The following is a 72,089-nucleotide window of genomic DNA, read 5'->3' on the forward strand; positions in this document are numbered from 1 at the left end:
AAGAAATGGTACGGAAACCCCGTATTTACATATCTGCCACTGTGCAGGAGAATCCGTATAGGTGTTCGAGTGTTCGAACCGTAATGCGCAAGAAATGGTACGGAAACCACGTATTTACATATCTGCCACTCTGCAGGAGAATCCGTATAGGTGTTCGAGTGTTCGAACCGTAATGCGCAAGAAATGGTATGTAAACCCCGTATTTACATATCTGCCACTGTGCAGGAGAATCCGTATAGGTGTTCGAGTGTTCGAACCGTAATGCGCAAGATATGGTATGTAAACCCCGTATTTACATATATGCCACTGTGCAGGAGAATCCGTATAGGTGTTCGAGTGTTCGAACCGTAATGCGCAAGAAATGGTACGGAAACCCCGTATTTACATATCTGCCACTGTGCAGGAGAATCCGTATAGGTGTTCGAGTGTTAGAACCGTGATGCGCAAGAAATGGTATGTAAACCCCGTATTTACATATCTGCCACTGTGCAGGAGAATCCGTATAGGTGTTCGAGTGTTCGAACCGTATTGCGCAAGAAATGGTACGGAAACCCCGTATTTACATATCTGCCACTGTGCAGGACAATCCGTATAGGTGTTCGAGTGTTCGAACCGTAATGCGCAAGAAATGGTACGGAAACCCCGTATTTACATATCTGCCACTGTGCAGGGGAATCCGTATAGGTGTTCGAGTGTTCGAACCGTAATGCGCAAGAAATGGTATTTAAACCCCGTATTTACATATCTGCCACTGTGCAGGAGAATCCGTATAGGTGTTCGAGTGTTCGAACCGTAATGCGCAAGAGATGGTACGGAAACACCGTATTTACATATCTGCCACTGTGTAGGAGAATCCGTATAGGTGTTCAAGTGTTAGAACCGTCATGCGCAAGAAATGGTATGTAAACCCCATATTTACATATCTGCCACTGTGCAGGAGAATCCGTATAGGTGTTCGAGTGTACGAACCGTATTGCGGAAGAAATGGTACGGAAACCCCGTATTTACATATCTGCCACTGTGCAGGAGAATCCGTATAGGTGTTCGAGTGTTCGAACCGTAATGCGCAAGAAATGGTACGGAAACCCCGTATTTACATATCTGCCACTGTGTAGGAGAATCCGTATAGGTGTTCGAGTGTTCGAACCGTAATGCGCAAGAAATGGTACGGAAACCTCGTATTTACATATCTGCCACTGTGCAGGAGAATCCGTATAGGGGTTCGAGTGTTCGAACCGTAATGCGCAAGAAATGGTACGGAAACCCCGTATTTACATATCTGCCACTGTGCAGGAGAATCCGTATAGGTGTTCGAGTGTTCGAACCGTAATGCGCAAGAAATGGTACGGAAACCCCGTATTTACATGTCTGCCACTGTGCAGGGGAATCCGTATAGGTGTTCGAGTGTTCGAACCGTAATGCGCAAGAAATGGTATGTAAACCCCGTATTTACATATCTGCCACTGTGCAGGAGAATCCGTATAGGTGTTCGAGTGTTCGAACCGTAATGCGCAAGAAATGGTACGGAAACCCCGTATTTACATGTCTGCCACTGTGCAGGAGAATCCGTATAGGCGTTCCAGTGTTCGAACCGTAATGCGCAAGATATGGTATGTAAACCCCGTATTTACATATATGCCACTGTGCAGGAGAATCCGTATAGGTGTTCGAGTGTTCGAACCGTAATGCGCAAGAAATGGTATGGAAACCCCGTATTTACATATCTGCCACTGTGCAGGAGAATCCGTATAGGTGTTCGAGTGTTCGAACCGTATTGCGCAAGAAATGGTATGTAAACCCCGTATTTACATATATGCCACTGTGCAGGACAATCCGTATAGGTGTTCGAGTGTTCGAACCGTAATGCGCAAGAAATGGTACGGAAACCCCGTATTTACATATCTGCCACTGTGCAGGAGAATCCGTATAGGTGTTCGAGTGTTAGAACCGTAATGCGCAAGAAATGGTATGTAAACCCCGTATTTACATATCTGCCACTGTGCAGGGGAATCTGTATAGGTGTTCGAGTGTTCGAACCGTAATGCGCAAGAAATGGTACGGAAACCCCGTATTTACATATCTGCCACTGTGCAGGAGAATCCGTATAGGTGTTCGAGTGTTCGAACCGTAATGCGCAAGAAATGGTACGGAAACCCCGTATTTACATGTCTGCCACTGTGCAGGGGAATCCGTATAGGTGTTCCAGTGTTCGAACCGTAATGCGCAAGAAATGGTATGTAAACCCCGTATTTACATATATGCCACTGTGCAGGAGAATCCGTATAGGTGTTCGAGTGTTCGAACCGTAATGCGCAAGAAATGGTTCGGAAACCCCGTATTTACATATCTGCCACTGTGCAGGAGAATCCGTATAGGTGTTCGAGTGTTAGAACCGTGATGCGCAAGAAATGGTACGGAAACCCCGTATTTACATGTCTGCCACTGTGCAGGAGAATCCGTATAGGTGTTCCAGTGTTCGAACCGTAATGCGCAAGAAATGGTATGTAAACCCCGTATTTACATATATGCCACTGTGCAGGACAATCCGTATAGGTGTTCGAGTGTTCGAACCGTAATGCGCAAGAAATGGCACGGAAACCCCGTATTTACATATCTGCCACTGTGCAGGGGAATCCGTATAGGTGTTCGAGTGTTAGAACCGTGATGCGCAAGAAATGGTATGTAAACCCCGTATTTACATATCTGCCACTGTGCAGGGGAATCCGTATAGGTGTTCGAGTGTTCGAACCGTATTGCGCAAGAAATGGTACGGAAACCCCGTATTTACATGTCTGCCACTGTGCAGGACAATCCGTATAGGTGTTCGAGTGTTCGAACCGTAATGCGCAAGAAATGGTACGGAAACCCCGTATTTACATATATGCCACTCTGCAGGGGAATCCGTATAGGTGTTCGAGTGTTCGAACCGTAATGCGCAAAAATTGTACGGAAACCCCGTATTTACATATCTGCCACTGTGCAGGAGAATCCGTATAGGTGTTCGAGTGTTCGAACCGTATTGCGCAAGAAATGGTTCGGACACCCCGTATTTACATATCTGCCACTGTGCAGGAGAATCCGTATAGGTGTTCCAGTGTTCGAACCGTAATGCGCAAGATATGGTACGGAAACCCCGTATTTACATATATGCCACTGTGCAGGGGAATCCGTATAGGTGTTCGAGTGTTCGAACCGTAATGCGCAAGAAATGGTACGAAAACCCCGTAATTACATATCTGCCACTGTGCAGGAGAATCCGTATAGGTGTTCGAGTGTTCGAACCGTAATGCGCAAGAAATGGTTCGGAAACCCCGTATTTACATATCTGCCACTGTGCAGGACAATCCGTATAGGTGTTCGAGTGTTCGAACCGTAATGCGCAAGAAATGGTATGTAAACCCCGTATTTACATATCTGCCACTGTGCAGGGGAATCCGTATAGGTGTTCGAGTGTTCGAACCGTATTGCGCAAGAAATGGTACGGAAACCCCGTATTTACATATCTGCCACTGTGCAGGAGAATCCGTATAGGTGTTCGAGTGTTCGAACCGTAATGCGCAAGAAATGGTACGGAAACCACGTATTTACATATCTGCCACTCTGCAGGAGAATCCGTATAGGTGTTCGAGTGTTAGAACCGTAATGCGCAAGAAATGGTATGTAAACCCCGTATTTACATATCTGCCACTGTGCAGGAGAATCCGTATAGGTGTTCGAGTGTTCGAACCGTAATGCGCAAGATATGGTATGTAAACCCCGTATTTACATATATGCCACTGTGCAGGAGAATCCGTATAGGTGTTCGAGTGTTCGAACCGTAATGCGCAAGAAATGGTACGGAAACCCCGTATTTACATATCTGCCACTGTGCAGGAGAATCCATATAGGTGTTCGAGTGTTAGAACCGTGATGCGCAAGAAATGGTATGTAGACCCCGTATTTACATATCTGCCACTGTGCAGAAGAATCCGTATAGGTGTTCGAGTGTTCGAACCGTATTGCGCAAGAAATGGTACGGAAACCCCGTATTTACATATCTGCCACTGTGCAGGACAATCCGTATAGGTGTTCGAGTGTTCGAACCGTAATGCGCAAGAAATGGTACGGAAACCCCGTATTTACATGTCTGCCACTGTGCAGGGGAATCCGTATAGGTGTTCGAGTGTTCGAACCGTAATGCGCAAGAAATGGTATGTAAACCCCGTATTTACATATCTGCCACTGTGTAGGAGAATCCGTATAGGTGTTCGAGTGTTCGAACCGTAATGCGCAAGAAATGGTACGGAAACCCCGTATTTACATGTCTGCCACTGTGCAGGAGAATCCGTATAGGCGTTCCAGTGTTCGAACCGTAATGCGCAAGATATGGTATGTAAACCCCGTATTTACATATATGCCACTGTGCAGGAGAATCCCTATAGGTGTTCGAGTGTTCGAACCGTAATGTGCAAGAAATGGTACGGAAACCCCGTATTTACATATCTGCCACTGTGCAGGAGAATCCGTATAGGTGTTCGAGTGTTCGAACCGTATTGCGCAAGAAATCGTATGTAAACCCCGTATTTACATATCTGCCACTGTGCAGGACAATCCGTATAGGTGTTCGAGTGTTCGAACCGTAATGCGCAAGAAATGGTACGGAAACCCCGTATTTACATATCTGGCACTGTGCAGGGGAATCCGTATAGGTGTTCGAGTGTTCGAACCGTAATGCGCAAGAAATGGTACGGAAACCCAGTATTTACATATCTGCCACTGTGCAGGGGAATCCGTATAGGTGTTCGAGTGTTCGAACCGTAATGCGCAAGAAATGGTTCGGAAACCCCGTATTTACATATCTGCCACTGTACAGGAGAATCCGTATAGGTGTTCGAGTGTTAGAACTGTAATGCGCAAGAAATGGTATGTAAACCCCGTATTTACATATCTGCCACTGTGCAGGAGAATCCGTATAGGTGTTCGAGTGTTCGAACCGTATTGCGCAAGAAATGGTACGGAAACCCCGTATTTACATATCTGCCACTGTGCAGGAGAATCCGTATAGGTGTTCGAGTGTTCGAACCGTAATGCGCAAGAAATGGTACGGAAACCACGTATTTACATATCTGCCACTCTGCAGGAGAATCCGTATAGGTGTTCGAGTGTTCGAACCGTAATGCGCAAGAAATGGTATGTAAACCCCGTATTTACATATCTGCCACTGTGCAGGAGAATCCGTATAGGTGTTCGAGTGTTCGAACCGTAATGCGCAAGATATGGTATGTAAACCCCGTATTTACATATATGCCACTGTGCAGGAGAATCCGTATAGGTGTTCGAGTGTTCGAACCGTAATGCGCAAGAAATGGTACGGAAACCCCGTATTTACATATCTGCCACTGTGCAGGAGAATCCGTATAGGTGTTCGAGTGTTAGAACCGTGATGCGCAAGAAATGGTATGTAAACCCCGTATTTACATATCTGCCACTGTGCAGGAGAATCCGTATAGGTGTTCGAGTGTTCGAACCGTATTGCGCAAGAAATGGTACGGAAACCCCGTATTTACATATCTGCCACTGTGCAGGACAATCCGTATAGGTGTTCGAGTGTTCGAACCGTAATGCGCAAGAAATGGTACGGAAACCCCGTATTTACATATCTGCCACTGTGCAGGGGAATCCGTATAGGTGTTCGAGTGTTCGAACCGTAATGCGCAAGAAATGGTATTTAAACCCCGTATTTACATATCTGCCACTGTGCAGGAGAATCCGTATAGGTGTTCGAGTGTTCGAACCGTAATGCGCAAGAGATGGTACGGAAACACCGTATTTACATATCTGCCACTGTGTAGGAGAATCCGTATAGGTGTTCAAGTGTTAGAACCGTCATGCGCAAGAAATGGTATGTAAACCCCATATTTACATATCTGCCACTGTGCAGGAGAATCCGTTTAGGTGTTCGAGTGTACGAACCGTATTGCGGAAGAAATGGTACGGAAACCCCGTATTTACATATCTGCCACTGTGCAGGAGAATCCGTATAGGTGTTCGAGTGTTCGAACCGTAATGCGCAAGAAATGGTACGGAAACCCCGTATTTACATATCTGCCACTGTGTAGGAGAATCCGTATAGGTGTTCGAGTGTTCGAACCGTAATGCGCAAGAAATGGTACGGAAACCTCGTATTTACATATCTGCCACTGTGCAGGAGAATCCGTATAGGGGTTCGAGTGTTCGAACCGTAATGCGCAAGAAATGGTACGGAAACCCCGTATTTACATATCTGCCACTGTGCAGGAGAATCCGTATAGGTGTTCGAGTGTTCGAACCGTAATGCGCAAGAAATGGTACGGAAACCCCGTATTTACATGTCTGCCACTGTGCAGGGGAATCCGTATAGGTGTTCGAGTGTTCGAACCGTAATGCGCAAGAAATGGTATGTAAACCCCGTATTTACATATCTGCCACTGTGCAGGAGAATCCGTATAGGTGTTCGAGTGTTCGAACCGTAATGCGCAAGAAATGGTACGGAAACCCCGTATTTACATGTCTGCCACTGTGCAGGAGAATCCGTATAGGCGTTCCAGTGTTCGAACCGTAATGCGCAAGATATGGTATGTAAACCCCGTATTTACAGATATGCCACTGTGCAGGAGAATCCGTATAGGTGTTCGAGTGTTCGAACCGTAATGCGCAAGAAATGGTACGGAAACCCCGTATTTACATATCTGCCACTGTGCAGGAGAATCCGTATAGGTGTTCGAGTGTTCGAACCGTATTGCGCAAGAAATGGTATGTAAACCCCGTATTTACATATATGCCACTGTGCAGGACAATCCGTATAGGTGTTCGAGTGTTCGAACCGTAATGCGCAAGAAATGGTACGGAAACCCCGTATTTACATATCTGCCACTGTGCAGGAGAATCCGTATAGGTGTTCGAGTGTTAGAACCGTAATGCGCAAGAAATGGTATGTAAACCCCGTATTTACATATCTGCCACTGTGCAGGGGAATCTGTATAGGTGTTCGAGTGTTCGAACCGTAATGCGCAAGAAATGGTACGGAAACCCCGTATTTACATATCTGCCACTGTGCAGGCGAATCCGTATAGGTGTTCGAGTGTTCGAACCGTAATGCGCAAGAAATGGTACGGAAACCCCGTATTTACATGTCTGCCACTGTGCAGGGGAATCCGTATAGGTGTTCCAGTGTTCGAACCGTAATGCGCAAGAAATGGTATGTAAACCCCGTATTTACATATATGCCACTGTGCAGGAGAATCCGTATAGGTGTTCGAGTGTTCGAACCGTAATGCGCAAGAAATGGTTCGGAAACCCCGTATTTACATATCTGCCACTGTGCAGGAGAATCCGTATAGGTGTTCGAGTGTTAGAACCGTGATGCGCAAGAAATGGTACGGAAACCCCGTATTTACATGTCTGCCACTGTGCAGGAGAATCCGTATAGGTGTTCCAGTGTTCGAACCGTAATGCGGAAGAAATGGTATGTAAACCCCGTATTTACATATATGCCACTGTGCAGGACAATCCGTATAGGTGTTCGAGTGTTCGAACCGTAATGCGCAAGAAATGGCACGGAAACCCCGTATTTACATATCTGCCACTGTGCAGGGGAATCCGTATAGGTGTTCGAGTGTTAGAACCGTGATGCGCAAGAAATGGTATGTAAACCCCGTATTTACATATCTGCCACTGTGCAGGGGAATCCGTATAGGTGTTCGAGTGTTCGAACCGTATTGCGCAAGAAATGGTACGGAAACCCCGTATTTACATGTCTGCCACTGTGCAGGACAATCCGTATAGGTGTTCGAGTGTTCGAACCGTAATGCGCAAGAAATGGTACGGAAACCCCGTATTTACATATATGCCACTCTGCAGGGGAATCCGTATAGGTGTTCGAGTGTTCGAACCGTAATGCGCAAGAAATTGTACGGAAACCCCGTATTTACATATCTGCCACTGTGCAGGAGAATCCGTATAGGTGTTCGAGTGTTCGAACCGTATTGCGCAAGAAATGGTTCGGAAACCCCGTATTTACATATCTGCCACTGTGCAGGAGAATCCGTATAGGTGTTCCAGTGTTCGAACCGTAATGCGCAAGATATGGTACGGAAACCCCGTATTTACATATATGCCACTGTGCAGGGGAATCCGTATAGGTGTTCGAGTGTTCGAACCGTAATGCGCAAGAAATGGTACGAAAACCCCGTATTTACATATCTGCCACTGTGCAGGAGAATCCGTATAGGTGTTCGAGTGTTCGAACCGTAATGCGCAAGAAATGGTTCGGAAACCCCGTATTTACATATCTGCCACTGTGCAGGACAATCCGTATAGGTGTTCGAGTGTTCGAACCGTAATGCGCAAGAAATGGTATGTAAACCCCGTATTTACATATCTGCCACTGTGCAGGGGAATCCGTATAGGTGTTCGAGTGTTCGAACCGTATTGCGCAAGAAATGGTACGGAAACCCCGTATTTACATATCTGCCACTGTGCAGGAGAATCCGTATAGGTGTTCGAGTGTTCGAACCGTAATGCGCAAGAAATGGTACGGAAACCACGTATTTACATATCTGCCACTCTGCAGGAGAATCCGTATAGGTGTTCGAGTGTTAGAACCGTAATGCGCAAGAAATGGTATGTAAACCCCGTATTTACATATCTGCCACTGTGCAGGAGAATCCGTATAGGTGTTCGAGTGTTCGAACCGTAATGCGCAAGATATGGTATGTAAACCCCGTATTTACATATATGCCACTGTGCAGGAGAATCCGTATAGGTGTTCGAGTGTTCGAACCGTAATGCGCAAGAAATGGTACGGAAACCCCGTATTTACATATCTGCCACTGTGCAGGAGAATCCGTATAGGTGTTCGAATGTTAGACCCGTGATGCGCAAGAAATGGTACGTAGACCCCGTATTTACATATCTGCCACTGTGCAGAAGAATCCGTATAGGTGTTCGAGTGTTCGAACCGTATTGCGCAAGAAATGGTACGGAAACCCCGTATTTACATATCTGCCACTGTGCAGGACAATCCGTATAGGTGTTCGAGTGTTCGAACCGTAATGCGCAAGAAATGGTACGGAAACCCCGTATTTACATATCTGCCACTGTGCAGGGGAATCCGTATAGGTGTTCGAGTGTTCGAACCGTAATGCGCAAGAAATGGTATTTAAACCCCGTATTTACATATCTGCCACTGTGCAGGAGAATCCGTATAGGTGTTCGAGTGTTCGAACCGTAATGCGCAAGAAATGGTACGGAAACCCCGTATTTACATATCTGCCACGGTGTAGGAGAATCCGTATAGGTGTTCGAGTGTTAGAACCGTCATGCGCAAGAAATGGTATGTAAACCCCATATTTACATATCTGCCACTGTGCAGGAGAATCCGTATAGGTGTTCGAGTGTACGAACCGTATTGCGGAAGAAATGGTACGGAAACCCCGTATTTACATATCTGCCACTGTGCAAGAGAATCCGTATAGGTGTTCGAGTGTTCGAACCGTAATGCGCAAGAAATGGTACGGAAACCCCGTATTTACATATCTGCCACTGTGTAGAAGAATCCGTATAGGTGTTCGAGTGTTCGAACCGTAATGCGCAAGAAATGGTACGGAAACCTCGTATTTACATATCTGCCACTGTGCAGGAGAATCCGTATAGGGGTTCGAGTGTTCGAACCGTAATGCACAAGAAATGGTACGGAAACCCCGTATTTACATATCTGCCACTGTGCAGGAGAATCCGTATAGGTGTTCGAGTGTTCGAACCGTAATGCGCAAGAAATGGTACGGAAACCCCGTATTTACATATCTGCCACTGTGCAGGGGAATCCGTATAGGTGTTCGAGTGTTCGAACCGTAATGCGCAAGAAATGGTATTTAAACCCCGTATTTACATATCTGCCACTGTGCAGGAGAATCCGTATAGGTGTTCGAGTGTTCGAACCGTAATGCGCAAGAAATGGTACGGAAACCCCGTATTTACATATCCGCCACTGTGTAGGAGAATCCGTATAGGTGTTCGAGTGTTAGAACCGTCATGCGCAAGAAATGGTATGTAAACCCCATATTTACATATCTGCCACTGTGCAGGAGAATCCGTATAGGTGTTCGAGTGTACGAACCGTATTGCGGAAGAAATGGTACGGAAACCCCGTATTTACATATCTGCCACTGTGCAGGAGAATCCGTATAGGTGTTCGAGTGTTCGAACCGTAATGCGCAAGAAATGGTACGGAAACCCCGTATTTACATATCTGCCACTGTGTAGAACAATCCGTATAGGTGTTCGAGTGTTCGAACCGTAATGCGCAAGAAATGGTACGGAAACCTCGTATTTACATATCTGCCACTGTGCAGGAGAATCCGTATAGGGGTTCGAGTGTTCGAACCGTAATGCACAAGAAATGGTACGGAAACCCCGTATTTACATATCTGCCACTGTGCAGGAGAATCCGTATAGGTGTTCGAGTGTTCGAACCGTAATGCGCAAGAAATGGTACGGAAACCCCGTATTTACATATCTGCACTGTGCAGGGGAATCCGTATAGGTGTTCGAGTGTTCGAACCGTAATGCGCAAGATATGGTATCTAAACCCCGTATTTACATATATGCGACTGTGCAGGAGAATCCGTATAGGTGTTCGAGTGTTCGAACCGTAATGCGCAAGAAATGGTACGGAAACCCCGTATTTACATATCTGCCACTGTGCAGGAGAATCCGTATAGGTGTTCGAGTGTTAGAACCGTGATGCGCAAGAAATGGTATGTAAACCCCGTATTTACATATATGCCACTGTGCAGGAGAATCCGTATAGGTGTTCGAGTGTTCGAACCGTATTGCGCAAGAAATGGTACGGAAACCCCGTATTTACATATCTGCCACTGTGCAGGACAATCCGTATAGGTGTTCGAGTGTTCGAACCGTAATGCGCAAGAAATGGTTCGGAAACCCCGTATTTACATATCTGCCACTGTGCAGGACAATCCGTATAGGTGTTCGAGTGTTCGAACCGTAATGCGCAAGAAATGGTATGTAAACCCCGTATTTACATATCTGCCACTGTGCAGGGGAATCCGTATAGGTGTTCGAGTGTTCGAACCGTATTGCGCAAGAAATGGTACGGAAACCCCGTATTTACATATCTGCCACTGTGTAGGAGAATCCGTATAGGTGTTCGAGTGTTCGAACCGTAATGCGCAAGAAATGGTACGGAAACCACGTATTTACATATCTGCCACTCTGCAGGAGAATCCGTATAGGTGTTCGAGTGTTAGAACCGTAATGCGCAAGAAATGGTATGTAAACCCCGTATTTACATATCTGCCACTGTGCAGGAGAATCCGTATAGGTGTTCGAGTGTTCGAACCGTAATGCGCAAGATATGGTATGTAAACCCCGTATTTACATATATGCCACTGTGCAGGAGAATCTGTATAGGTGTTCGAGTGTTCGAACCGTAATGCGCAAGAAATGGTACGGAAACCCCGTATTTACATATCTGCCACTGTGCAGGAGAATCCGTATAGGTGTTCAAGTGTTAGAACCGTGATGCGCAAGAAATGGTATGTAAACCCCGTATTTACATATCTGCCACTGTGCAGGAGAATCCGTATAGGCGTTCGAGTGTTCGAACCGTAATGCGCAAGATATGGTATGTAAACCCCGTATTTACATATATGCCACTGTGCAGGAGAATCCGTATAGGTGTTCGAGTGTTCGAACCGTAATGCGCAAGAAATGGTACGGAAACCCCGTATTTACATATCTGCCACTGTGCAGGAGAATCCGTATAGGTGTTCGAGTGTTAGAACCGTGATGCGCAAGAAATGGTATGTAAACCCCGTATTTACATATCTGCCACTGTGCAGGAGAATCCGTATAGGTGTTCGAGTGTTCGAACCGTATTGCGCAAGAAATGGTACGGAAACCCCGTATTTACATATCTGCCACTGTGCAGGACAATCCGTATAGGTGTTCGAGTGTTCGAACCGTAATGCGCAAGAAATGGTACGGAAACCCCGTATTTACATATCTGCCACTGTGCAGGGGAATCCGTATAGGTGTTCGAGTGTTCGAACCGTAATGCGCAAGAAATGGTATTTAAACCCCGTATTTACATATCTGCCACTGTGCAGGAGAATACGTATAGGTGTTCGAGTGTTCAAACCGTAATGCGCAAGAAATGGTACGGAAACCCCGTATTTACATATCTGCCACTGTGTAGGAGAATCCGTATAGGTGTTCGAGTGTTAGAACCGTCATGCGCAAGAAATGGTATGTAAACCCCATATTTACATATCTGCCACTGTGCAGGAGAATCCGTATAGGTGTTCGAGTGTACAAACCGTATTGCGGAAGAAATGGTACGGAAACCCCGTATTTACATATCTGCCACTGTGCAGGAGAATCCGTATAGGTGTTCGAGTGTTCGAACCGTAATGCGCAAGAAATGGTACGGAAACCCCATATTTACATATCTGCCACTGTGTAGAAGAATCCGTATAGGTGTTCGAGTGTTCGAACCGTAATGCGCAAGAAATGGTACGGAAACCTCGTATTTACATATCTGCCACTGTGCAGGAGAATCCGTATAGGGGTTCGAGTGTTCGAACCGTAATGCGCAAGAAATGGTACGGAAACCCCGTATTTACATATCTGCCACTGTGCAGGAGAATCCGTATAGGTGTTCGAGTGTTCGAACCGTAATGCGCAAGAAATGGTACGGAAACCCCGTATTTACATATCTGCCACTGTGCAGGGGAATCCGTATAGGTGTTCGAGTGTTCGAACCGTAATGCGCAAGATATGGTATCTAAACCCCGTATTTACATATATGCCACTGTGCAGGAGAATCCGTATAGGTGTTCGAGTGTTCGAACCGTAATGCGCAAGAAATGGTACGGAAACCCCGTATTTACATATCTGCCACTGTGCAGGAGAATCCGTATAGGTGTTCGAGTGTTAGAACCGTGATGCACAAGAAATGGTATGTAAACCCCGTATTTACATATATGCCACTGTGCAGGAGAATCCGTATAGGTGTTCGAGTGTTCGAACCGTATTGCGCAAGAAATGGTACGGAAACCCCGTATTTACATATCTGCCACTGTGCAGGACAATCCGTATAGGTGTTCGAGTGTTCGAACCGTAATGCGCAAGAAATGGTTCGGAAACCCCGTATTTACATATCTGCCACTGTGCAAGGGAATCCGTATAGGTGTTCGAGTGTTCGAACCGTAATGCGCAAGAAATGGTATTTAAAACCCGTATTTACATATCTGCCACTGTGCAGGAGAATCCGTATAGGTGTTCGAGTGTTCGAACCGTAATGCGCAAGAAATGGTATGTAAACCCCATATTTACATATCTGCCACTGTGCAGGAGAATCCGTATAGGTGTTCGAGTGTACGAACCGTAATGCGCAAGAAATGGTACGGAAACCCCGTATTTACATATCTGCCACTGTGCAGGAGAATCCGTATAGGTGTTCGAGTGTTCGAACCGTAATGCGCAAGAAATGGTACGGAAACCCCGTATTTACATATCTGCCACTGTGTAGAAGAATCCGTATAGGTGTTCGAGTGTTCGAACCGTAATGCGCAAGAAATGGTACGGAAACCTCGTATTTACATATCTGCCACTGTGCAGGAGAATCCGTATAGGTGTTCGAGTGTTAGAACCGTAATGCGCAAGAAATGGTTTGTAAACCCCGTATTTACATATCTGCCACTGTGCAGGAGAATCCGTATAGGTGTTCGAGTGTTCGAACCGTAATGCGCAAGAAATGGTACGGAAACCCCGTATTTACATGTCTGCCACTGTGCAGGGGAATCCGTATAGGTGTTCGAGTGTTCGAACCGTAATGCGCAAGAAATGGTACGGAAACCCCGTATTTACATCTCTGCCACTGTGCAGGAGAATCCGAATAGGTGTTCGAGTGTTCGAACCGTAATGCGCAAGAAATGGTACGGAAACCCCGTATTTACATATCTGCCACTGTGCAGGAGAATCCGTATAGGTGTTCGAGTGTTCGAACCGTAATGCGCAAGAAATGGTACGGAAACCCCGTATTTACATATCTGCCACTGTGTAGGAGAATCCGTATAGGTGTTCGAGTGTTCGAACCGTAATGCGCAAGAAATGGTACGGAAACCCCGTATTTACATATCTGCCACTGTGCAGGAGAATCCGTATAGGTGTTCGAGTGTTCGAACCGTAATGCGCAAGTAATGGTACGGAAACCCCGTGTTTACATGTCTGCCACTGTGCAGGAGAATCCGTATAGGTGTTCCAGTGTTCGAACCGTAATGCGCAAGAAATGGTATGTAAACCCCGTATTTACATATCTGCCACTGTGCAGGAGAATCCGTATAGGTGTTCGAGTGTTCGAACCGTAATGCGCAAGAAATGGTACGGAAACCTCGTATTTACATATCTGCCACTGTGCAGGAGAATCCGTATAGGTGTTCGAGTGTTCGAACCGTAATGCGCAAGAAATGGTACGGAAACCCCGTATTTACATATCTGCCACTGTGCAGGAGAATCCGTATAGGTGTTCGAGTGTTCGAACCGTAATGCGCAAGAAATGGTACGGAAACCCCGTATTTACATGTCTGCCACTGTGCAGGGGAATCCGTATAGGTGTTCGAGTGTTCGAACCGTAATGCGCAAGAAATGGTATGTAAACCCCGTATTTACATCTCTGCCACTGTGCAGGAGAATCCGTATAGGTGTTCGAGTGTTCGAACCGTAATGCGCAAGAAATGGTACGGAAACCCCGTATTTACATATCTGCCACTGTGCAGGAGAATCCGTATAGGTGTTCGAGTGTTCGAACCGTAATGCGCAAGAAATGGTACGGAAACCCCGTATTTAAATATCTGCCACTGTGTAGGAGAATCCGTATAGGTGTTCGAGTGTTCGAACCGTAATGCGCAAGAAATGGTACGGAAACCCCGTATTTACATATCTGCCACTGTGCAGGAGAATCCGTATAGGTGTTCGAGTGTTCGAACCGTAATGCGCAAGAAATGGTACGGAAACCCCGTGTTTACATGTCTGCCACTGTGCAGGAGAATCCGTATAGGTGTTCCAGTGTTCGAACCGTAATGCGCAAGATATGGTATGTAAACCCCGTATTTACATATATGCCACTGTGCAGGAGAATCCGTATAGGTGTTCGAGTGTTCGAACCGTAATGCGCAAGAAATGGTACGGAAACCTCGTATTTACATATCTGCCACTGTGCAGGAGAATCCGTATAGGTGTTCGAGTGTTCGAACCGTAATGCGCAAGAAATGGTACGGAAACCCCGTATTTACATATCTGCCACTGTGCAGGAGAATCCGTATAGGTGTTCGAGTGTTCGAACCGTAATGCGCAAGAAATGGTACGGAAACCCCGTATTTACATGTCTGCCACTGTGCAGGGGAATCCGTATAGGTGTTCGAGTGTTCGAACCGTAATGCGCAAGATATGGTATGTAAACCCCGTATTTACATATATGCCACTGTGCAGGAGAATCCGTATAGGTGTTCGAGTGTTCGAACCGTAATGCGCAAGAAATGGTACGGAAACCCCGTATTTACATATCTGCCACTGTGCAGGAGAATCCGTATAGGTGTTCGAGTGTTAGAACCGTGATGCGCAAGAAATGGTATGTAAACCCCGTATTTACATATCTGCCACTGTGCAGGAGAATCCGTATAGGTGTTCGAGTGTTCGAACCGTATTGCGCAAGAAATGGTACGGAAACCCCGTATTTACATATCTGCCACTGTGCAGGACAATCCGTATAGGTGTTCGAGTGTTCGAACCGTAATGCGCAAGAAATGGTACGGAAACCCCGTATTTACATATCTGCCACTGTGCAGGGGAATCCGTATAGGTGTTCGAGTGTTCGAACCGTAATGCGCAAGAAATGGTATTTAAACCCCGTATTTACATATCTGCCACTGTGCAGGAGAATCCGTATAGGTGTTCGAGTGTTCAAACCGTAATGCGCAAGAAATGGTACGGAAACCCCGTATTTACATATCTGCCACTGTGTAGGAGAATCCGTATAGGTGTTCGAGTGTTAGAACCGTCATGCGCAAGAAATGGTATGTAAACCCCATATTTACATATCTGCCACTGTGCAGGAGAATCCGTATAGGTGTTCGAGTGTACGAACCGTATTGCGGAAGAAATGGTACGGAAACCCCGTATTTACATATCTGCCACTGTGCAGGAGAATCCGTATAGGTGTTCGAGTGTTCGAACCGTAATGCGCAAGAAATGGTACGGAAACCCCGTATTTACATATCTGCCACTGTGTAGAAGAACCCGTATAGGTGTTCGAGTGTTCGAACCGTAATGCGCAAGAAATGGTACGGAAACCTCGTATTTACATATCTGCCACTGTGCAGGAGAATCCGTATAGGGGTTCGAGTGTTCGAACCGTAATGCGCAAGAAATGGTACGGAAACCCCGTATTTACATATCTGCCACTGTGCAGGAGAATCCGTATAGGTGTTCGAGTGTTCGAACCGTAATGCGCAAGAAATGGTACGGAAACCCCGTATTTACATATCTGCCACTGTGCAGGGGAATCCGTATAGGTGTTCGAGTGTTCGAACCGTAATGCGCAAGATATGGTATCTAAACCCCGTATTTACATATATGCCACTGTGCAGGAGAATCCGTATAGGTGTTCGAGTGTTCGAACCGTAATGCGCAAGAAATGGTACGGAAACCCCGTATTTACATATCTGCCACTGTGCAGGAGAATCCGTATAGGTGTTCGAGTGTTAGAACCGTGATGCGCAAGAAATGGTATGTAAACCCCGTATTTACATATATGCCACTGTGCAGGAGAATCCGTATAGGTGTTCGAGTGTTCGAACCGTATTGCGGAAGAAATGGTACGGAAACCCCGTATTTACATATCTGCCACTGTGCAGGAGAATCCGTATAGGTGTTCGAGTGTTCGAACCGTAATGCGCAAGAAATGGTACGGAAACCCCGTATTTACATATCTGCCACTGTGTAGAAGAATCCGTATAGGTGTTCGAGTGTTCGAACCGTAATGCGCAAGAAATGGTACGGAAACCTCGTATTTACATATCTGCCACTGTGCAGGAGAATCCGTATAGGTGTTCGAGTGTTAGAACCGTAATGCGCAAGAAATGGTTTGTAAACCCCGTATTTACATATCTGCCACTGTGCAGGAGAATCCGTATAGGTGTTCGAGTGTTCGAACCGTAATGCGCAAGAAATGGTACGGAAACCCCGTATTTACATGTCTGCCACTGTGCAGGGGAATCCGTATAGGTGTTCGAGTGTTCGAACCGTAATGCGCAAGAAATGGTACGGAAACCCCGTATTTACATCTCTGCCACTGTGCAGGAGAATCCGAATAGGTGTTCGAGTGTTCGAACCGTAATGCGCAAGAAATGGTACGGAAACCCCGTATTTACATATCTGCCACTGTGCAGGAGAATCCGTATAGGTGTTCGAGTGTTCGAACCGTAATGCGCAAGAAATGGTACGGAAACCCCGTATTTACATATCTGCCACTGTGTAGGAGAATCCGTATAGGTGTTCGAGTGTTCGAACCGTAATGCGCAAGAAATGGTACGGAAACCCCGTATTTACATATCTGCCACTGTGCAGGAGAATCCGTATAGGTGTTCGAGTGTTCGAACCGTAATGCGCAAGAAATGGTACGGAAACCCCGTGTTTACATGTCTGCCACTGTGCAGGAGAATCCGTATAGGTGTTCCAGTGTTCGAACCGTAATGCGCAAGAAATGGTATGTAAACCCCGTATTTACATATCTGCCACTGTGCAGGAGAATCCGTATAGGTGTTCGAGTGTTCGAACCGTAATGCGCAAGAAATGGTACGGAAACCTCGTATTTACATATCTGCCACTGTGCAGGAGAATCCGTATAGGTGTTCGAGTGTTCGAACCGTAATGCGCAAGAAATGGTACGGAAACCCCGTATTTACATATCTGCCACTGTGCAGGAGAATCCGTATAGGTGTTCGAGTGTTCGAACCGTAATGCGCAAGAAATGGTACGGAAACCCCGTATTTACATGTCTGCCACTGTGCAGGGGAATCCGTATAGGTGTTCGAGTGTTCGAACCGTAATGCGCAAGAAATGGTATGTAAACCCCGTATTTACATCTCTGCCACTGTGCAGGAGAATCCGTATAGGTGTTCGAGTGTTCGAACCGTAATGCGCAAGAAATGGTACGGAAACCCCGTATTTACATATCTGCCACTGTGCAGGAGAATCCGTATAGGTGTTCGAGTGTTCGAACCGTAATGCGCAAGAAATGGTACGGAAACCCCGTATTTAAATATCTGCCACTGTGTAGGAGAATCCGTATAGGTGTTCGAGTGTTCGAACCGTAATGCGCAAGAAATGGTACGGAAACCCCGTATTTACATATCTGCCACTGTGCAGGAGAATCCGTATAGGTGTTCGAGTGTTCGAACCGTAATGCGCAAGAAATGGTACGGAAACCCCGTGTTTACATGTCTGCCACTGTGCAGGAGAATCCGTATAGGTGTTCCAGTGTTCGAACCGTAATGCGCAAGATATGGTATGTAAACCCCGTATTTACATATATGCCACTGTGCAGGAGAATCCGTATAGGTGTTCGAGTGTTCGAACCGTAATGCGCAAGAAATGGTACGGAAACCTCGTATTTACATATCTGCCACTGTGCAGGAGAATCCGTATAGGTGTTCGAGTGTTCGAACCGTAATGCGCAAGAAATGGTACGGAAACCCCGTATTTACATATCTGCCACTGTGCAGGAGAATCCGTATAGGTGTTCGAGTGTTCGAACCGTAATGCGCAAGAAATGGTACGGAAACCCCGTATTTACATGTCTGCCACTGTGCAGGGGAATCCGTATAGGTGTTCGAGTGTTCGAACCGTAATGCGCAAGATATGGTATGTAAACCCCGTATTTACATATATGCCACTGTGCAGGAGAATCCGTATAGGTGTTCGAGTGTTCGAACCGTAATGCGCAAGAAATGGTACGGAAACCCCGTATTTACATATCTGCCACTGTGCAGGAGAATCCGTATAGGTGTTCGAGTGTTAGAACCGTGATGCGCAAGAAATGGTATGTAAACCCCGTATTTACATATCTGCCACTGTGCAGGAGAATCCGTATAGGTGTTCGAGTGTTCGAACCGTATTGCGCAAGAAATGGTATGGAAACCCCGTATTTACATATCTGCCACTGTGCAGGACAATCCGTATAGGTGTTCGAGTGTTCGAACCGTAATGCGCAAGAAATGGTACGGAAACCCCGTATTTACATATCTGCCACTGTGCAGGGGAATCCGTATAGGTGTTCGAGTGTTCGAACCGTAATGCGCAAGAAATGGTATTTAAACCCCGTATTTACATATCTGCCACTGTGCAGGAGAATCCGTATAGGTGTTCGAGTGTTCAAACCGTAATGCGCAAGAAATGGTACGGAAACCCCGTATTTACATATCTGCCACTGTGTAGGAGAATCCGTATAGGTGTTCGAGTGTTAGAACCGTCATGCGCAAGAAATGGTATGTAAACCCCATATTTACATATCTGCCACTGTGCAGGAGAATCCGTATAGGTGTTCGAGTGTACGAACCGTATTGCGGAAGAAATGGTACGGAAACCCCGTATTTACATATCTGCCACTGTGCAGGAGAATCCGTATAGGTGTTCGAGTGTTCGAACCGTAATGCGCAAGAAATGGTACGGAAACCCCGTATTTACATATCTGCCACTGTGTAGAAGAATCCGTATAGGTGTTCGAGTGTTCGAACCGTAATGCGCAAGAAATGGTACGGAAACCTCGTATTTACATATCTGCCACTGTGCAGGAGAATCCGTATAGGGGTTCGAGTGTTCGAACCGTAATGCGCAAGAAATGGTACGGAAACCCCGTATTTACATATCTGCCACTGTGCAGGAGAATCCGTATAGGTGTTCGAGTGTTCGAACCGTAATGCGCAAGAAATGGTACGGAAACCCCGTATTTACATATCTGCCACTGTGCAGGGGAATCCGTATAGGTGTTCGAGTGTTCGAACCGTAATGCGCAAGATATGGTATCTAAACCCCGTATTTACATATATGCCACTGTGCAGGAGAATCCGTATAGGTGTTCGAGTGTTCGAACCGTAATGCGCAAGAAATGGTACGGAAACCCCGTATTTACATATCTGCCACTGTGCAGGAGAATCCGTATAGGTGTTCGAGTGTTAGAACCGTGATGCGCAAGAAATGGTATGTAAACCCCGTATTTACATATATGCCACTGTGCAGGAGAATCCGTATAGGTGTTCGAGTGTTCGAACCGTATTGCGCAAGAAATGGTACGGAAACCCCGTATTTACATATCTGCCACTGTGCAGGACAATCCGTATAGGTGTTCGAGTGTTCGAACCGTAATGCGCAAGAAATGGTTCGGAAACCCCGTATTTACATATCTGCCACTGTGCAAGGGAATCCGTATAGGTGTTCGAGTGTTCGAACCGTAATGCGCAAGAAATGGTATTTAAAACCCGTATTTACATATCTGCCACTGTGCAGGAGAATCCGTATAGGTGTTCGAGTGTTCGAACCGTAATGCGCAAGAAATGGTATGTAAACCCCCTATTTACATATCTGCCACTGTGCAGGAGAATCCGTATAGGTGTTCGAGTGTACGAACCGTAATGCGCAAGAAATGGTACGGAAACCCCGTATTTACATATCTGCCACTGTGCAGGAGAATCCGTATAGGTGTTCGAGTGTTCGAACCGTAATGCGCAAGAAATGGTACGGAAACCCCGTATTTACATATCTGCCACTGTGTAGAAGAATCCGTATAGGTGTTCGAGTGTTCGAACCGTAATGCGCAAGAAATGGTACGGAAACCTCGTATTTACATATCTGCCACTGTGCAGGAGAATCCGTATAGGTGTTCGAGTGTTAGAACCGTAATGCGCAAGAAATGGTTTGTAAACCCCGTATTTACATATCTGCCACTGTGCAGGAGAATCCGTATAGGTGTTCGAGTGTTCGAACCGTAATGCGCAAGAAATGGTACGGAAACCCCGTATTTACATGTCTGCCACTGTGCAGGGGAATCCGTATAGGTGTTCGAGTGTTCGAACCGTAATGCGCAAGAAATGGTACGGAAACCCCGTATTTACATCTCTGCCACTGTGCAGGAGAATCCGAATAGGTGTTCGAGTGTTCGAACCGTAATGCGCAAGAAATGGTACGGAAACCCCGTATTTACATATCTGCCACTGTGCAGGAGAATCCGTATAGGTGTTCGAGTGTTCGAACCGTAATGCGCAAGAAATGGTACGGAAACCCCGTATTTATATATCTGCCACTGTGTAGGAGAATCCGTATAGGTGTTCGAGTGTTCGAACCGTAATGCGCAAGAAATGGTACGGAAACCCCGTATTTACATATCTGCCACTGTGCAGGAGAATCCGTATAGGTGTTCGAGTGTTCGAACCGTAATGCGCAAGAAATGGTACGGAAACCCCGTGTTTACATGTCTGCCACTGTGCAGGAGAATCCGTATAGGTGTTCCAGTGTTCGAACCGTAATGCGCAAGAAATGGTATGTAAACCCCGTATTTACATATCTGCCACTGTGCAGGAGAATCCGTATAGGTGTTCGAGTGTTCGAACCGTAATGCGCAAGAAATGGTACGGAAACCTCGTATTTACATATCTGCCACTGTGCAGGAGAATCCGTATAGGTGTTCGAGTGTTCGAACCGTAATGCGCAAGAAATGGTACGGAAACCCCGTATTTACATATATGCCACTGTGCAGGAGAATCCGTATAGGTGTTCGAGTGTTCGAACCGTAATGCGCAAGAAATGGTACGGAAACCCCGTATTTACATGTCTGCCACTGTGCAGGGGAATCCGTATAGGTGTTCGAGTGTTCGAACCGTAATGCGCAAGAAATGGTATGTAAACCCCGTATTTACATCTCTGCCACTGTGCAGGAGAATCCGTATAGGTGTTCGAGTGTTCGAACCGTAATGCGCAAGAAATGGTACGGAAACCCCGTATTTACATATCTGCCACTGTGCAGGAGAATCCGTATAGGTGTTCGAGTGTTCGAACCGTAATGCGCAAGAAATGGTACGGAAACCCCGTATTTACATATCTGCCACTGTGTAGGAGAATCCGTATAGGTGTTCGAGTGTTCGAACCGTAATGCGCAAGAAATGGTACGGAAACCCCGTATTTACATATCTGCCACTGTGCAGGAGAATTCGTATAAGTGTTCGAGTGTTCGAACCGTAATGCGCAAGAAATGGTACGGAAACCCCGTGTTTACATGTCTGCCACTGTGCAGGAGAATCCGTATAGGTGTTCCAGTGTTCGAACCGTAATGCGCAAGATATGGTATGTAAACCCCGTATTTACATATATGCCACTGTGCAGGAGAATCCGTATAGGTGTTCGAGTGTTCGAACCGTAATGCGCAAGAAATGGTACGGAAACCCCGTATTTACATATCTGCCACTGTGCAGGAGAATCCGTATAGGTGTTCGAGTGTTAGAACCGTGATGCGCAAGAAATGGTATGTAAACCCCGTATTTACATATCTGCCACGGTGCAGGAGAATCCGTATAGGTGTTCGAGTGTTCGAACAGTATTGCGCAAGAAATGGTACGGAAACCCCGTATTTACATATCTGCCACTGTGCAGGACAATCCGTATAGGTGTTCGAGTGTTCGAACCGTAATGCGCAAGAAATGGTACGGAAACCCCGTATTTACATATCTGCCACTGTGTAGGGGAATCCGTATAGGTGTTCGAGTGTTCGAACCGTAATGCGCAAGAAATGGTACGGAAACCCCGTATTTACATATCTGCCACTGTGCAGGGGAATCTGTATAGGTGTTCGAGTGTTCGAACCGTAATGCGCAAGAAATGGTTCGGAAACCCCGTATTTACATATCTGCCACTGTGCAGGATAATCCGTATAGGTGTTCGAGTGTTCGAACCGTAATGCGCAAGAAATGGTACGGAAACCCCGTATTTACATGTCTGCCACTGTGCAGGAGAATCCGTATAGGTGTTCCAGTGTTCGAACCGTAATGCGCAAGAAATGGTATGTAAACCCCGTATTTACATATATGCCACTGTGCAGGAGAATCCGTATAGGTGTTCGAGTGTTCGAACCGTAATGCGCAAGAAATGGTACAGAAACCCCGTATTTACATATCTGCCACTGTGCAGGAGAATCCGTATAGGTGTTCGAGTGTTAGAACCGTGATGCGCAAGAAATGGTATGTAAACCCCGTATTTACATATCCGCCACTGTGCAGGAGAATCCGTATAGGTGTTCGAGTGTTCGAACCGTATTGCGCAAGAAATGGTACGGAAACCCCGTATTTACATACCTGCCACTGTGCAGGACAATCCGTATAGGTGTTCGAGTGTTCGAACCGTAATGCGCAAGAAATGGTACGGAAACCCCGTATTTACATATCTGCCACTGTGCAGGGGAATCCGTATAGGTGTTCGAGTGTTCGAACCGTAATGCGCAAGAAATGGTACGGAAACCCCGTATTTACATATCTGCCACTGTGCAGGGGAATCCGTATAGGTGTTCGAGTGTTCGAACCGTAATGCGCAAGAAATGGTTCGGAAACCCCGTATTTACATGTCTGCCACTGTGCAGGAGAATCCGTATAGGTGTTCCAGTGTTCGAACCGTAATGCGCAAGATATGGTATGTAAACCCCGTATTTACATATATGCCACTGTGCAGGAGAATCCATATAGGTGTTCGAGTGTTCGAACCGTAATGCGCAAGAAATGGTATGTAAACCCCGTATTTACATATCTGCCACTGTGCAGGAGAATCCGTATAGGTGTTCGAGTGTTCGAACCGTATTGCGCAAGAAATGGTACGGAAACCCCGTATTTACATATCTGCCACTGTGCAGGACAATCCGTATAGGTGTTCGAGTGTTCGAACCGTAATGCGCAAGAAATGGTACGGAAACCCCGTATTTACATATCTGCCACTGTGCAGGGGAATCCGTATAGGTGTTCGAGTGTTCGAACCGTAATGCGCAAGAAATGGTACGGAAACCCCGTATTTACATATCTGCCACTGTGCAGGGGAATCCGTATAGGTGTTCGAGTGTTCGAACCGTAATGCGCAAGAAATGGTTCGGAAACCCCGTATTTACATATCTGCCACTGTGCAGGAGAATCCGTATAGGTGTTCGAGTGTTAGAACCGTAATGCGCAAGAAATGGTATGTAAACCCCGTATTTACATATCTGCCACTGTGCAGGAGAATCCGTATAGGTGTTCGAGTGTTCGAACCGTAATGCGCAAGATATGGTATGTAAACCCCGTATTTACATATATGCCACTGTGCAGGAGAATCCGTATAGGTGTTCGAGTGTTCGAACCGTAATGCGCAAGAAATGGTACGGAAACCCCGTATTTACATATCTGCCACTGTGCAGGAGAATCCGTATAGGTGTTCGAGTGTTAGAACCGTGATGCGCAAGAAATGGTATGTAAACCCCGTATTTACATATCTGCCACTGTGCAGGAGAATCCGTATAGGTGTTCGAGTGTTCGAACCGTATTGCGCAAGAAATGGTACGGAAACCCCGTATTTACATATCTGCCACTGTGCAGGACAATCCGTATAGGTGTTCGAGTGTTCGAACCGTAATGCGCAAGAAATGGTACGGAAACCCCGTATTTACATATCTGCCACTGTGCAGGGGAATCCGTATAGGTGTTCGAGTGTTCGAACCGTAATGCGCAAGAAATGGTATTTAAACCCCGTATTTACATATCTGCCACTGTGCAGGAGAATCCGTATAGGTGTTCGAGTGTTCGAACCGTAATGCGCAAGAAATGGTACGGAAACCCCGTATTTACATATCTGCCACTGTGTAGGAGAATCCGTATAGGTGTTCGAGTGTTAGAACCGTCATGCGCAAGAAATGGTATGTAAACCCCATATTTACATATCTACCACTGTGCAGGAGAATCCGTATAGGTGTTCGAGTGTACGAACCGTATTGCGGAAGAAATGGTACGGAAACCCCGTATTTACATATCTGCCACTGTGCAGGAGAATCCGTATAGGTGTTCGAGTGTTCGAACCGTAATGCGCAAGAAAGGGTACGGAAACCCCGTATTTACATATCTGCCACTGTGTAGGAGAATCCGTATAGGTGTTCGAGTGTTCGAACCGTAATGCGCAAGAAATGGTACGGAAACCTCGTATTTACATATCTGCCACTGTGCAGGAGAATCCGTATAGGTGTTCGAGTGTTCGAACCGTAATGCGCAAGAAATGGTACGGAAACCCCGTATTTACATATCTGCCACTGTGCAGGGGAATCCGTATAGGTGTTCGAGTGTTCGAACCGTAATGCGCAAGAAATGGTTCGGAAACCCCGTATTTACATATCTGCCACTGTGCAGGAGAATCCGTATAGGTGTTCGAGTGTTAGAACCGTAATGCGCAAGAAATGGTATGTAAACCCCGTATTTACATATCTGCCACTGTGCAGGAGAATCCGTATAGGTGTTCGAGTGTTCGAACCGTAATGCGCAAGATATGGTATGTAAACCCCGTATTTACATATATGCCACTGTGCAGGAGAATCCGTATAGGTGTTCGAGTGTTCGAACCGTAATGCGCAAGAAATGGTACGGAAACCCCGTATTTACATATCTGCCACTGTGCAGGAGAATCCGTATAGGTGTTCGAGTGTTAGAACCGTGATGCGCAAGAAATGGTATGTAAACCCCGTATTTACATATCTGCCACTGTGCAGGAGAATCCGTATAGGTGTTCGAGTGTTCGAACCGTATTGCGCAAGAAATGGTACGGAAACCCCGTATTTACATATCTGCCACTGTGCAGGACAATCCGTATAGGTGTTCGAGTGTTCGAACCGTAATGCGCAAGAAATGGTACGGAAACCCCGTATTTACATATCTGCCACTGTGCAGGGGAATCTGTATAGGTGTTCGAGTGTTCGAACCGTAATGCGCAAGAAATGGTATTTAAACCCCGTATTTACATATCTGCCACTGTGCAGGAGAATCCGTATAGGTGTTCGAGTGTTCGAACCGTAATGCGCAAGAAATGGTACGGAAACCCCGTATTTACATATCTGCCACTGTGTAGGAGAATCCGTATAGGTGTTCGAGTGTTAGAACCGTCATGCGCAAGAAATGGTATGTAAACCCCATATTTACATATCTACCACTGTGCAGGAGAATCCGTATAGGTGTTCGAGTGTACGAACCGTATTGCGGAAGAAATGGTACGGAAACCCCGTATTTACATATCTGCCACTGTGCAGGAGAATCCGTATAGGTGTTCGAGTGTTCGAACCGTAATGCGCAAGAAAGGGTACGGAAACCCCGTATTTACATATCTGCCACTGTGTAGGAGAATCCGTATAGGTGTTCGAGTGTTCGAACCGTAATGCGCAAGAAATGGTACGGAAACCTCGTATTTACATATCTGCCACTGTGCAGGAGAATCCGTATAGGGGTTCGAGTGTTCGAACCGTAATGCGCAAGAAATGGTACGGAAACCCCGTATTTACATATCTGCCACTGTGCAGGAGAATCCGTATAGGTGTTCGAGTGTTCGAACCGTAATGCGCAAGAAATGGTACGGAAACCCCGTATTTACATGTCTGCCACTGTGCAGGGGAATCCGTATAGGTGTTCGAGTGTTCGAACCGTAATGCGCAAGAAATGGTATGTAAACCCCGTATTTACATCTCTGCTACTGTGCAGGAGAATCCGTATAGGTGTTCGAGTGTTCGAACCGTAATGCGCAAGAAATGGTACGGAAACCCCGTATTTACATATCTGCCACTGTGCAGGAGAATCCGTATAGGTGTTCGAGTGTTCGAACCGTAATGCGCAAGAAATGGTACGGAAACCCCGTGTTTACATGTCTGCCACTGTGCAGGAGAATCCGTATAGGTGTTCCAGTGTTCGAACCGTAATGCGCAAGATATGGTATGTAAACCCCGTATTTACATATATGCCACTGTGCAGGAGAATCCGTATAGGTGTTCGAGTGTTCGAACCGTAATGCGCAAGAAATGGTACGGAAACCCCGTATTTACATATCTGCCACTGTGCAGGAGAATCCGTATAGGTGTTCGAGTGTTAGAACCGTGATGCGCAAGAAATGGTATGTAAACCCCGTATTTACATATCTGCCACTGTGCAGGAGAATCCGTATAGGTGTTCGAGTGTTCGAACAGTATTGCGCAAGAAATGGTACGGAAACCCCGTATTTACATATCTGCCACTGTGCAGGACAATCCGTATAGGTGTTCGAGTGTTCGAACCGTAATGCGCAAGAAATGGTACGGAAACCCCGTATTTACATATCTGCCACTGTGTAGGGGAATCCGTATAGGTGTTCGAGTGTTCGAACCGTAATGCGCAAGAAATGGTACGGAAACCCCGTATTTACATATCTGCCACTGTGCAGGGGAATCTGTATAGGTGTTCGAGTGTTCAAACCGTAATGCGCAAGAAATGGTTCGGAAACCGCGTATTTACATATCCGCCACTGTGCAGGATAATCCGTATAGGTGTTCGAGTGTTCGAACCGTAATGCGCAAGAAATGGTACGGAAACCCCGTATTTACATGTCTGCCACTGTGCAGGAGAATCCGTATAGGTGTTCCAGTGTTCGAACCGTAATGCGCAAGAAATGGTATGTAAACCCCGTATTTACATATATGCCACTGTGCAGGAGAATCCGTATAGGTGTTCGAGTGTTCGAACCGTAATGCGCAAGAAATGGTACGGAAACCCCGTATTTACATATCTGCCACTGTGCAGGAGAATCCGTATAGGTGTTCGAGTGTTAGAACCGTGATGCGCAAGAAATGGTATGTAAACCCCGTATTTACATATATGCCACTGTGCAGGAGAATCCGTATAGGTGTTCGAGTGTTCGAACCGTAATGCGCAAGAAATGGTATGTAAACCCCGTATTTACATATCTGCCACTGTGCAGGAGAATCCGTATAGCTGTTCGAGTGTTCGAACCGTATTGCGCAAGAAATGGTACGGAAACCCCGTATTTACATATCTGCCACTGTGCAGGACAATCCGTATAGGTGTTCGAGTGTTCGAACCGTAATGCGCAAGAAATGGTACGGAAACCCCGTATTTACATATCTGCCACTGTGCAGGGGAATCCGTATAGGTGTTCGAGTGTTCGAACCGTAATGCGCAAGAAATGGTACGGAAACCCCGTATTTACATATCTGCCACTGTGCAGGGGAATCCGTATAGGTGTTCGAGTGTTCGAACCGTAATGCGCAAGAAATGGTACGGAAACCCCGTATTTACATATCTGCCACTGTGCAGGAGAATCCGTATAGGTGTTCGAGTGTTAGAACCGTAATGCGCAAGAAATGGTATGTAAACCCCGTATTTACATATCTGCCACTGTGCAGGAGAATCCGTATAGGTGTTCGAGTGTTCAAACCGTATTGCGCAAGAAATGGTACGGAAACCCCGTATTTACATATCTGCCACTGTGCAGGAGAATCCGTATAGGTGTTCGAGTGTTCGAACCGTAATGCGCAAGAAATGGTACGGAAACCCCGTGTTTACATGTCTGCCACTGTGCAGGGGAATCCGTATAGGTGTTCGAGTGTTCGAACCGTAATGCGCAAGAAATGGTACGGAAACCCCGTATTTACATATCTGCCACTGTGCAGGGGAATCCGTATAGGTGTTCGAGTGTTCGAACCGTAATGCGCAAGAAATGGTTCGGAAACCCCGTATTTACATATCTGCCACTGTGCAGGAGAATCCGTATAGGTGTTCGAGTGTTAGAACCGTAATGCGCAAGAAATGGTATGTAAACCCCGTATTTACATATCTGCCACTGTGCAGGAGAATCCGTATAGGTGTTCGAGTGTTCGAACCGTAATGCGCAAGAAATGGTATGTAAACCCCGTATTTACATATCTGCCACTGTGCAGGAGAATCCGTATAGGTGTTCGAGTGTTCGAACCGTATTGCGCAAGAAATGGTACGGAAACCCCGTATTTACATATCTGCCACTGTGCAGGACAATCCGTATAGGTGTTCGAGTGTTCGAACCGTAATGCGCAAGAAATGGTACGGAAACCCCGTATTTACATATCTGCCACTATGCAGGGGAATCCGTATAGGTGTTCGAGTGTTCGAACCGTAATGCGCAAGAAATGGTACGGAAACCCCGTATTTATATATCTGCCACTGTGCAGGGGAATCCGTATAGGTGTTCGAGTGTTCGAACCGTAATGCGCAAGAAATGGTTCGGAAACCCCGTATTTACATATCTGCCACTGTGCAGGAGAATCCGTATAGGTGTTCGAGTGTTAGAACCGTAATGCGCAAGAAATGGTATGTAAACCCCGTATTTACATATCTGCCACTGTGCAGGAGAATCCGTATAGGTGTTCGAGTGTTCGAACCGTAATGCGCAAGATATGGTATGTAAACCCCGTATTTACATATATGCCACTGTGCAGGAGAATCCGTATAGGTGTTCGAGTGTTCGAACCGTAATGCGCAAGAAATGGTACGGAAACCCCATATTTACATATCTGCCACTGTGTAGGAGAATCCGTATAGGTGTTCGAGTGTTAGAACCGTGATGCGCAAGAAATGGTATGTAAACCCCGTATTTACATATCTGCCACTGTGCAGGAGAATCCGTATAGGTGTTCGAGTGTTCGAACCGTATTGCGCAAGAAATGGTACGGAAACCCCGTATTTACATATCTGCCACTGTGCAGGACAATCCGTATAGGTGTTCGAGTGTTCGAACCGTAATGCGCAAGAAATGGTACGGAAACCCCGTATTCACATATCTGCCACTGTGCAGGGGAATCCGTATAGGTGTTCGAGTGTTCGAACCGTAATGCGCAAGAAATGGTATTTAAACCCCGTATTTACATATCTGCCACTGTGCAGGAGAATCCGTATAGGTGTTCGAGTGTTCGAACCGTAATGCGCAAGAAATGGTACGGAAACCCCGTATTTACATATCTGCCACTGTGTAGGAGAATCCGTATAGGTGTTCGAGTGTTAGAACCGTCATGCGCAAGAAATGGTATGTAAACCCCATATTTACATATCTGCCACTGTGCAGGAGAATCCGTATAGGTGTTCGAGTGTACGAACCGTATTGCGGAAGAAATGGTACGGAAACCCCGTATTTACATATCTGCCAATATGCAGGAGAATCCGTATAGGTGTTCGAGTGTTCGAACCGTAATGCGCAAGAAATGGTACGGAAACCCCGTATTTACATATCTGCCACTGTGTAGGAGAATCCGTATAGGTGTTCGAGTGTTCGAACCGTAATGCGCAAGAAATGGTACGGAAACCTCGTATTTACATATCTGCCACTGTGCAGGAGAATTCGTATAGGGGTTCGAGTGTTCGAACCGTAATGCGCAAGAAATGGTACGGAAACCCCGTATTTACATATCTGCCACTGTGCAGGAGAATCCGTATAGGTGTTCGAGTGTTCGAACCGTAATGCGCAAGAAATGGTACGGAAACCCCGTATTTACATGTCTGCCACTGTGCAGGGGAATCCGTATAGGTGTTCGAGTGTTCGAACCGTAATGCGCAAGAAATGGTATGTAAACCCCGTATTTACATCTCTGCCACTGTGCAGGAGAATCCGTAAAGGTGTTCGAGTGTTCGAACCGTAATGCGCAAGAAATGGTACGGAAACCCCGTATTTACATATCTGCCACAGTGCAGGAGAATCCGTATAGGTGTTCGAGTGTTCGAACCGTAATGCGCAAGAAATGGTACGGAAACCCCGTATTTACATATCTGCCACTGTGTAGGAGAATCCGTATAGGTGTTCGAGTGTTCGAACCGTAATGCGCAAGAAATGGTACGGAAACCCCGTATTTACATATCTGCCACTTTGCAGGAGAATCCGTATAGGTGTTCGAGTGTTCGAACCGTAATGCGCAAGAAATGGTACGGAAACCCCGTGTTTACATGTCTGCCACTGTGCAGGAGAATCCGTATAGGTGTTCCAGTGTTCGAACCGTAATGCGCAAGATATGGTATGTAAACCCCGTATTTACATATATGCCACTGTGCAGGAGAATCCGTATAGGTGTTCGAGTGTTCGAACCGTAATGCGCAAGAAATGGTACGGAAACCCCGTATTTACATATCTGCCACTGTGCAGGAGAATCCGTATAGGTGTTCGAGTGTTCGAACCGTAATGCGCAAGAAATGGTACGGAAACCCCGTATTTACATATCTGCCACTGTGTAGGAGAATCCGTATAGCTGTTCGAGTGTTCGAACCGTAATGCGCAAGAAATGGTACGGAAACCCCGCATTTACATATCTGCCACTGTGCAGGGGAATCCGTATAGGTGTTCGAGTGTTCGAACCGTAATGCGCAAGAAATGGTACGGAAACCCCGTATTTACATATCTGCCACTGTGCAGGAGAATCCGTATAGGTGTTCGAGTGTTAGAACCGTGATGCGCAAGAAATGGTATGTAAACCCCGTATTTACATATCTGCCACTGTGCAGGAGAATCCGTATAGGTGTTCGAGTGTTCGAACCGTATTGCGCAAGAAATGGTACGGAAACCCCGTATTTACATATCTGCCACTGTGCAGGACAATCCGTATAGGTGTTCGAGTGTTCGAACCGTAATGCGCAAGAAATGGTACGGAAACCCCGTATTTACATATCTGCCACTGTGCAGGAGAATCCGTATAGGTGTTCGAGTGTTCGAACCGTAATGCGCAAGAAATGGTACGGAAACCCCGTATTTACATGTCTGCCACTGTGCAGGAGAATCCGTATAGGTGTTCCAGTGTTCGAACCGTAATGCGCAGGATATGGTATGTAAACCCCGTATTTACATATATGCCACTGTGCAGGAGAATCCGTATAGGTGTTCGAGTGTTCGAACCGTAATGCGCAAGAAATGGTACGGAAACCCCGTATTTACATATCTGCCACTGTGCAGGAGAATCCGTATAGGTGTTCGAGTGTTAGAACCGTAATGCGCAAGATATGGTACGGAAACCCCGTATTTACATATCTGCCACTGTGCTGGAAAATCCGTATAGGTGTTCGAGTGTTCGAACCGTAATGCGCAAGAAATGGTACGGAAACCCCATATTTACATGTCTGCCACTGTGCAGGAGAATCCGTATAGGTGTTCCAGTGTTCGAACCGTAATGCGCAAGAAATGGTATGTAAACCCCGTATTTACATATATGCCACTGTGCAGGAGAATCCGTATAGGTGTTCGCGTGTTCGAACCGTAATGCGCAAGAAATGGTACGGAAACCCCGTATTTACATATCTGCCACTATGCAGGAGAATCCGTATAGGTGTTCGAGTGTTAGAACCGTGATGCGCAAGAAATGGTATGTAAACCCCGTATTTACATATCTGCCACTGTGCAGGAGAATCCGTATAGGTGTTCGAGTGTTCGAACCGTATTGCGCAAGAAATGGTACGGAAACCCCGTATTTACATATCTGCCACTGTGCAGGACAATCCGTATAGGTGTTCGAGTGTTCGAATCGTAATGCGCAAGAAATGGTACGGAAACCCCGTATTTACATATCTGCCTCTGTGCAGGGGAATCCGTATAGGTGTTCGAGTGTTCGAACCGTAATGCGCAAGAAATGGTATGGAAACCCCGTATTTACATATCTGCCACTGTGCAGGAGAATCCGTATAGGTGTTCGAGTGTTCGAACCGTAATGCGCAAGAAATGGTTCGGAAACCCCGTATTTACATGTCTGCCACTGTGCAGGAGAATCCGTATAGGTGTTCCAGTGTTCGAACCGTAATGCGCAAGATATGATATGTAAACCCCGTATTTACATATATGCCACTGTGCAGGAGAATCCGTGTAGGTGTTCGAGTGTTCGAACCGTAATGCGCAAGAAATGCTTTGTAAACCCCGTATTTACATATCTGCCACTGTGCAGGAGAATCCGTATAGGTGTTCGAGTGTTCGAACCCTAATGCGTAAGAAATGGTATGGAAACCCCGTATTTACATATCTGCCACTGTGCAGGAGAAACCGTATAGGTGTTCGAGTGTTCGAACTGTAATGCGCAAGAATTGGTATGGAAACCCCGTATTTACATATCTGCCACTGTGCAGGAGAATCCGTATAGGTGTTCGAGTGTTCGAACCGTAATGCGCAAGAATTGGTATGGAAACCCCGTATTTACATATCTGCCACTGTGCAGGAGAATCCGTATAGGTGTTCGAGTGTTCGAACCGTAATGCGCAAGAATTGGTATGGAAACCCCGTATTTACATATCTGCCACTGTGCAGGAGAATCCGTATAGGTATTCGAGCGTTCGAACCGTAATGCGCAAGAAATGGCATGGAAACCCCGTATTTACATATCTGCCACTGTGCAGGAGAATCCGTATAGGTGTTCGAGTGTTCGAACCGTAATGCGCAAGAAATGGTATGGAAACCCCGTATTTACATATCTGCCACAGTGCAGGAGAATCTGTATAGGTATTCGAGCGTTCGAACCGTAATGCGCAAGAAATGGTATGGAAACCACGTATTTACATATCTGCCACTGTGCAGGAGAATCCGTATAGGTGTTCGAGTGTTCGAACCGTAATGCGCAAGAAATGGCATGGAAACCCCGTATTTACAAATCTGCCACTGTGCAGGAGAATCCGTATAGATGTTCGAATGTTCGAACCGTAATGCGCAAGAAATGGTATGGAAACCCCGTATTTACATATCTGCGACTGTGTAGGAGAATCCGTATAGGTGTTCGAGTGTTCGAACCGTAATGCGCAAGAAATGGTATGAAAGCCCCGTATTTACATATCTGCCACTGTGCAGGAGAATCCGTATAGGAGTTCGAGTGTTCGAACCGTAATGCGCAAGAATTGGTATGTAAACCCCGTATTTACATATCTGCCACTGTGCAGGAGAATCCGTATAGGTGTTCGAGTGTTCGAACCGTAATGCGCAAGAAATGGTATGGAAACCCCGTATTTACATATCTGCCACTGTGCAGGAGAATCCGTATAGGTGTTCGAGTGTTCGAACCGTAATGCGCAAGAATTGGTATGGAAACCCCGTATTTACATATTTGCCACTGTGCAGGAGAATCCGTATAGGTGTTCGAGTGTACGAACCGTAATGCGCAAGAAATGGTATGGAAACCCCGTATTTACATATCTGCCACTGTGCGGGAGAATCCGTATAGGTGTTCGAGTGTTCGAACCGTAATGCGCAAGAAATGGTATGGAAACCCCGTATTTACATATCTGCCACTGTGCAGGAGAATCCGTATAGGTGTTCGAGTGCTCGAACCGTAATGCGCAAGAATAGGTATGGAAACCCCGTATTTACATATCTGCCACTGTGCAGGAGAATCCGTAGAGGTGTTCGAGGGTTCGAACCGTAATGCGCAAGAAATGGTATGGAAACCCCGTATTTACATATCTGCCACTGTGCAAGAGAATCCGTACAGGTGTTCAAGCGTTCGAACCGTAATGCGCAAGAAATGGTATGGAAACCCCGTATTTACATATCTGCCACTGTGCAGGAGAATCCGTATAGGTGTTCGAGTGTTCGAACCGTAATGCGCAACAAATGGTATGTAAACCCCGTATTTACATATCAGCCACTGTGCAGGAGAATCCGTATAGGTGTTCGAGTGTTCGAACCGTAATGCGCAAGAAATGGCATGGAAACCCCGTATTTACAAATCTGCCACTGTGCAGGAGAATCCGTATAGGTGTTCGAGTGTTCGAACCGTAATGAGCAAGAAATGGTATGGAAACCCCGTATTTACATATCTGCGACTGTACAGGAGAATCCGTATTGGTGTTCGAGTGTTCGAACCGTAATGCGCAAGAAATGGTATGGAAACCCCGTATTTACATATCTGCCACTGTGCAGGAGAATCCGTATAGGAGTTCGAGTGCTCGAACCGTAATGCGCAAGAATTGGTATGTAAACCCCGTATTTACATATCTACCACTGTGCAGGAGAATCTGTATAGGTGTTCGAGTGTTCGAACCCTAATGCGCAAGAAATGGTATGGAAACCCCGTATTTACATATCTGCCACTGTGCAGGAGAAACCGTATAGGTGTTCGAGTGTTCGAACCGTAATGCGCAAGAATTGGTATGGAAACCCCGTATTTACATATCTGCCACTGTGCAGGAGAATCCGTATAGGTGTTCGAGTGTTCGAACCGTAATGCGCAAGAATTGGTATGGAAACCCCGTATTTACATATCTGCCACTGTGCAGGAGAATCCGTATAGGTATTCGAGCGTTCGAACCGTAATGCGCAAGAAATGGTATGGAAACCCCGTATTTACATATCTGCCACTGTGCAGGAGAATCCGTATAGGTGTTCGAGTGTTCGAACCGTAATGCGCAAGAAATGGTATGGAAACCCCGAATTTACATATCTGCCACTGTGCAGGAGAATCCGTATAGGAATTCGAGCGTTCGAACCGTAATGCGTAAGAAATGGTATGGAAACCCCGTATTTACATATCTGCCACTGTGCAGGAGAATCTGTATAGGTGTTCGAGTGTTCGAACCGTAATGCGCAAGAAATGGCATAGAAACCCCGTATTTACAAATCTGCCACTGTGCAGGAGAATCCGTATAGATGTTCGAGTGTTCGAACCGTAATGCGCAAGAAATGGTATGGAAACCCCGTATTTACATATCTGCGACTGTGCAGGAGAATCCGTATAGGTGTTCGAGTGTTCGAACCGTAATGCGCAAGAAATGGTATGGAAGCCCCGTATTTACATATCTGCCACTGTGCAGGAGAATCCGTATAGGAGTTCGAGTGTTCGAACCGTAATGCGCAAGAATTGGTATGTAAACCCCGTATTTACATATCTGCCACTGTGCAGGAGAATCCGTATTGGTGTTCGGGTGTTCGAACCGTAATGCGCAAGAAATGGTATGGAAACCCCGTATTTACATATCTGCCACTGTGCAGGAAAATCCATATAGGTGTTCGAGTATTCGAACCGTAATGCGCAAGAAATGGTATGTAAACCCCGTATTTACATATCTGCCACTGTGCAGGAGAATCCGTATAGGTGTTCGAGTTTTCGAACCGTAATGCGCAAGAATTGGTATGGAAACCCCATGTTTACATATCTGCCACTGTGCAGGAGAATCCGTATAGGTGTTCGAGTGTTCGAACCGTAATGCGCAAGAATTGGTATGGAAACCCCGTATTTACATATCTGCCACTGTGCAGGAGAATCCGTATAGGTATTCGAGCGTTCGAACCGTAATGCGCAAGAAATGGCATGGAAACCCCGTATTTACATATCTACCACTGTGCAGGAGAATCCGTATAGGTGTTCGAGTGTTCGAACCGTAATGCGCAAGAAATGGTATGGAAACCCCGTATTTACATATCTGCCACTGTGCAGGAGAATCTGTATAGGTATTCGAGCGTTCGAACCGTAATGCGCAAGAAATGGTATGGAAACCACGTATTTACATATCTGCCACTGTGCAGGAAAATCCGTATAGGTGTTCGAGTGTTCGAACCGTAATGCGCAAGAAATGGCATGGAAACCCCGTATTTACAAATCTGCCACTGTGCAGGAGAATCCGTATAGATGTTCGAGTGTTCGAACCGTAATGCGCAAGAAATGGTATGGAAACCCCGTATTTACATATCTGCGACTGTGCAGGAGAATCTGTATAGGTGTTCGAGTGTTCGAACCGTAATGCGCAAGAAATGGTATGAAAGCCCCGTATTTACATATCTGCCACTGTGCAGGAGAATCCGTATAGGAGTTCGAGTGTTCGAACCGTAATGCGCAAGAATTGGTATGTAAACCCCGTATTTACATATCTGCCACTGTGCAGGAGAATCCGTATAGGTGTTCGAGTGTTCGAACCGTAATGCGCAAGAAATGGTATGGAAACCCCGTATTTACATATCTGCCACTGTGCAGGAGAATCCGTATAGGTGTTCGAGTGTTCGAACCGTAATGCGCAAGAATTGGTATGGAAACCCCGTATTTACATATTTGCCACTGTGCAGGAGAATCCGTATAGGTGTTCGAGTGTACGAACCGTAATGCGCAAGAAATGGTATGGAAACCCCGTATTTACATATCTGCCACTGTGCAGGAGAATCCGTATAGGTGTTCAAGTGTTCGAACCGTAATGCGCAAGAATTGGTATGGAAACCCCGTATTTACAAATCTGCCACTGTGCAGGAGAATCCGTATAGGTGTTCGAGTGTTCGAACCGTAATGCGCAAGAAATGGCATGGAAACCCCGTATTTGTAAATCTGCCACTGTGCAGGAGAATCCGTATAGGTGTTCGAGTGCTCGAACCGTAATGCGCAAGAATAGGTATGGAAACCCCGTATTTATATGTCTGCCACTGTGCAGGAGAATCTGTATAGGTGTTCGAGTGTTCGAACCGTAATGCGCAAGAAATGGTATGAAAGCCCCATATTTACATATCTGCCACTGTGCAGGAGAATCCGTATAGGTGTTCGAGTGTTCGAACCGTAATGCGCAAGAAATGGTATGGAAACCCCGTATTTACATATCTGCCACTGTGCAGGAGAATCCGTATAGGTGTTCGAGTGCTCGAACCGTAATGCGCAAGAATAGGTATGGAAACCCCGTATTTACATATCTGCCACTGTGTAGGAGAATCCGTATAGGTGTTCGAGGGTTCGAACCGTAATGCGCAAGAAATGGTTTGGAAACCCTGTATTTACATATCTGCCACTGTGCAAGAGAATCCGTACAGGTGTTCGAGCGTTCGAACCGTAATGCGCAAGAAATGGTATAGAAACCCCGTATTTACATATCTGCCACTGTGCAGGAGAATCCGTATAGGTGTTCGAGTGTTCGAACCGTAATGCGCAAGAAATGGTATGGAAACCCCGTATTTACATATCTGCGACTGTACAGGAGAATCCGTATTGGTGTTCGAGTGTTCGAACCGTAATGTGCAAGAAATGGTATGGAAACCCCGTATTTACATATCTGCCACTGTGCAGGAGAATCCGTATAGGAGTTCGAGTGCTCGAACCGTAATGCGCAAGAATTGGTATGTAAACCCCGTATTTACATATCTGCCACTGTGCAGGAGAATCCGTATAGGTGTTCGAGTGTTCGAACCCTAATGCGCAAGAAATGGTATGGAAACCCCGTATTTACATATCTGCCACTGTGCAGGAGAAACCGTATAGGTGTTCGAGTGTTCGAACCGTAATGCGCAAGAATTGGTATGGAAACCCCGTATTTACATATCTGCTACTGTGCAGGAGAATCTGTATAGGTGTTCGAGTGTTCGAACCGTAATGCGCAAGAATTGGTATGGAAACCCCGTATTTACATATCTGCCACTGTGCAGGAGAATCCGTATAGGTATTCGAGCGTTCGAACCGTAATGCGCAAGAAATGGTATGGAAACCCCGTACTTACATATCTGCCACTGTGCAGGAGAATCCGTATAGGTGTTCGAGTGTTCGAACCGTAATGCGCAAGAAATGGTATGGAAACCCCGTATTTACATATCTGCCACTGTGCAGGAGAATCCGTATAGGAATTCGAGCGTTCGAACCGTAATGCGCAAGAAATGGTATGGAAACCCCGTATTTACATATCAGCCACTGTGCAGGAGAATCCGTATAGGTGTTCGAGTGTTCGAACCGTAATGCGTAAGAAATGGCATGGAAACCCCGTATTTACAAATCTGCCACTGTGCAGGAGAATCCGTATAGATGTTCGAGTGTTCGAACCGTAATGCGCAAGAAATGGTATGGAAACCCCGTATTTACATATCTGCGACTGTGCAGGAGAATCCGTATAGGTGTTCGAGTGTTCGAACCGTAATGCGCAAGAAATGGTATGGAAGCCCCGTATTTACATATCTGCCACTGTGCAGGAGAATCCGTATTGGAGTTCGAGTGTTCGAACCGTAATGCGCAAGAATTGGTATGTAAACCCCGTATTTACATATCTGCCACTGTGCAGGAGAATCCGTATAGGTGTTCGAGTGTTCGAACCGTAATGCGCAAGAAATGGTATGGAAACCCCGTATTTACATATCTGCCACTGTGCAGGAAAATCCGTATAGGTGTTCGAGTATTCGAACCGTAATGCGCAAGAAATGGTATGTAAACCCCGTATTTACATATCTGCCACTGTGCAGGAGAATCCGTATAGGTGTTCGAGTGTTCGAACCGTAATGCGCAAGAATTGGTATAGAAACCCCATATTTACATATCTGCCACTGTGCAGGAGAATCCGTATAGGTGTCGAGTGTTCGAACCGTAATGCGCAAGAATTGGTATGGAAACCCCGTATTTACATATATGCCACTGTACAGGAGAATCCGTATAGGTATTCAAGCGTTCGAACCGTAATACGCATGAAATGGCATGGAAACCCCGTATTTACATATCTGCCACTGTGCAGGAGAATCCGTATAGGTGTTCGAGTGTTCGAACCGTAATGCGCAAGAAATGGTATGGAAACCCCGTATTTACATATCTGCCACTGTGCAGGAGAATCCGTATAGGTGTTCGAGTGTTCGAACCGTAATGCGCAAGAATTGGTATGGAAACCCCGTATTTACAAATCTGCCACTGTGCAGGAGAATCCGTATAGGTGTTCGAGTGTTCGAACCGTAATGCGCAAGAAATGGCATGGAAACCCCGTATTTGCAAATCTGCCACTGTGCAGGAGAATCCGTATAGGTGTTCGAGTGCTCGAACCGTAATGCGCAAGAATAGGTATGGAAACCCCGTATTTATATATCTGCCACTGTGCAGGAGAATCTGTATAGGTGTTCGAGTGTTCGAACCGTAATGCGCAAGAAATGGTATGAAAGCCCCGTATTTACATATCCGCCACTGTGCAGGAGAATCCGTATAGGAGTTCGAGTGTTCGAACCGTAATGCGCAAGAATTGGTATGTAAACCCCGTATTTACATATCTGCCACTGTGCAGGAGAATCCGTATAGGTGTTCGAGTGTTCGAACCGTAATGCGCAAGAAATGGTATGGAAACCCCGTATTTACATATCTGCCACTGTGCAGGAGAATCCGTATAGGTGTTCGAGTGTTCGAACCGTAATGCGCAAGAAATGGTATGGAAACCCCGTATTTACATATCTGCCACTGTGTAGGAGAATCTGTATAGGTATTCGAGCGTTCGAACCGTAATGCGCAAGAAATGGTATGGAAACCACGTATTTACATATCTGCCACTGTGCAGGAAAATCCGTATAGGTGTTCGAGTGTTCGAACCGTAATGCGCAAGAAATGGCATGGAAACCCCGTATTTACAAATCTGCCACTGTGCAGGAGAATCCGTATAGATGTTCGAGTGTTCGAACCGTAATGCGCAAGAAATGGTATGGAAACCCCGTATTTACATATCTGCGACTGTGCAGGAGAATCTGTATAGGTGTTCGAGTGTTCTAACCGTAATGCGCAAGAAATGGTATGAAAGCCCCGTATTTACATATCTGCCACTGTGCAGGAGAATCCGTATAGGAGTTCGAGTGTTCGAACCGTAATGCGCAAGAATTGGTATGTAAACCCCGTATTTACATATCTGCCACTGTGCAGGAGAATCCGTATAGGTGTTCGAGTGTTCGAACCGTAATGCGCAAGAAATGGTATGGAAACCCCGTATTTACATATCTGCCACTGTGCAGGAGAATCCGTATAGGTGTTCGAGTGTTCGAACCGTAATGCGCAAGAATTGGTATGGAAACCCCGTATTTACATATTTGCCACTGTGCAGGAGAATCCGTATAGGTGTTCGAGTGTACGAACCGTAATGCGCAAGAAATGGTATGGAAACCCCGTATTTACATATCTGCCACTGTGCAGGAGAATCCGTATAGGTGTTCGAGTGTTCGAACCGTAATGCGCAAGAATTGGTATGGAAACCCCGTATTTACAAATCTGCCACTGTGCAGGAGAATCCGTATAGGTGTTCGAGTGTTCGAACCGTAATGCGCAAGAAATGGCATGGAAACCCCGTATTTGCAAATCTGCCACTGTGCAGGAGAATCCGTATAGGTGTTCGAGTGCTCGAACCGTAATGCGCAAGAATAGGTATGGAAACCCCGTATTTATATATCTGCCACTGTGCAGGAGAATCTGTATAGGTGTTCGAGTGTTCGAACCGTAATGCGCAAGAAATGGTATGAAAGCCCCATATTTACATATCTGCCACTGTGCAGGAGAATCCGTATAGGTGTTCGAGTGTTCGAACCGTAATGCGCAAGAAATGGTATGGAAACCCCGTATTTACATATCTGCCACTGTGCAGGAGAATCCGTATAGGTGTTCGAGTGCTCGAACCGTAATGCGCAAGAATAGGTATGGAAACCCCGTATTTACATATCTGCCACTGTGCAGGAGAATCCGTATAGGTGTTCGAGGGTTCGAACCGTAATGCGCAAGAAATGGTATGGAAACCCTGTATTTACATATCTGCCACTGTGCAAGAGAATCCGTACAGGTGTTCGAGCGTTCGAACCGTAATGCGCAAGAAATGGTATGGAAACCCCGTATTTACATATCTGCCACTGTGCAGGAGAGTCCGTATAGGTGTTCGAGTGTTCGAACCGTAATGCGCAAGAAATGGTATGGAAACCCCGTATTTACATATCTGCGACTGTACAGGAGAATCCGTATTGGTGTTCGAGTGTTCGAACCGTAATGTGCAAGAAATGGTATGGAAACCCCGTATTTACATATCTGCCACTGTGCAGGAGAATCCGTATAGGAGTTCGAGTGCTCGAACCGTAATGCGCAAGAATTGGTATGTAAACCCCGTATTTACATATCTGCCACTGTGCAGGAGAATCCGTATAGGTGTTCGAGTGTTCGAACCCTAATGCGCAAGAAATGGTATGGAAACCCCGTATTTACATATCTGCCACTGTGCAGGAGAAACCGTATAGGTGTTCGAGTGTTCGAACCGTAATGCGCAAGAATTGGTATGGAAACCCCGTATTTACATATCTGCTACTGTGCAGGAGAATCTGTATAGGTGTTCGAGTGTTCGAACCGTAATGCGCAAGAATTGGTATGGAAACCCCGTATTTACATATCTGCCACTGTGCAGGAGAATCCGTATAGGTATTCGAGCGTTCGAACCGTAATGCGCAAGAAATGGTATGGAAACCCCGTACTTACATATCTGCCACTGTGCAGGAGAATCCGTATAGGTGTTCGAGTGTTCGAACCGTAATGCGCAAGAAATGGTATGGAAACCCCGTATTTACATATCTGCCACTGTGCAGGAGAATCCGTATAGGAATTCGAGCGTTCGAACCGTAATGCGCAAGAAATGGTATGGAAACCCCGTATTTACATATCAGCCACTGTGCAGGAGAATCCGTATAGGTGTTCGAGTGTTCGAACCGTAATGCGCAAGAAATGGCATGGAAACCCCGTATTTACAAATCTGCCACTGTGCAGGAGAATCCGTATAGATGTTCGAGTGTTCGAACCGTAATGCGCAAGAAATGGTATGGAAACCCCGTATTTACATATCTGCGACTGTGCAGGAGAATCCGTATAGGTGTTCGAGTGTTCGAACCGTAATGCGCAAGAAATGGTATGGAAGCCCCGTATTTACATATCTGCCACTGTGCAGGAGAATCCGTATTGGAGTTCGAGTGTTCGAACCGTAATGCGCAAGAATTGGTATGTAAACCCCGTATTTACATATCTGCCACTGTGCAGGAGAATCCGTATAGGTGTTCGAGTGTTCGAACCGTAATGCGCAAGAAATGGTATGGAAACCCCGTATTTACATATCTGCCACTGTGCAGGAAAATCCGTATAGGTGTTCGAGTATTCGAACCGTAATGCGCAAGAAATGGTATGTAAACCCCGTATTTACATATCTGCCACTGTGCAGGAGAATCCATATAGGTGTTCGAGTGTTCGAACCGTAATGCGCAAGAATTGGTATAGAAACCCCATATTTACATATCTGCCACTGTGCAGGAGAATCCGTATAGGTGTCGAGTGTTCGAACCGTAATGCGCAAGAATTGGTATGGAAACCCCGTATTTACATATCTGCCACTGTACAGGAGAATCCGTATAGGTATTCAAGCGTTCGAACCGTAATACGCATGAAATGGCATGGAAACCCCGTATTTACATATCTGCCACTGTGCAGGAGAATCCGTATAGGTGTTCGAGTGTTCGAACCGTAATGCGCAAGAAATGGTATGGAAACCCCGTATTTACATATCTGCCACTGTGCAGGAGAATCCGTATAGGTGTTCGAGTGTTCGAACCGTAATGCGCAAGAATTGGTATGAAAACCCCGTATTTACAAATCTGCCACTGTGCAGGAGAATCCGTATAGGTGTTCGAGTGTTCGAACCGTAATGCGCAAGAAATGGCATGGAAACCCCGTATTTGCAAATCTGCCACTGTGCAGGAGAATCCGTATAGGTGTTCGAGTGCTCGAACCGTAATGCGCAAGAATAGGTATGGAAACCCCGTATTTATATATCTGCCACTGTGCAGGAGAATCTGTATAGGTGTTCGAGTGTTCGAACCGTAATGCGCAAGAAATGGTATGAAAGCCCCGTATTTACATATCTGCCACTGTGCAGGAGAATTCGTATAGGAGTTCGAGTGTTCGAACCGTAATGCGCAAGAATTGGTATGTAAACCCCGTATTTACATATCTGCCACTATGCAGGAGTATCCGTATAGGTGTTCGAGTGTTCGAACCGTAATGCGCAAGAAATGGTATGGAAACCCCGTATTTACATATCTGCCACTGTGCAGGAGAATCCGTATAGGTGTTCGAGTGTTCGAACCGTAATGCGCAAGAATTGGTATGGAAACCCCGTATTTACAAATCTGCCACTGTGCAGGAGAATCCGTATAGGTGTTCGAGTGTTCGAACCGTAATGCGCAAGAAATGGCATGGAAACCCCGTATTTGCAAATCTGCCACTGTGCAGGAGAATCCGTATAGGTGTTCGAGTGCTCGAACCGTAATGCGCAAGAATAGGTATGGAAACCCCGTATTTATATATCTGCCACTGTGCAGGAGAATCTGTATAGGTGTTCGAGGGTTCGAACCGTAATGCGCAAGAAATGGTATGGAAACCCCGTATTTACATATCTGCCACTGTGCAGGAGAATCCGTATAGGAGTTCGAGTGTTCGAACCGTAATGCGCAAGAATTGGTATCTAAACCCCGTATTTACATATCTGCCACTGTGCAGGAGAATCCGTATAGGTGTTCGAGTGTTCGAACCCTAATGCGCAAGAAATGGTATGGAAACTCCGTATTTACATATCTGCCACTGTGCAGGAGAATCCGTATAGGTGTTCGAGTATTCGAACCGTAATGCGCAAGAATTGGTATGGAAACCCCGTATTTACATATCTGCCACTGTGCAGGAGAAGCCGTATAGGTGTTCGAGTGTTCGAACCGTAATGCACAAGAAATTGTATGGAAACCCCGTATTTACATATCTGCCACTGTGCAGGAGAATCCGTAGAGGTGTTCGAGTGTTCGAACCGTAATGTGCAAGAAATGGTATGTAAACCCCGTATTTACATATCTGCCACTGTGCAGGAGAATCCGTACAGGTGTTCGAGTGTTCGAACCGTAATGCGCAAGAAATGGTATGGAAACCCCGTATTTACATATCTGCCACTGTGCATGAGAATCCGTATAGGTGTTCGAGTGTTCGAACCGTAATACGCAAGAAATGGTATGTAAACCCCGTATTTACATATCTGCGACTGTGCAGGAGAATCTGTATAGGTGTTCGAGTGTTCGAACCGTAATGCGCAAGAAATGGTATGTAAACCCCGTATTTACATATCTGCGACTGTGCGGGAGAATCCGTATAGGTGTTCGAGTGTTCGAACCGTAATGCGCAAGAAATGGTATGAAAGCCCCGTATTTACATATCTGCCACTGTGCAGGAGAATCCGTATAGGAGTTCGAGTGTTCGAACCGTAATGCGCAAGAATTGGTATGTAAACCCCGTATTTACATATCTGCCACTGTGCAGGAGAATCCGTATAGGTGTTCGAGTGTTCGAACCGTAATGCGCAAGAAATGGTATGGAAACCCCGTATTTACATATCTGCCACTGTGCAGGAGAATCCGTATAGGTGTTCGAGTGTTCGAACCGTAATGCGCAAGAATTGGTATGGAAACCCCGTATTTACAAATCTGCCACTGTGCAGGAGAATCCGTATAGGTGTTCGAGTGTTCGAACCGTAATGCGCAAGAAATGGCATGGAAACCACGTATTTGCAAATCTGCCACTGTGCAGGAGAATCCGTATAGGTGTTCGAGTGCTCGAACCGTAATGCGCAAGAATAGGTATGGAAACCCCGTATTTATATATCTGCCACTGTGCAGGAGAATCTGTATAGGTGTTCGAGGGTTCGAACCGTAATGCGCAAGAAATGGTATGGAAACCCCGTATTTACATATCTGCCACTGTGCAGGAGAATCCGTATAGGAGTTCGAGTGTTCGAACCGTAATGCGCAAGAATTGGTATCTAAACCCCGTATTTACATATCTGCCACTGTGCAGGAGAATCCGTATAGGTGTTCGAGTGTTCGAACCCTAATGCGCAAGAAATGGTATGGAAACCCCGTATTTACATATCTGCCACTGTGCAGGAGAATCCGTATAGGTGTTCGAGTATTCGAACCGTAATGCGCAAGAATTGGTATGGAAACCCCGTATTTACATATCTGCCACTGTGCAGGAGAAGCCGTATAGGTGTTCGAGTGTTCGAACCGTAATGCACAAGAAATTGTATGGAAACCCCGTATTTACATATCTGCCACTGTGCAGGAGAATCCGTAGAGGTGTTCGAGTGTTCGAACCGTAATGTGCAAGAAATGGTATGTAAACCCCGTATTTACATATCTGCCACTGTGCAGGAGAATCCGTACAGGTGTTCGAGTGTTCGAACCGTAATGCGCAAGAAATGGTATGGAAACCCCGTATTTACATATCTGCCACTGTGCATGAGAATCCGTATAGGTGTTCGAGTGTTCGAACCGTAATACGCAAGAAATGGTATGTAAACCCCGTATTTACATATCTGCGACTGTGCAGGAGAATCTGTATAGGTGTTCGAGTGTTCGAACCGTAATGCGCAAGAAATGGTATGTAAACCCCGTATTTACATATCTGCGACTGTGCGGGAGAATCCGTATAGGTGTTCGAGTGTTCGAACCGTAATGCGCAAGAAATGGTATGAAAGCCCCGTATTTACATATCTGCCACTGTGCAGGAGAATCCGTATAGGAGTTCGAGTGTTCGAACCGTAATGCGCAAGAATTGGTATGTAAACCCCGTATTTACATATCTGCCACTGTGCAGGAGAATCCGTATAGGTGTTCGAGTGTTCGAACCGTAATGCGCAAGAAATGGTATGGAAACCCCGTATTTACATATCTGCCACTGTGCAGGAGAATCCGTATAGGTGTTCGAGTGTTCGAACCGTAATGCGCAAGAATTGGTATGGAAACCCCGTATTTACAAATCTGCCACTGTGCAGGAGAATCCGTATAGGTGTTCGAGTGTTCGAACCGTAATGCGCAAGAAATGGCATGGAAACCACGTATTTGCAAATCTGCCACTGTGCAGGAGAATCCGTATAGGTGTTCGAGTGCTCGAACCGTAATGCGCAAGAATAGGTATGGAAACCCCGTATTTATATATCTGCCACTGTGCAGGAGAATCTGTATAGGTGTTCGAGGGTTCGAACCGTAATGCGCAAGAAATGGTATGGAAACCCCGTATTTACATATCTGCCACTGTGCAGGAGAATCCGTATAGGAGTTCGAGTGTTCGAACCGTAATGCGCAAGAATTGGTATCTAAACCCCGTATTTACATATCTGCCACTGTGCAGGAGAATCCGTATAGGTGTTCGAGTGTTCGAACCCTAATGCGCAAGAAATGGTATGGAAACCCCGTATTTACATATCTGCCACTGTGCAGGAGAATCCGTATAGGTGTTCGAGTATTCGAACCGTAATGCGCAAGAATTGGTATGGAAACCCCGTATTTACATATCTGCCACTGTGCAGGAGAAGCCGTATAGGTGTTCGAGTGTTCGAACCGTAATGCCCAAGAAATTGTATGGAAACCCCGTATTTACATATCTGCCACTGTGCAGGAGAATCCGTAGAGGTGTTCGAGTGTTCGAACCGTAATGTGCAAGAAATGGTATGTAAACCCCGTATTTACATATCTGCCACTGTGCAGGAGAATCCGTACAGGTGTTCGAGTGTTCGAACCGTAATGCGCAAGAAATGGTATGGAAACCCCGTATTTACATATCTGCCACTGTGCATGAGAATCCGTATAGGTGTTCGAGTGTTCGAACCGTAATACGCAAGAAATGGTATGTAAACCCCGTATTTACATATCTGCGACTGTGCAGGAGAATCTGTATAGGTGTTCGAGTGTTCGAACCGTAATGCGCAAGAAATGGTATGTAAACCCCGTATTTACATATCTGCGACTGTGCGGGAGAATCCGTATAGGTGTTCGAGTGTTCGAACCGTAATGCGCAAGAATTGGTATGGAAACCCCGTATTTACATATCTGCCACTGTGCAGGAAAATCCGTATAGGTGTTCGAGTGTTCGAACCGTAATGCGCAAGAAATGGTATGTAAACCCCGTATTTACATATCTGCCACTGTGCAGGAGAATCCGTATAGGTGTTCGAGTGTTCGAACCGTAATGCGCAAGAAATGGTATGTAAACCCCGTATTTACATATCTGCCACTGTGCAGGAGAAGCCGTATAGGTGTTCGAGTGTTCGAACCGTAATGCACAAGAAATGGTATGGAAACCCCGTATTTACATATCTGCCACTGTGCAGGAGAATCCGTAGAGGTGTTCGAGTGTTCGAACCGTAATGTGCAAGAAATGGTATGTAAACCCCGTATTTACATATCTGCCACTGTGCAGGAGAATCCGTACAGGTGTTCGAGTGTTCGAACCGTAATGCGCAAGAAATGGTATGGAAACCCCGTATTTACATATCTGCCACTGTGCATGAGAATCCGTATAGGTGTTCGAGTGTTCGAACCGTAATACGCAAGAAATGGTATGTAAACCCGGTATTTACATATCTGCGACTGTGCAGGAGAATCTGTATAGGTGTTCGAGTGTTCGAACCGTAATGCGCAAGAAATGGTATGTAAACCCCGTATTTACATATCTGCGACTGTGCGGGAGAATCCGTATAGGTGTTCGAGTGTTCGAACCGTAATGCGCAAGAATTGGTATGGAAACCCCGTATTTACATATCTGCCACTGTGCAGGAAAATCCGTATAGGTGTTCGAGTGTTCGAACCGTAATGCGCAAGAAATGGTATGTAAACCCCGTATTTACATATCTGCCACTGTGCAGGAGAATCCGTATAGGTGTTCGAGTGTTCGAACCGTAATGCACAAGAAATGGTATGTAAACCCCGTATTTACATATCTGCCACTGTGCAGGAGAATCCGTATAGGTGTTCGAGTGTTCGAACCGTAATGCGCAAGAATTGGTATGTAAACGCCGTATTTACATATCAGCCACTGTGCAGGAGAATCCGTATAGGTGTTCGAGTGTTCGAACCCTAATGCGCAAGAAATGGTATGGAAACCCCGTATTTACAAATCTGCCACTGTGCAGGAGAATCCGTATAGGTGTTCGAGTGTTCGAACCGTAATGCGCAAGAAATGGTATGGAAACCCCGTATTTACATATCTGCCACTATGCAGGAGAATCCGTATAGGTGTTCGAGTGTTCGAACCGTAATGCGCAAGAAATGTATGTAAACCCCGTATTTACGTATCTGCCACTGTGCAGGAGAATCCGTATAGGTGTTCGAGTGTTCGAACCGTAATGCGCAAGAATTGGTATGGAAATCCCGTATTTACATATCTGCCACTGTGCAGGAGAATCCGTATAGGTGTTCGAGTGTTCGAACCGTAATGCGCAAGAATTGGTATGGAAACCCCGTATTTACATATCTGCCACTGTTCAAGAGAATCCGTATAGGTGTTCGACTGTTCGAAACGTAATGCGCAAGAAATGGTATGGAAACCCCGTATTTACAAATCTGCCACTGTGCAGGAGAATCCGTATAGGTGCTCGAGTGTTCGAACCGTAATGCGCGAGAAATGGTATGTAAACCCCGTATTTGCATATCTGCCACTGTGCAGGAGAATCCGTATAGGTGTTCGAGTGTTCGAACCGTAATGTGCAAGAATTGGTATGGAAACCCCGTATTTACATATCTGCCACTGTGCAGGAGAATCCGTATAGGTGTTCGAGTGTTCGAACCAAAATGCGCAAGAAATGGTATGTAAACCCCGTATTTACATATCTGCCACTGTGCAGGAGAATCCGTATAGGTGTTCGAGTGTTCGAACCGTAATGCGCAAGAATTGGTATGGAAACCCCGTATTTACATATCTGCCACTGTGCAGGAGAATCCGTATAGGTGTTCGAGTGTTCGAACCGTAATGCGCAAGAATTGATATGGAAACCCCGTATTTACATATCTGTCACTACGCAGGAGAATCCGTATAGGTGTTCGAGTGTTCGAACCCTAATGCGCAAGAAATGGTACGTAAACCCCGTATTTACATATCTGCCACTGTGCAGGAGAATCCGTATAGGTGTTCGAGTGTTCGAACCGTAATGCGCAAGAATTGGTATGTAAACCCCGTATTTACATATCAGCCACTGTGCAGGAGAATCCGTACAGGTGTTCGAGTGTTCGAACCGTAATGCGCAAGAATTGGTATGTAAACCCCGTATTTACATATCTGCCACTGTGCAGGAGAATCCGTATAGGTGTTCGAGTGTTCGAACCCTAATGCGCAAGAAATGGTATGGAAACCCCGTATTTACATATCTGCCACTGTGCAGCAGAATCCGTATAGGTGTTCGAGTGTTCGAACCGTAATGCGCAAGAAATGGTATGTAAACCCCGTATTTACATATCTGCCACTGTGCAGGAGAATCCGTATAGGTGTTCGAGTGTTCGAACCGTAATGCGCAAGAAATGGTATGTAAACCCCGTATTTACATATCTGCCACTGTGCAGGAGAATCCGTATAGGTGTTCGAGTGTTCGAACCGTAATGCGCAAGAATTGGTATGTAAACCCCGTATTTACATATCAGCCACTGTGCAGGAGAATCCGTATAGGTGTTCGAGTGTTCGAACCGTAATGCGCAAGAATTGGTATGGAAACCCCGTATTTACATATCTGCCACTGTTCAAGAGAATCCATATAGGTGTTCGACTGTTCGAAACGTAATGCGCAAGAAATGGCATGGAAACCCCGTATTTACAAATCTGCCACTGTGCAGGAGAATCCGTATAGGTGCTCGAGTGTTCGAACCGTAATGCGCAAGAAATGGTATGTAAACCCCGTATTTGCATATCTGCCACTGTGCAGGAGAATCCGTATAGGTGTTCGAGTGTTCGAACCGTAATGTGCAAGAATTGGTATGGAAACCCCGTATTTACATATCTGCCACTGTGCAGGAGAATCCGTATAGGTGTTTGAGTGTTCGAACCGTAATGCGCAAGAAATGGTATGTAAACCCCGTATTTACATATCTGCCACTGTGCAGGAGAATCCGTATAGGTGTTCGAGTGTTCGAACCGTAATGCGCAAGAATTGGTATGGAAACCCCGTATTTACATATCCGCCACTGTGCAGGAGAATCCGTATAGGTGTTCGAGTGTTCGAACCGTAATGCGCAAGAATTGATATGGAAACCCCGTATTTACATATCTGCTACTACGCAGGAGAATCCGTATAGGTGTTCGAGTGTTCGAACCCTAATGCGCAAGAAATGGTATGTAAACCCCGTATTTACATATCTGCCACTGTGCAGGAGAATCCGTATAGGTGTTCGAGTGTTCGAACCGTAATGCGCAAGAATTGGTATGTAAACCCCGTATTTACATATCAGCCACTGTGCAGGAGAATCCGTACAGGTGTTCGAGTGTTCGAACCGTAATGCGCAAGAATTGGTATGTAAACCCCGTATTTACATATCTGCCACTGTGCAGGAGAATCCGTATAGGTGTTCGAGTGTTCGAACCCTAATGCGCAAGAAATGGTATGGAAACCCCGTATTTACATATCTGCCACTGTGCCGGAGAATCCGTATAGGTGTTCGAGTGTTCGAACCGTAATGCGCAAGAAATGGAATGTAAACCCCGTATTTACATATCTGCCACTGTGCAGGAGAATCCGTATAGGTGTTCGAGTGTTCGAACCGTAATGCGCAAGAAATGGTATGTAAACCCCGTATTTACATATCTGCCACTGTGCAGGAGAATCCGTATAGGTGTTCGAGTGTTCGAACCGTAATGCGCAAGAATTGGTATGTAAACCCCGTATTTACATATCAGCCACTGTGCAGGAGAATCCGTATAGGTGTTCGAGTGTTCGAACCGTAATGCGCAAGAATTGGTATGGAAACCCCGTATTTACATATCTGCCACTGTTCAAGAGAATCCGTATAGGTGTTCGAGTGTTCGAAACGTAATGCGCAAGAAATGGTATGGAAACCCCGTATTTACAAATCTGCCACTGTGCAGGAGAATCCGTATAGGTGCTCGAGTGTTCGAACCGTAATGCGCAAGAAATGGTATGTAAACCCCGTATTTACATATCTGCCACTGTGCAGAAGAATCCGTATAGGTGTTCGAGTGTTCGAACCGTAATGCGCAAGAATTGGTATGGAAACCCCGTATTTACATATCTGCCACTGTGCAGGAGAATCCGTATAGGTGTTCGAGTGTTCGAACCGTAATGCGCAAGAAATGGTATGTAAACCCCGTATTTACATATCTGCCACTGTGCAGGAGAATCCGTATAGGTGTTCGAGTGTTCGAACCGTAATGCGCAAGAATTGGTATGGAAACCCCGTATTTACATATCTGCCACTGTGCAGGAGAATCCGTAGAGGTGTTCGAGTGTTCGAACCGTAATGTGCAAGAAATGGTATGTAAACCCCGTATTTACATATCTGCCACTGTGCAGGAGAATCCGTACAGGTGTTCGAGTGTTCGAACCGTAATGCGCAAGAAATGGTATGGAAACCCCGTATTTACATATCTGCCACTGTGCATGAGAATCCGTATAGGTGTTCGAGTGTTCGAACCGTAATACGCAAGAAATGGTATGTAAACCCCGTATTTACATATCTGCGACTGTGCAGGAGAATCTGTATAGGTGTTCGAGTGTTCGAACCGTAATGCGCAAGAAATGGTATGTAAACCCCGTATTTACATATCTGCGACTGTGCGGGAGAATCCGTATAGGTGTTCGAGTGTTCGAACCGTAATGCGCAAGAATTGGTATGGAAACCCCGTATTTACATATCTGCCACTGTGCAGGAAAATCCGTATAGGTGTTCGAGTGTTCGAACCGTAATGCGCAAGAAATGGTATGTAAACCCCGTATTTACATATCTGCCACTGTGCAGGAGAATCCGTATAGGTGTTCGAGTGTTCGAACCGTAATGCGCAAGAAATGGTATGTAAACCCCGTATTTACATATCTGCCACTGTGCAGGAGAAGCCGTATAGGTGTTCGAGTGTTCGAACCGTAATGCACAAGAAATGGTATGGAAACCCCGTATTTACATATCTGCCACTGTGCAGGAGAATCCGTAGAGGTGTTCGAGTGTTCGAACCGTAATGTGCAAGAAATGGTATGTAAACCCCGTATTTACATATCTGCCACTGTGCAGGAGAATCCGTACAGGTGTTCGAGTGTTCGAACCGTAATGCGCAAGAAATGGTATGGAAACCCCGTATTTACATATCTGCCACTGTGCATGAGAATCCGTATAGGTGTTCGAGTGTTCGAACCGTAATACGCAAGAAATGGTATGTAAACCCCGTATTTACATATCTGCGACTGTGCAGGAGAATCTGTATAGGTGTTCGAGTGTTCGAACCGTAATGCGCAAGAAATGGTATGTAAACCCCGTATTTACATATCTGCGACTGTGCGGGAGAATCCGTATAGGTGTTCGAGTGTTCGAACCGTAATGCGCAAGAATTGGTATGGAAACCCCGTATTTACATATCTGCCACTGTGCAGGAAAATCCGTATAGGTGTTCGAGTGTTCGAACCGTAATGCGCAAGAAATGGTATGTAAACCCCGTATTTACATATCTGCCACTGTGCAGGAGAATCCGTATAGGTGTTCGAGTGTTCGAACCGTAATGCACAAGAAATGGTATGTAAACCCCGTATTTACATATCTGCCACTGTGCAGGAGAATCCATATAGGTGTTCGAGTGTTCGAACCGTAATGCGCAAGAATTGGTATGTAAACCCCGTATTTACATATCAGCCACTGTGCAGGAGAATCCGTATAGGTGTTCGAGTGTTCGAACCCTAATGCGCAAGAAATGGTATGGAAACCCCGTATTTACAAATCTGCCACTGTGCAGGAGAATCCGTATAGGTGTTCGAGTGTTCGAACCGTAATGCGCAAGAAATGGTATGGAAACCCCGTATTTACATATCTGCCACTATGGAGGAGAATCCGTATAGGTGTTCGAGTGTTCGAACCGTAATGCGCAAGAAATGTATGTAAACCCCGTATTTACGTATCTGCCACTGTGCAGGAGAATCCGTATAGGTGTTCGAGTGTTCGAACCGTAATGCGCAAGAATTGGTATGGAAATCCCGTATTTACATATCTGCCACTGTGCAGGAGAATCCGTATAGGTGTTCGAGTGTTCGAACCGTAATGCGCAAGAATTGGTATGGAAACCCCGTATTTACATATCTGCCACTGTTCAAGAGAATCCGTATAGGTGTTCGACTGTTCGAAACGTAATGCGCAAGAAATGGTATGGAAACCCCGTATTTACAAATCTGCCACTGTGCAGGAGAATCCGTATAGGTGCTCGAGTGTTCGAACCGTAATGCGCGAGAAATGGTATGTAAACCCCGTATTTGCATATCTGCCACTGTGCAGGAGAATCCGTATAGGTGTTCGAGTGTTCGAACCGTAATGTGCAAGAATTGGTATGGAAACCCCGTATTTACATATCTGCCACTGTGCAGGAGAATCCGTATAGGTGTTCGAGTGTTCGAACCGTAATGCGCAAGAAATGGTATGTAAACCCCGTATTTACATATCTGCCACTGTGCAGGAGAATCCGTATAGGTGTTCGAGTGTTCGAACCGTAATGCGCAAGAATTGGTATGGAAACCCCGTATTTACATATCTGCCACTGTGCAGGAGAATCCGTATAGGTGTTCGAGTGTTCGAACCGTAATGCGCAAGAATTGATATGGAAACCCCGTATTTACATATCTGTCACTACGCAGGAGAATCCGTATAGGTGTTCGAGTGTTCGAACCCTAATGCGCAAGAAATGGTATGTAAACCCCGTATTTACATATCTGCCACTGTGCAGGAGAATCCGTATAGGTGTTCGAGTGTTCGAACCGTAATGCGCAAGAATTGGTATGTAAACCCCGTATTTACATATCAGCCACTGTGCAGGAGAATCCGTACAGGTGTTCGAGTGTTCGAACCGTAATGCGCAAGAATTGGTATGTAAACCCCGTATTTACATATCTGCCACTGTGCAGGAGAATCCGTATAGGTGTTCGAGTGTTCGAACCCTAATGCGCAAGAAATGGTATGGAAACCCCGTATTTACATATCTGCCACTGTGCAGCAGAATCCGTATAGGTGTTCGAGTGTTCGAACCGTAATGCGCAAGAAATGGTATGTAAACCCCGTATTTACATATCTGCCACTGTGCAGGAGAATCCGTATAGGTGTTCGAGTGTTCGAACCGTAATGCGCAAGAAATGGTATGTAAACCCCGTATTTACATATCTGCGACTGTGCAGGAGAATCCGTATAGGTGTTCGAGTGTTCGAACCGTAATGCGCAAGAATTGGTATGTAAACCCCGTATTTACATATCAGCCACTGTGCAGGAGAATCCGTATAGGTGTTCGAGTGTTCGAACCGTAATGCGCAAGAATTGGTATGGAAACCCCGTATTTACATATCTGCCACTGTTCAAGAGAATCCGTATAGGTGTTCGTCTGTTCGAAACGTAATGCGCAAGAAATGGTATGGAAACCCCGTATTTACAAATCTGCCACTGTGCAGGAGAATCCGTATAGGTGCTCGAGTGTTCGAACCGTAATGCGCAAGAAATGGTATGTAAACCCCGTATTTGCATATCTGCCACTGTGCAGGAGAATCCGTATAGGTGTTCGAGTGTTCGAACCGTAATGTGCAAGAATTGGTATGGAAACCCCGTATTTACATATCTGCCACTGTGCAGGAGAATCCGTATAGGTGTTTGAGTGTTCGAACCGTAATGCGCAAGAAATGGCATGTAAACCCCGTATTTACATATCTGCCACTGTGCAGGAGAATCCGTATAGGTGTTCGAGTGTTCGAACCGTAATGCGCAAGAATTGGTATGGAAACCCCGTATTTACATATCCGCCACTGTGCAGGAGAATCCGTATAGGTGTTCGAGTGTTCGAACCGTAATGCGCAAGAATTGATATGGAAACCCCGTATTTACATATCTGCTACTACGCAGGAGAATCCGTATAGGTGTTCGAGTGTTCGAACCCTAATGCGCAAGAAATGGTATGTAAACCCCGTATTTACATATCTGCCACTGTGCAGGAGAATCCGTATAGGTGTTCGAGTGTTCGAACCGTAATGCGCAAGAATTGGTATGTAAACCCCGTATTTACATATCAGCCACTGTGCAGGAGAATCCGTACAGGTGTTCGAGTGTTCGAACCGTAATGCGCAAGAATTGGTATGTAAACCCCGTATTTACATATCTGCCACTGTGCAGGAGAATCCGTATAGGTGTTCGAGTGTTCGAACCCTAATGCGCAAGAAATGGTATGGAAACCCCGTATTTACATATCTGCCACTGTGCCGGAGAATCCGTATAGGTGTTCGAGTGTTCGAACCGTAATGCGCAAGAAATGGTATGTAAACCCCGTATTTACATATCTGCCACTGTGCAGGAGAATCCGTATAGGTGTTCGAGTGTTCGAACCGTAATGCACAAGAAATGGTATGTAAACCCCGTATTTACATATCTGCCACTGTGCAGGAGAATCCGTATAGGTGTTCGAGTGTTCGAACCGTAATGCGCAAGAATTGGTATGTAAACCCCGTATTTACATATCAGCCACTGTGCAGGAGAATCCGTATAGGTGTTCGAGTGTTCGAACCCTAATGCGCAAGAAATGGTATGGAAACCCCGTATTTACAAATCTGCCACTGTGCAGGAGAATCCGTATAGGTGTTCGAGTGTTCGAACCGTAATGCGCAAGAAATGGTATGGAAACCCCGTATTTACATATCTGCCACTAAGCAGGAGAATCCGTATAGGTGTTCGAGTGTTCGAACCGTAATGCGTAAGAAATGTATGTAAACCCCGTATTTACGTATCTGCCACTGTGCAGGAGAATCCGTATAGGTGTTCGAGTGTTCGAACCGTAATGCGCAAGAATTGGTATGGAAATCCCGTATTTACATATCTGCCACTGTGCAGGAGAATCCGTATAGGTGTTCGAGTGTTCGAACCGTAATGCGCAAGAATTGGTATGGAAACCCCGTATTTACATATCTGCCACTGTTCAAGAGAATCCGTATAGGTGTTCGACTGTTCGAAACGTAATGCGCAAGAAATGGTATGGAAACCCCGTATTTACAAATCTGCCACTGTGCAGGAGAATCCGTATAGGTGCTCGAGTGTTCGAACCGTAATGCGCGAGAAATGGTATGTAAACCCCGTATTTGCATATCTGCCACTGTGCAGGAGAATCCGTATAGGTGTTCGAGTGTTCGAACCGTAATGTGCAAGAATTGGTATGGAAACCCCGTATTTACATATCTGCCACTGTGCAGGAGAATCCGTATAGGTGTTCGAGTGTTCGAACCGTAATGCGCAAGAAATGGTATGTAAACCCCGTATTTACATATCTGCCACTGTGCAGGAGAATCCGTATAGGTGTTCGAGTGTTCGAACCGTAATGCGCAAGAATTGGTATGGAAACCCCGTATTTACATATCTGCCACTGTGCAGGAGAATCCGTATAGGTGTTCGAGTGTTCGAACCGTAATGCGCAAGAATTGATATGGAAACCCCGTATTTACATATCTGTCACTACGCAGGAGAATCCGTATAGGTGTTCGAGTGTTCGAACCCTAATGCGCAAGAAATGGTATGTAAACCCCGTATTTACATATCTGCCACTGTGCAGGAGAATCCGTATAGGTGTTCGAGTGTTCGAACCGTAATGCGCAAGAATTGGTATGTAAACCCCGTATTTACATATCAGCCACTGTGCAGGAGAATCCGTACAGGTGTTCGAGTGTTCGAACCGTAATGCGCAAGAATTGGTATGTAAACCCCGTATTTACATATCTGCCACTGTGCAGGAGAATCCGTATAGGTGTTCGAGTGTTCGAACCCTAATGCGCAAGAAATGGTATGGAAACCCCGTATTTACATATCTGCCACTGTGCAGCAGAATCCGTATAGGTGTTCGAGTGTTCGAACCGTAATGCGCAAGAAATGGTATGTAAACCCCGTATTTACATATCTGCCACTGTGCAGGAGAATCCGTATAGGTGTTCGAGTGTTCGAACCGTAATGCGCAAGAAATGGTATGTAAACCCCGTATTTACATATCTGCCACTGTGCAGGAGAATCCGTATAGGTGTTCGAGTGTTCGAACCGTAATGCGCAAGAATTGGTATGTAAACCCCGTATTTACATATCAGCCACTGTGCAGGAGAATCCGTATAGGTGTTCGAGTGTTCGAACCGTAATGCGCAAGAATTGGTATGGAAACCCCGTATTTACATATCTGCCACTGTTCAAGAGAATCCGTATAGGTGTTCGTCTGTTCGAAACGTAATGCGCAAGAAATGGTATGGAAACCCCGTATTTACAAATCTGCCACTGTGCAGGAGAATCCGTATAGGTGCTCGAGTGTTCGAACCGTAATGCGCAAGAAATGGTATGTAAACCCCGTATTTGCATATCTGCCACTGTGCAGGAGAATCCGTATAGGTGTTCGAGTGTTCGAACCGTAATGTGCAAGAATTGGTATGGAAACCCCGTATTTACATATCTGCCACTGTGCAGGAGAATCCGTATAGGTGTTTGAGTGTTCGAACCGTAATGCGCAAGAAATGGCATGTAAACCCCGTATTTACATATCTGCCACTGTGCAGGAGAATCCGTATAGGTGTTCGAGTGTTCGAACCGTAATGCGCAAGAATTGGTATGGAAACCCCGTATTTACATATCCGCCACTGTGCAGGAGAATCCGTATAGGTGTTCGAGTGTTCGAACCGTAATGCGCAAGAATTGATATGGAAACCCCGTATTTACATATCTGCTACTACGCAGGAGAATCCGTATAGGTGTTCGAGTGTTCGAACCCTAATGCGCAAGAAATGGTATGTAAACCCCGTATTTACATATCTGCCACTGTGCAGGAGAATCCGTATAGGTGTTCGAGTGTTCGAACCGTAATGCGCAAGAATTGGTATGTAAACCCCGTATTTACATATCAGCCACTGTGCAGGAGAATCCGTACAGGTGTTCGAGTGTTCGAACCGTAATGCGCAAGAATTGGTATGTAAACCCCGTATTTACATATCTGCCACTGTGCAGGAGAATCCGTATAGGTGTTCGAGTGTTCGAACCCTAATGCGCAAGAAATGGTATGGAAACCCCGTATTTACATATCTGCCACTGTGCCGGAGAATCCGTATAGGTGTTCGAGTGTTCGAACCGTAATGCGCAAGAAATGGTATGTAAACCCCGTATTTACATATCTGCCACTGTGCAGGAGAATCCGTATAGGTGTTCGAGTGTTCGAACCGTAATGCGCAAGAAATGGTATGTAAACCCCGTATTTACATATCTGCCACTGTGCAGGAGAATCCGTATAGGTGTTCGAGTGTTCGAACCGTAATGCGCAAGAATTGGTATGTAAACCCCGTATTTACATATCAGCCACTGTGCAGGAGAATCCGTATAGGTGTTCGAGTGTTCGAACCGTAATGCGCAAGAATTGGTATGGAAACCCCGTATTTACATATCTGCCACTGTTCAAGAGAATCCGTATAGGTGTTCGAGTGTTCGAAACGTAACGCGCAAGAAATGGTATGGAAACCCCGTATTTACAAATCAGCCACTGTGCAGGAGAATCCGTATAGGTGCTCGAGTGTTCGAACCGTAATGCGCAAGAAATGGTATGTAAACCCCGTATTTACATATCTGCCACTGTGCAGAAGAATCCGTATAGGTGTTCGAGTGTTCGAACCGTAATGCGCAAGAATTGGTATGGAAACCCCGTATTTACATATCTGCCACTGTGCAGGAGAATCCGTATAGGTGTTCGAGTGTTCGAACCGTAATGCGCAAGAAATGGTATGTAAACCCCGTATTTACATATCTGCCACTGTGCAGGAGAATCCGTATAGGTGTTCGAGTGTTCGAACCGTAATGCGCAAGAATTGGTATGGAAACCCCGTATTTACATATCTGCCACTGTGCAGGAGAATCCGTATAGGTGTTCGAGTGTTCGAACCATAATGCGCAAGAATTGATATGGAAACCGCGTATTTACATATCTGCCACTACGCAGGAGAATCCGTATAGGTGTTCGAGTGTTCGAACCGTAATGCGCAAGAAATGGTATGGAAACCCCGTATTTACATATCTGCCACTTTGCAGGAGACTCCATATAGGTGTTCGAGTGTTCGAACCGTAATGCGCAAGAAATGGTATGTAAACCCCGTATTTACATATCTGCCACTGTGCAGGAAAAACCGTATAGGTGTTCGAGTGTTCGAACCGTAATGCGCAAGAATTGGTATGGAAACCCCGTATTTACATATCTGCCACTGTGCAGGAGAATCCGTATAGGTGTTCGAGTGTTCGAACCGTAATGCGCAAGAAATGGTATGGAAACCCCGTATTTACAAATCTGCCACTGTGCAGGAGAATCCGTATAGGTGCTCGAGTGTTCGAACCGTAATGCGCAAGAAATGGTATGTAAACCCCGTATTTACATATCTGCCACTGTGCAGAAGAATCCGTATAGGTGTTCGAGTGTTCGAACCGTAATGCGCAAGAATTGGTATGGAAACCCCGTATTTACATATCTGCCACTGTGCAGGAGAATCCGTATAGGTGTTCGAGTGTTCGAACCGTAATGCGCAAGAAATGGTATGTAAACCCCGTATTTACATATCTGCCACTGTGCAGGAGAATCCGTATAGGTGTTCGAGTGTTCGAACCGTAATGCGCAAGAATTGGTATGGAAACCCCGTATTTACATATCTGCCACTGTGCAGGAGAATCCGTATAGGTGTTCGAGTGTTCGAACCGTAATGCGCAAGAATTGATATGGAAACCGCGTATTTACATATCTGCCACTACGCAGGAGAATCCGTATAGGTGTTCGAGTGTTCGAACCGTAATGCGCAAGAAATGGTATGGAAACCCCGTATTTACATATCTGCCACTTTGCAGGAGAATCCGTATAGGTGTTCGAGTGTTCGAACCGTAATGCGCAAGAAATGGTATGTAAACCCCGTATTTACATATCTGCCACTGTGCAGGAAAATCCGTATAGGTGTTCGAGTGTTCGAACCGTAATGCGCAAGAATTGGTATGGAAACCCCGTATTTACATATCTGCCACTGTGCAGGAGAATCCGTATAGGTGTTCGAGTGTTCGAACCGTAATGCGCAAGAAATGGTATGGAAACCCCGTATTTACATATCTGCCACTGTGCAGGAGAATCCGTATAGGTGTTCGACTGTTCGAACCGTAATGTGCAAGAAATGGTATGTAAACCCCGTATTTACATATCTGCCACTGTGCAGGAGAATCCGTACAGGTGTTCGAGTGTTCGAACCGTAATGCGCAAGAAATGGTATGGAAACCCCGTATTTACATATCTGCCACTGTGCAGGAGAATCCGTATAGGTGTTCGAGTGTTCGAACCGTAATGCGCAAGAATTGGTATGGAAACCCCGTATTTACATATCTGCCACTGTGCAGGAGAATCCGTATAGGTGTTCGAGTGTTCGAACCGTAATGCGCAAGAAATGGTATGTAAACCCCGTATTTACATATCTGCCACTGTGCAGGAGAATCCGTATAGGTGTTCGAGTGTTCGAACCCTAATGCGCAAGAAATGGTATGGAAACCCCGTATTTACATATCTGCCACTGTGCAGGAGAATCCGCATAGGTGTTCGAGTGTTCGAACCGTAATGCGCAAGAATTGGTATGGAAACCCCGTATTGACATATCTGCCACTTTGCAGGAGAAGCCGTATAGGTGTTCGAGTGTTCGAACCGTAATGCGCAAGAAATGGTATGGAAACCCCGTATTTACATATCTGCCACTGTGCAGGAGAATCCGTTGAGGTGTTCGAGTGTTCGAACCGTAATGTGCAAGAAATGGTATGTAAACCCCGTATTTACATATCTGCCACTGTGCAGGAGAATCCGTATAGGTGTTCGAGTGTTCGAACCGTAATGCGCAAGAATTGGTATGTAAACCCCGTATTTACATATCAGCCACTATGCAGGAGAATCCGTATAGGTGTTCGAGTGTTCGAACCATAATGCGCAAGAATTGGTATGTAAACCCCGTATTTACATATCTGCCACTGTGCAGGAGAATCCGTATAGGTGTTCGAGTGTTCGAACCCTAATGCGCAAAAAATGGTATGTAAACCCCGTATTTACATATCAGCCAATGTGCAGGAGAATCCGTACAGGTGTTCGAGTGTTCGAACCGTAATGCGCAAGAAATGGTATGGAAACCCCGTATTTACATATCTGCCACTGTGCAGGAGAATCCGTATAGGTGTTCAAGTGTTCGAACCGTAATGCGCAAGAATTGGTATGGAAACCCCGTATTTACATATCTGCCACTGTGCAGGAGAATCCGTATAGGTGTTCGAGTGTTCGAACCGTAATGCGCAAGAAATGGTATGTAAACCCCGTATTTACATATCTGCCACTGTGCAGGAGAATCCGTATAGGTGTTCGAGTGTTCGAACCCTAATGCGCAAGGAATGGTATGGAAACCCCGTATTTACATATCTGCCACTGTGCAGGAGAATCCGCATAGGTGTTCGAGTGTTCGAACCGTAATGCGCAAGAATTGGTATGGAAACCCCGTATTGACATATCTGCCACTTTGCAGGAGAAGCCGTATAGGTGTTCGAGTGTTCGAACCGTAATGCGCAAAAAATGGTGTGGAAACCCCGTATTTACATATCTGCCACTGTGCAGGAGAATCCGTTGAGGTGTTCGAGTGTTCGAACCGTAATGTGCAAGAAATGGTATGTAAACCCCGTATTTACATATCTGCCACTGTGCAGGAGAATCCGTATAGGTGTTCGAGTGTTCGAACCGTAATGCGCAAGAATTGGTATGTAAACCCCGTATTTACATATCAGCCACTATGCAGGAGAATCCGTATAGGTGTTCGAGTGTTCGAACCATAATGCGCAAGAATTGGTATGTAAACCCCGTATTTACATATCTGCCACTGTGCAGGAGAATCCGTATAGGTGTTCGAGTGTTCGAACCCTAATGCGCAAAAAATGGTATGTAAACCCCGTATTTACATATCTACCACTGTGCAGGAGAATCCGTATAGGTGTTCGAGTGTTCGAACCGTAATGCGCAAGAATTGGTATGTAAACCCCGTATTTACATATCAGCCACTGTGCAGGAGAATCCGTACAGGTGTTCGAGTGTTCGAACCGTAATGCGCAAGAATTGGTATGTAAACCCCGTATTTACATATCTGCCACTGTGCAGGAGAATCCGTATAGGTGTTCGAGTGTTCGAACCGTAATGCGCAAGAAATGGTATGTAAACCCCGTATTTACATATCTGCCACTGTGCAGGAGAATCCGTATAGGTGTTCGGGTGTTTGAACCGTAATGCGCAAGAAATGGTATGTAAACCCCGTATTTACATATCTGCCACTGTGCAGGAGAATCCGTATAGGTGTTCGAGTGTTCGAACCGTAATGCGCAAGAATTGGTATGTAAACCCCGTATTTACATATCAGCCACTATGCAGGAGAATCCGTATAGGTGTTCGAGTGTTCGAACCATAATGCGCAAGAATTGGTATGTAAACCCCGTATTTACATATCTGCCACTGTGCAGGAGAATCCGTATAGGTGTTCGAGTGTTCGAACCCTAATGCGCAAAAAATGGTATGTAAACCCCGTATTTACATATCTACCACTGTGCAGGAGAATCCGTATAGGTGTTCGAGTGTTCGAACCGTAATGCGCAAGAATTGGTATGTAAACCCCGTATTTACATATCAGCCACTGTGCAGGAGAATCCGTACAGGTGTTCGAGTGTTCGAACCGTAATGCGCAAGAATTGGTATGTAAACCCCGTATTTACATATCTGCCACTGTGCAGGAGAATCCGTATAGGTGTTCGAGTGTTCGAACACTAATGCGCAAGAAATGGTATGGAAACCCCGTATTTACATATCTGCCACTGTGCAGGAGAATCCGTATAGGTGTTCGAGTGTTCGAACCGTAATGCGCAAGAAATGGTATGTAAACCCCGTATTTACATATCTGCCACTGTGCAGGAGAATCCGTATAGGTGTTCGAGTGTTCGAACCGTAATGCGCAAGAATTGGTATGGAAACCCCGTATTTACATATCTGCCACTGTGCAGGAGAATCCGTATAGGTGTTCGAGTGTTCGAACCGTAATGCGCAAGAAATGGTATGGAAACCCCGTATTTACATATCTGCCACTGTGCAGGAGAATCCGTATAGGTGTTCGACTGTTCGAACCGTAATGTGCAAGAAATGGTATGTAAACCCCGTATTTACATATCTGCCACTGTGCAGGAGAATCCGTACAGGTGTTCGAGTGTTCGAACCGTAATGCGCCAGAAATGGTATGGAAACCCCGTATTTACATATCTGCCACTGTGCAGGAGAATCCGTATAGGTGTTCGAGTGTTCGAACCGTAATGCGCAAGAATTGGTATGGAAACCCCGTATTTACATATCTGCCACTGTGCAGGAGAATCCGTATAGGTGTTCGAGTGTTCGAACCGTAATGCGCAAGAAATGGTATGTAAACCCCGTATTTACATATCTGCCACTGTGCAGGAGAATCCGTATAGGTGTTCGAGTGTTCGAACCCTAATGCGCAAGAAATGGTATGGAAACCCCGTATTTACATATCTGCCACTGTGCAGGAGAATCCGCATAGGTGTTCGAGTGTTCGAACCGTAATGCGCAAGAATTGGTATGGAAACCCCGTATTGACATATCTGCCACTTTGCAGGAGAAGCCGTATAGGTGTTCGAGTGTTCGAACCGTAATGCGCAAGAAATGGTATGGAAACCCCGTATTTACATATCTGCCACTGTGCAGGAGAATCCGTTGAGGTGTTCGAGTGTTCGAACCGTAATGTGCAAGAAATGGTATGTAAACCCCGTATTTACATATCTGCCACTGTGCAGGAGAATCCGTATAGGTGTTCGAGTGTTCGAACCGTAATGCGCAAGAATTGGTATGTAAACCCCGTATTTACATATCAGCCACTATGCAGGAGAATCCGTATAGGTGTTCGAGTGTTCGAACCATAATGCGCAAGAATTGGTATGTAAACCCCGTATTTACATATCTGCCACTGTGCAGGAGAATCCGTATAGGTGTTCGAGTGTTCGAACCCTAATGCGCAAAAAATGGCATGTAAACCCCGTATTTACATATCAGCCAATGTGCAGGAGAATCCGTACAGGTGTTCGAGTGTTCGAACCGTAATGCGCAAGAAATGGTATGGAAACCCCGTATTTACATATCTGCCACTGTGCAGGAGAATCCGTATAGGTGTTCGAGTGTTCGAACCGTAATGCGCAAGAATTGGTATGGAAACCCCGTATTTACATATCTGCCACTGTGCAGGAGAATCCGTATAGGTGTTCGAGTGTTCGAACCGTAATGCGCAAGAAATGGTATGTAAACCCCGTATTTACATATCTGCCACTGTGCAGGAGAATCCGTATAGGTGTTCGAGTGTTCGAACCCTAATGCGCAAGGAATGGTATGGAAACCCCGTATTTACATATCTGCCACTGTGCAGGAGAATCCGCATAGGTGTTCGAGTGTTCGAACCGTAATGCGCAAGAATTGGTATGGAAACCCCGTATTGACATATCTGCCACTTTGCAGGAGAAGCCGTATAGGTGTTCGAGTGTTCGAACCGTAATGCGCAAAAAATGGTGTGGAAACCCCGTATTTACATATCTGCCACTGTGCAGGAGAATCCGTTGAGGTGTTCGAGTGTTCGAACCGTAATGTGCAAGAAATGGTATGTAAACCCCGTATTTACATATCTGCCACTGTGCAGGAGAATCCGTATAGGTGTTCGAGTGTTCGAACCGTAATGCGCAAGAATTGGTATGTAAACCCCGTATTTACATATCAGCCACTATGCAGGAGAATCCGTATAGGTGTTCGAGTGTTCGAACCATAATGCGCAAGAATTGGTATGTAAACCCCGTATTTACATATCTGCCACTGTGCAGGAGAATCCGTATAGGTGTTCGAGTGTTCGAACCCTAATGCGCAAAAAATGGTATGCAAACCCCGTATTTACATATCTACCACTGTGCAGGAGAATCCGTATAGGTGTTCGAGTGTTCGAACCGTAATGCGCAAGAATTGGTATGTAAACCCCGTATTTACATATCAGCCACTGTGCAGGAGAATCCGTACAGGTGTTCGAGTGTTCGAACCGTAATGCGCAAGAATTGGTATGTAAACCCCGTATTTACATATCTGCCACTGTGCAGGAGAATCCGTATAGGTGTTCGAGTGTTCGAACCCTAATGCGCAAGAAATGGTATGGAAACCCCGTATTTACATATCTGCCACTGTGCAGGAGAATCCGTATAGGTGTTCGAGTGTTCGAACCGTAATGCGCAAGAAATGGTATGTAAACCCCGTATTTACATATCTGCCACTGTGCGGGAGAATCCGTATAGGTGTTCGAGTGTTCGAACCGTAATGCGCAAGAATTGGTATGGAAACCCCGTATTTACATATCTGCCACTGTGCAGGAGAATCCGTATAGGTGTTCGAGTGTTCGAACCGTAATGCGCAAGAAATGGTATGGAAACCCCGTATTTACATATCTGCCACTGTGCAGGAGAATCCGTATAGGTGTTCGACTGTTCGAACCGTAATGTGCAAGAAATGGTATGTAAACCCCGTATTTACATATCTGCCACTGTGCAGGAGAATCCGTACAGGTGTTCGAGTGTTCGAACCGTAATGCGCAAGAAATGGTATGGAAACCCCGTATTTACATATCTGCCACTGTGCAGGAGAATCCGTATAGGTGTTCGAGTGTTCGAACCGTAATGCGCAAGAATTGGTATGGAAACCCCGTATTTACATATCTGCCACTGTGCAGGAGAATCCGTATAGGTGTTCGAGTGTTCGAACCGTAATGCGCAAGAAATGGTATGTAAACCCCGTATTTACATATCTGCCACTGTGCAGGAGAATCCGTATAGGTGTTCGAGTGTTCGAACCCTAATGCGCAAGAAATGGTATGGAAACCCCGTATTTACATATCTGCCACTGTGCAGGAGAATCCGCATAGGTGTTCGAGTGTTCGAACCGTAATGCGCAAGAATTGGTATGGAAACCCCGTATTGACATATCTGCCACTTTGCAGGAGAAGCCGTATAGGTGTTCGAGTGTTCGAACCGTAATGCGCAAGAAATGGTATGGAAACCCCGTATTTACATATCTGCCACTGTGCAGGAAAATCCGTTGAGGTGTTCGAGTGTTCGAACCGTAATGTGCAAGAAATGGTATGTAAACCCCGTATTTACATATCTGCCACTGTGCAGGAGAATCCGTATAGGTGTTCGAGTGTTCGAACCGTAATGCGCAAGAATTGGTATGTAAACCCCGTATTTACATATCAGCCACTATGCAGGAGAATCCGTATAGGTGTTCGAGTGTTCGAACCATAATGCGCAAGAATTGGTATGTAAACCCCGTATTTACATATCTGCCACTGTGCAGGAGAATCCGTATAGGTGTTCGAGTGTTCGAACCCTAATGCGCAAAAAATGGTATGTAAACCCCGTATTTACATATCAGCCAATGTGCAGGAGAATCCGTACAGGTGTTCGAGTGTTCGAACCGTAATGCGCAAGAAATGGTATGGAAACCCCGTATTTACATATCTGCCACTGTGCAGGAGAATCCGTATAGGTGTTCGAGTGTTCGAACCGTAATGCGCAAGAATTGGTATGGAAACCCCGTATTTACATATCTGCCACTGTGCAGGAGAATCCGTATAGGTGTTCGAGTGTTCGAACCGTAATGCGCAAGAAATGGTATGTAAACCCCGTATTTACATATCTGCCACTGTGCAGGAGAATCCGTATAGGTGTTCGAGTGTTCGAACCCTAATGCGCAAGGAATGGTATGGAAACCCCGTATTTACATATCTGCCACTGTGCAGGAGAATCCGCATAGGTGTTCGAGTGTTCGAACCGTAATGCGCAAGAATTGGTATGGAAACCCCGTATTGACATATCTGCCACTTTGCAGGAGAAGCCGTATAGGTGTTCGAGTGTTCGAACCGTAATGCGCAAAAAATGGTGTGGAAACCCCGTATTTACATATCTGCCACTGTGCAGGAGAATCCGTATAGGTGTTCGGGTGTTCGAACCGTAATGCGCAAGAAATGGTATGTAAACCCCGTATTTACATATCTGCCACTGTGCAGGAGAATCCGTATAGGTGTTCGAGTGTTCGAACCGTAATGCGCAAGAATTGGTATGTAAACCCCGTATTTACATATCAGCCACTATGCAGGAGAATCCGTATAGGTGTTCGAGTGTTCGAACCATAATGCGCAAGAATTGGTATGTAAACCCCGTATTTACATATCTGCCACTGTGCAGGAGAATCCGTATAGGTGTTCGAGTGTTCGAACCCTAATGCGCAAAAAATGGTATGTAAACCCCGTATTTACATATCTACCACTATGCAGGAGAATCCGTATAGGTGTTCGAGTGTTCGAACCGTAATGCGCAAGAATTGGTATGTAAACCCCGTATTTACATATCAGCCACTGTGCAGGAGAATCCGTACAGGTGTTCGAGTGTTCGAACCGTAATGCGCAAGAATTGGTATGTAAACCCCGTATTTACATATCTGCCACTGTGTAGGAGAATCCGTATAGGTGTTCGAGTGTTCGAACCCTAATGCGCAAGAAATGGTATGGAAACCCCGTATTTACATATCTGCCACTGTGCAGGAGAATCCGTATAGGTGTTCGAGTGTTCGAACCGTAATGCGCAAGAAATGGTATGTAAACCCCGTATTTACATATCTGCCACTGTGCAGGAGAATCCGTATAGGTGTTCGAGTGTTCGAACCGTAATGCGCAAGAAATGGTATGTAAACCCCGTATTTACATATCTGCCACTGTGCAGGAGAATCCGTATAGGTGTTCGAGTGTTAGAACCGTAATGCGCAAGAATTGGTATGGAAACCCCGTATTTACATATCAGCCACTGTGCAGGAGAATCCGTATAGGTGTTCGAGTGTTCGAACCGTAATGCGCAAGAAATGGTATGGAAACCCCGTATTTACAAATCTGCCACTGTGCAGGAGAATCCGTATAGGTGTTCGAGTGTTCGAACCGTAATGCGCAAGAAATGGTATGGAAACCCCGTATTTACATATCTGCCACTGTGCAGGAGAATCCGTAGAGGTGTTCGAGTGTTCGAACCGTAATGCGCAAGAAATGGTATGTAAACCCCGTATTTACGTATCTTCCACTGTGTAGGAGAATCCGTATAGGTGTTCGAGTGTTCGAACTGTAATGCGCAAGAATTGGTATGGAAATCCCGTATTTACATATCTGCCACTGTGCAGGAGAATCCGTATAGGTGTTCGAGTGTTCGAACCGTAATGCGCAAGAATTGGTATGGAAACCCCGTATTTACATATCTGCCACTGTTCAAGAGAATCCATATAGGTGTTCGAGTGTTCGAAACGTAATGCGCAAGAAATGGTATGGAAACCCCGTATTTACAAATCTGCCACTGTGCAGGAGAATCCGTATAGGTGCTCGAGTGTTCGAACCGTAATGCGCAAGAAATGGTATGTAAACCCCGTATTTGCATATTTGCCACTGTGTAGGAGAATCCGTATAGGTGTTCGAGTGTTCGAACCGTAATGCGCAAGAATTGGTATGGAAACCCCGTATTTACATATCTGCCACTGTGCAGGAGAATCCGTATAGGTGTTCGAGTGTTCGAACCGTAATGCGCAAGAAATGGTATGTAAACCCCGTATTTACATATCTGCCACTGTGCAGGAGAATCCGTATAGGTGTTCGAGTGTTCGAACCCTAATGCGCAAGAAATGGTATGGAAACCCCGTATTTACATATCTGCCACTGTGCAGGAGAATCCGCATAGGTGTTCGAGTGTTCGAACCGTAATGCGCAAGAATTGGTATGGAAACCCCGTATTGACATATCTGCCACTTTGCAGGAGAAGCCGTATAGGTGTTCGAGTGTTCGAACCGTAATGCGCAAGAAATGGTATGGAAACCCCGTATTTACATATCTGCCACTGTGCAGGAGAATCCGTTGAGGTGTTCGAGTGTTCGAACCGTAATGTGCAAGAAATGGTATGTAAACCCCGTATTTACATATCTGCCACTGTGCAGGAGAATCCGTATAGGTGTTCGAGTGTTCGAACCGTAATGCGCAAGAATTGGTATGTAAACCCCGTATTTACATATCAGCCACTATGCAGGAGAATCCGTATAGGTGTTCGAGTGTTCGAACCATAATGCGCAAGAATTGGTATGTAAACCCCGTATTTACATATCTGCCACTGTGCAGGAGAATCCGTATAGGTGTTCGAGTGTTCGAACCCTAATGCGCAAAAAATGGTATGTAAACCCCGTATTTACATATCAGCCAATGTGCAGGAGAATCCGTACAGGTGTTCGAGTGTTCGAACCGTAATGCGCAAGAAATGGTATGGAAACCCCGTATTTACATATCTGCCACTGTGCAGGAGAATCCGTATAGGTGTTCGAGTGTTCGAACCGTAATGCGCAAGAATTGGTATGGAAACCCCGTATTTACATATCTGCCACTGTGCAGGAGAATCCGTATAGGTGTTCGAGTGTTCGAACCGTAATGCGCAAGAAATGGTATGTAAACCCCGTATTTACATATCTGCCACTGTGCAGGAGAATCCGTATAGGTGTTCGAGTGTTCGAACCCTAATGCGCAAGGAATGGTATGGAAACCCCGTATTTACATATCTGCCACTGTGCAGGAGAATCCGCATAGGTGTTCGAGTGTTCGAACCGTAATGCGCAAGAATTGGTATGGAAACCCCGTATTGACATATCTGCCACTTTGCAGGAGAAGCCGTATAGGTGTTCGAGTGTTCGAACCGTAATGCGCAAGAAATGGTATGGAAACCCCGTATTTACATATCTGCCACTGTGCAGGAGAATCCGTTGAGGTGTTCGAGTGTTCGAACCGTAATGTGCAAGAAATGGTATGTAAACCCCGTATTTACATATCTGCCACTGTGCAGGAGAATCCGTATAGGTGTTCGAGTGTTCGAACCGTAATGCGCAAGAATTGGTATGTAAACCCCGTATTTACATATCAGCCACTATGCAGGAGAATCCGTATAGGTGTTCGAGTGTTCGAACCATAATGCGCAAGAATTGGTATGTAAACCCCGTATTTACATATCTGCCACTGTGCAGGAGAATCCGTATAGGTGTTCGAGTGTTCGAACCCTAATGCGCAAAAAATGGTATGTAAACCCCGTATTTACATATCTACCACTGTGCAGGAGAATCCGTATAGGTGTTCGAGTGTTCGAACCGTAATGCGCAAGAATTGGTATGTAAACCCCGTATTTACATATCAGCCACTGTGCAGGAGAATCCGTACAGGTGTTCGAGTGTTCGAACCGTAATGCGCAAGAATTGGTATGTAAACCCCGTATTTACATATCTGCCACTGTGCAGGAGAATCCGTATAGGTGTTCGAGTGTTCGAACCGTAATGCGCAAGAAATGGTATGTAAACCCCGTATTTACATATCTGCCACTGTGCAGGAGAATCCGTATAGGTGTTCGGGTGTTCGAACCGTAATGCGCAAGAAATGGTATGTAAACCCCGTATTTACATATCTGCCACTGTGCAGGAGAATCCGTATAGGTGTTCGAGTGTTCGAACCGTAATGCGCAAGAAATGGTATGGAAACCCCGTATTTACATATCTGCCACTGTGCAGGAGAATCCGTAGAGGTGTTCGAGTGTTCGAACCGTAATGCGCAAGAAATGGTATGTAAACCCCGTATTTACGTATCTTCCACTGTGTAGGAGAATCCGTATAGGTGTTCGAGTGTTCGAACTGTAATGCGCAAGAATTGGTATGGAAATCCCGTATTTACATATCTGCCACTGTGCAGGAGAATCCGTATAGGTGTTCGAGTGTTCGAACCGTAATGCGCAAGAATTGGTATGGAAACCCCGTATTTACATATCTGCCACTGTTCAAGAGAATCCATATAGGTGTTCGAGTGTTCGAAACGTAATGCGCAAGAAATGGTATGGAAACCCCGTATTTACAAATCTGCCACTGTGCAGGAGAATCCGTATAGGTGCTCGAGTGTTCGAACCGTAATGCGCAAGAAATGGTATGTAAACCCCGTATTTGCATATCTGCCACTGTGTAGGAGAATCCGTATAGGTGTTCGAGTGTTCGAACCGTAATGCGCAAGAAT

The sequence above is a fragment of the Camellia sinensis genome, chromosome 13 (genome assembly GCF_055761805.1).
Source record: "Camellia sinensis isolate YWXY chromosome 13, ASM5576180v1, whole genome shotgun sequence".
Classification (NCBI taxonomy): Eukaryota; Viridiplantae; Streptophyta; class Magnoliopsida; order Ericales; family Theaceae; genus Camellia; species Camellia sinensis.